General features: G+C 42.3%; 1 protein-coding gene and 1 long non-coding RNA gene across 2 annotated transcripts; both read left to right on the top strand.

The window, feature by feature from the left end:
- The first annotated feature begins 39,121 nt into the window (after positions 1-39,121).
- On the top strand, positions 39,122-49,825 carry LOC137153966 (uncharacterized). Its single transcript, XR_010919983.1, has 3 exons — positions 39,122-39,325; positions 48,734-48,832; positions 49,611-49,825. It is a non-coding gene; the product is annotated as an uncharacterized lncRNA (long non-coding RNA).
- Positions 49,826-55,890: 6,065 nt separating this feature from the next.
- On the top strand, positions 55,891-70,067 carry CYSLTR1 (cysteinyl leukotriene receptor 1). The gene is made up of 2 exons (XM_067548356.1): positions 55,891-56,074; positions 65,519-70,067. The coding sequence occupies exon 2, from the start codon at positions 65,524-65,526 to the stop codon at positions 66,577-66,579; it is 1,056 nt and encodes a 351-aa protein (XP_067404457.1). The 5' UTR covers positions 55,891-56,074; positions 65,519-65,523; the 3' UTR covers positions 66,580-70,067.
- Positions 70,068-72,089: the final 2,022 nt, after the last annotated feature.

Below are 72,089 nucleotides of genomic sequence, written 5' to 3'. Positions count from 1 at the left end.
TTCATCAAACCAGGCCTGATGCTTCATCTTTACAAAGCCGAGGACTTCTTTAGAGGCATCAAACACTGTTTCCTTAAAAGATGACAAGGCAGAATCAGTGTTTATTATGTTCAACTGAGAAAGTGTGACATGAACTTCATCAAGTTTTTTAACAAGCCTTGCACACATGAACTCAGATTTCAGCATGTGTACATTGAGCTTAGGTATTGGAAAGTGATGAAATCTGTGCTGCTTTAATTGGAGGATCAGTGTCATTTTACAACTCAAAAGCCAATGATCAGACCACATGCATGGTCCCCGCATTGCATGGGTGATTTTGATGTCCTGACAGTCACATTGGTGTACAAAGACATAGTCAATTAAATGCCAATGACCAGAGTGCAGATGCATCTAAGTTGTTTTACTCTTCATTGCTGGTTGGAATATCATGTTTGTGATGACTAGCTGGTTCTCTGCGTGCTTTGTGAGTAGCGTGCCATTTGAGTTCTCTTTCCCCACACCTTGTTTACCAATTAGTTTAGGCCAAGCTTCATGAGTGCAGCCAACTGTGATATTAAAGTCTCCTAGAATAATTAATTTGTCACAGCAACAGCAATCACCGTACTTTATGATAGTGTTGAAGTCTTTGTAGAATTTTTCTTTGACATTGCCCAAACATGTAATCATGGGTGCATATGTGCTAAAGACTGCTATGTGACATGCAGATGTCAAGTTGAGGCAAAGGACAGTCAGGTGTTCATTTATTCATTTAGGTATCCAATCAAGTGTGCAAGCAATAGATATCTGAATAGCAAAGCCCATGCTGTAGTTGCCTATCTTCTGTGGACTTGCCTATCCAGTAGAATGTGTATCCTGCACCGAACTCTTCAAGGTGGGACTGACCTTGGACACGTATTTCACTCAGTGCAGCTACATCAATGTTTCATTTGGCAAGTTCTCTTCCGATGAGTACTGTGTGCCTTTCAGCCCACCAGAATCATCAAAAAGAATGCAGACATTCCAGGGTGCGAAGTTCAGTGTTCTTTGTGTGTGATGTTGCTTTTTACTGCAGAGTTGGATGACCAGCTAGTCATGGCATACTAGCAAGTAGATAATGGAATGAGCGATATTTAGGGATCCTCTTCTCCCTCTTCCCTGGATTAGGGAAAGCAGTGCTATCCCTAAAGAATGCTGTTCTGTCACATGAGAAGGATGTGGACACTGATATTGCTCTGAGTCAGCGACAAATGACAATCACTCTCACACCTCCTGTGTGCAGGTTTGTGAGTAGGACTCCACACAGCATCCTCTGCCTATTCCCATCACCACTTGGCCATCACTGTAGGACTTTCAAAGAACAGAACAAGTGAAGAGATAGCAAGGAGTAAGGACTGTAGACTTGCACACAGAGTTGTTTAAAGTGGTCCTAGGATGTGCACGACTAGTCACACTCTCTCGTCTTTGTTGGCCATTTTGTCCACTGGTGCAAAAGGCGGCAATGGATGGGATGACAAACAAAGATGCAGCACTTTGCGATGCGCATGTGAAACAATCAAGACAATCACACACAGAACCCATCGATGGCCAAAGTGACCAGTGCACAGTGCCTGGGCTGTGCAGCAGTGCTGAAGTTTGCTTGCTAACACCCCTGAAAACTGAAGCAGAAAGCAGTGCTATGCTGTCCATGGGCTATGAATGGCTAGCAGGTCAGAGAGCCCCAGTTTGAATACAGAGTATGCTTTTTCCTAGACCATCTGACTACTGGAGCTAAACAGTCTGGTCTACCCCAGCAATAGACTGCTTTTTGTCTGGTCCCTCCTTTGACCTGTCTAGCGTGGGTGGCCCTACCAGGAGTTAAACATCTGCTGGCATAGCACTTCGGCTCATTGGAACTTGCAACCCTTCCCACCATGTCAAGGTGCAGTTCCAGGGAAGGAATATTCTTTATTGCTTAGTAAATACTAATACATTTACAAATATAGTCTAGGGCGCATTTCCAAAGCTGCGTGCATAATTCCATGGAACACCAATACCAGCTGTGTAGATCACTTATTCCCTATGCACCGTCTCTAGAATATTCAACTGAAACTCATTCTGTTATTTCCCAAGCACCTACGGCACACAGAAGATCGTGACCTTTTGGGCTATTTTCAAGCAATATACGTGCTCTGTATTTCACTGGTTACGTATGCTTTTCCCAGCAATAAACTCTTCCTCCCAGCTGATTTAGCTCATAATTGTTTTAAGCTTTGTAAAATTGGTCCTTGTAAAGCACCAGTCTTACATATTTGTACAATGCTGAATTTTCTGTTGAAATGAACCTAATTACTAGTTAGCAGTGCCAAATAAAAAAGTGAGCATTACATGAAAAGTAAATTTAGAACTGTTTTCTTCAAGAGCTGGCAAATTGTTTGGAAAAAAAGAGATGTCCTGGTGAGATCTCAGTGAGATAAAAAGACCATTTGGAGGGAATTAAAAGGAAAGTATCACAAATGATTTAGGGGTAACTGATTTATGAAAGAAGATTAGAAAAACTGCATGTGTACATCTTGGCCAGAGAATGACTACAGGCATCTTCTTCTGAGGGGGCAAACATGATTACAACTTACACAGCACTTAAACCATCCTGTCTTCTGGAAAAGCAGGCCACTTAGTGGAGTGCTGGTTACCCCAGATGCTGTACTAATGGGGATGCCTTGGGCATCTCACTCAGCCTTCCAAGGTGCAAGCAGGCAGCCCTAAACTTTCTCTGAAGTATAGGCTCAGGCGCTACACAGCTAATATAGAAATGTTCATTTATTTAAAGGGTGTAAACATTTAAAATGAGAGGAATTTAGGGAGATCATGGGATGGGAAAGAGCAGTGGCTACGAATAATGGGAGACAGCTGAGCAAAGGAAAATTTAGGATGCTCGTGAGGAAAAAAAGTCACAACAGGAAGAACTTCTAGTGTAGTGTGTATCAAAGGAGCAGTGGAAGCTAATATACCTTAAAAACAAACAAAAGAAAAAAAAAACCCACCTCCTCCTTATTGTCCTTAGCTCTGCTGGCCATAGGTTCCTCCTTGTGTCCCTTTCCTTCCCTTAACAATTTTTTACAATTCCTAGCTTCTGATTTATATTCATTTCTATTAAGTTCCCCTTTCTTCCATTTGTTATGTATTGGTTTTTAAAAAATGTTATAGCTCCCTTCCCCTGTAAACCAAATCAGTTTTTTAACCAATTCAGCCTTCTTCCTTGATTGTTGGATTGTGGCTTTTGGAGCACCTAATAAAATGTTCTTAAACAATTCCCATTTATCATTCACATTTTTCTGATTAAACTCTTCCTCCCAGCTGATTTAGCTTCTAATTGTTTTCAGCTTTGTAAAATTGGCCCTTTTAAAGCACCAAGTATATATATTTCTGTTCTGGATTTCATTCTGTTTGCACGTTATAAATGTGATCAAGTCATGATCACTTGTACCTAAGCTACCATTAACCTTTAGTTCTGTGATCAGTTCCACTTTATCTGTCAAGATGAGGTCGAATATAGAACTCATGTTGGATACAACACTTTCTGCATTGGAAAATTGTCATCTATAATAGTTAGAAATTACGACGTTATTCTGGTAGCATGAGACCTCCACCATATGCCATTCAAATTGGAGTCCTCCATGATCACGCAGCTCTTTTTTCTATACATTATAAATAGGTGCATAAGGAGCCAGTCATTCTGTTCTGGTGATCTGTAGGAAATACCAACTAATATCTCATCTTCTACTTTGTCTGTTAGGACGTTGATCCATAAGCATTCAAGATAATTTTCTTCAAAGTTACCTGTGACACAGAAACAGTTAATGCCATTTTTGATGTAGAGTGCCATTCATCTTCCACTTTTGCCCACTCAATCCTTCCTAAATGGGTTCTACCCATTGATTTTCACATTCCAATCATGCACCTCATCCCATCAGGTTTCACTAATACCAACTAAATCAAATGTATGCTCATAAATGAGCAATTCCAATTCCTCTTGTTTGTATCCCAGGCTCCTAGCATTGGTGTATAGACAATGAAAGAATTTCTTCTCTTCATGTCTTGTGTGTTATTGATTAATTTTGTTCTCAGTATCTCAATTTTGTGCTAAAAGAGCTCTGATATCCTCCCTCTTTTTATCCTTCCCTTTTGTTATTAGTTTAATGCCATCCTGTCCCTGAGTAGATTGGTTCTTCCTCTGTGGAGGTGAAGGCCATCCAAACGATACCACTCCCTATCCCCATAGAAGGTGGACCAATGTTCCACAAAACCAAAATCTTCCATCCTCCACCGTTTACCTAGCCAGCAATTCACTTCCAGAATCTTTTGCCTTCTGTCTTCCTTCTCTCATAGGATAAGAAGGATGTCAGAGAAGATCGCTTGGACATCTTTCTTCTTCAGCATGCTTCTGAGTTCTCTGAAGTCATCTATTACCTGCAAGATATCCTGCAACATAATGTCATTAGTGCCAATATGAATCATCACCAATGGATCCTTGCCCATCAATTTCTGAAGCCTGTCCAGTCATAGAATGGTGTCTTGTGTCTTGGCTCTGAGAAGGCAGTACACTGTCCTGTTGTTTGCCTGTCTCTTATAAAATGTTCTTTCCATTCTTCTGAGTATTAAGTCCCCAGCAAGGATCATCTGTCTTCCTTGGATGGTTGAAAAGCTCTTTGTGGGCCAAGCTGCCATCCACAGGTGTGTCCCATACATCTCTCTCTTCCTTTGGATCAGCTGGATCTTGAGAGGTATCTTCTATAGTGCTCACACTGAGGACCTCGTATTCATTGGAAAGAGAATTCCTCCCAGTCCTTTTCTCTCTGGTGGCCAGAGCCTGCCCTTTCCCATCTGTCTCCAGCCATGTAGAATGCTGCCAGAATCCCCTGCCTCTGGAGGTTATGAGCTGCTAGGCCACCTCTCTGACTTCCTTCCTTGGGGGTCAGCTCTTTTTTCCTTGAACCTGGGAGAAGCAGGGCAAGGCTGGGAGATGGAGTCTAGCATATCTGCTGCGTACTCCTTCATCAGCAGAGTAGACACCTGCAGGAAAAGGCTGATAAACCCTCTGAACCTCTGGACTAACTGGGAGAAAAGGGACCAGCTGAGGGAGAAGCTGGCTAAAATATGCCCTGCTCCAGGGGGAAAACTGGGGACTCCTGGATTAAGGGATGAGGTAATAACTATCTGAGTTACCCAGGTTCCCAGGAAGCATTCCTGGAGCCAGTGTTCCACAAGAGGAACAGGGAACTCAGGAGGAGCCCAGGAGAGGTGGACAGCCTTTTCTATGTGTTAACTTGGGACTGTTGTTGAGACCGTGTTCATCTGGGGATTTTCAGTAACCTGATAAGGGACTGAATTTTAAGTGACCAGATCAGAGGGGGAGGCCACAGAAAACCATATGATGAAGCAACCAAGGGAAAGGCTCATTAACCATGCACCCAGCCACAAGGGGATGCCAGCAGGTGAGATACCAGCATGTATGTGGGGCTTGCTCTGGGGTGGAGCCCTGTGACAGGGTTCTTGCAGGTTAGACTTTATTGTTCAGATCAGGGGTCAGACAGACATGAGAAGTGTGTCCCATTCTTTCCAATAAGTACTACTCAAGAATGACAAGGGTCCTGGTAAATCCTCAGTGCAATGACAGAGACTTCTTGCCCCAATATGAGTTGAGGGGGCCAATTTGAGATATGCTGCACATGCAGTATGCATGATATGTTTATGTAGTGGTAAATACCATTTGTTTCGCATGGGTCAGTGGCAGTTCAGAGTTTTTGAAGCATGCTACATTAGATGCCTCTTGACTGTTTATATCCATCTTTGATGTGTTTAATTAAGAGTTACTCATTGCCCACCATTGAAGCATATTTACTTGGCTCTCTCACTTTTTTACCAGCATGGAAAGGTATAAATTAGAAACTGTGGAGGAGAAATGAGTTTAAACCTTTTAGTGGAATGTGAGCTTAATTCTCAACTCTCTGTTCCAGTGGTAAAGCATGATGTAAATCCTCTTGTGTAGCAGTTCCCACCCCACCCCCATACTATGTCAGGGGCACCTGATGAGAACTAAAATAGGGAAGGCAAAGCTGGAAAATGAAAAAACTGTAAATGACTGCGTAAAAGTGTCATAGCTCCACTGACTGAGTATGAGTTATTTGTGTGCTAGTCAGCCTATATCACTACATGATTTTTTGCTGTTCCCTTTATCTTTCCACCCGTTTTTCCTCCTATTGTTTATTAAACCCATTTATTATGGTTTGCTTTAAAATTAGGCTTCAGAGAAGGAACTGAATCTTATGTGTAGGGGCTGGGAGGTGTGGCCTCCCTCAGAGATTGACGACGAGTGAGGATCAAATCCCCTCTGGGGAGCAGAACCGGGAAGTCCACCCTCTCCTCACCTGACCAGAAGCGGAGAGGCAAGACAGGAAGGGGAATTATAAAAGGCGGGCCTTCCAGCTCAGTTGGGAGAAGGCAGCCGAGGGGGAAGGACATCGCTTCCTTGGTGGTGGGGCCTGAGCCTGACCACTGCCCTGAGGAGAGGCTGCCAGGGCTGCCAAGTGGCTGGGGCCCTGAGGACCTGCCAGAGCTACCTGAGCCCTGAGAGGCAGAGAAGACCTCTGGGCCTTGCTTGCCTTACCGAGGGCTAGAGACTGCTCCCTTTTGCCTGCCCACCCTGCCTAAGGGCCTGGACTTTGAACTCTTTGCTCGCCCTGCAGAGGGTTAGAGACTACTCCACTTTACCAGCCCAGCCCTGCCTGAGGGCCTGGGTCGGGAACAGTTTGCTTGTCCTGCCAAGGGCTAGAGACTACTCCCCCTTTGCCTGCCTGCCCTGCCTAAGGGCCCAGACTTTGAACTCTTTGCTCGCCCTGTCGAGGGTGAGAGACTGCTCCACTTTGTCTGCCCACCCCACCTGGAGCCTGAGCTTTGAGCTGTGTGCTTGCCCTGCAGAGGGTTAGAAGCCACCTACCTGGCCTGTCTGGCACCGACTAAGGATCCCGGCCCCAAACTACTGGATTCCCTGCCTGAGGGTTGGGGCCCTGGACAGTGGGATAGCCCAGCTGGAAACTGCTAACTTCCCGCCTTTAGCTTGAACTCCCATGCAGGACATAAGAGCTGGGAGGTGTGGCCTCCCGTGGAGATTGACAGCGAGGAAGGGCCACACCCTCACTGGGGAACATTTACATGTAGTGGAGAATGCGGGCAGTGATTGCCCCTTGATGACGAGGAGGCTGCCCACAAGGCTGTTCCCTGCCTATCCGCGAGGGACCTGGAGAAGTTGATGCAGTGGTGGACCAAGACACAACAGTAGCAGCTAATCTAGGAACTGGGGGGGCAGCAGCAGGAACAGCAGTATCAGTGCATCCAATAACTGACCGCCCTGGCGCCCGGCCCCAGCGGCCCGACCACTGGAGGGGCCATGGCCCCAGTCAGCCACCAGAAGCCACTGCACCTCACCAAGCTGGGGCCAGATGACGACCCAGAAGTATTCCTGATAACTGTTGGATGCGTCGCCTCAGCCGCGGGCTAGACCCCAGCGTATTGGCCCCCTACTTGACGAGGATTCCGCAGGCAGTCTATCGGGCCCTCTCTGAAGAGCAGGCCTGCGGCTACAAAGCCATGAAGTCCGCGATCTTGGACACGTTGGACATTAGCCCTGAAACCTTTCAGCGTCAATTCTGGGGGAAGATGTATCTTACGGGCGCCCAGCCCGCGCAGTGGCTTAGGAGCTGAAGGTTGCCTGTTGGCTATGGCTTCAGCCTGAACAACGCTCGGCGACAGACCTCATTGACCAAATTGTCACTGAGCAGTTACTCCATATCCCACTGCCTAGGGGGAGGACATGGGTCATGTGCCACCGGCCCACCATGCTGAGTGATGCCGTACGCCTCATGGAGGGTTTCTTAGTGGCCAAGACGCTGCCTTCTCCAGGGACCCCCACAATGACCCATAACCCTCCAGCACGTGCTCCATCACCCCACTAGCGGAGCCCCGCCAAGCCTGTCTCACCTGCCGGAAGCAGTCACCGCTGGTCGCCAGCCCTGCCAGCCCCAGCCACCCACGAGACTCCCACCGGACATGGTCGAGAGGACACCAGCACCCTGAGATGCCTCAGACCAACCCCGTGAATCTGGTGGTGCACCAGAGTGGTCTGGCCCGGTATCACAGTGAAGGTCTTGGAGAAGGCTTCCAGATGGTGTTGGGCCTGCTTCAGTTGTCCCTCATTGAGAGTGTCATCGAGCAGTGGTTCTGGGGGGTTGTCTGGCTCCGGGACTCATGGCCCTAGTTCCAGTTCTGGGGGATATGACACGATCATCAGTGCTTCCCATTCACGCCAGGGTTTCAGTAGGATTACATGGTACGTCTGTCTGGTTTTCCTGTGGTCGGATTGGCAGATCTCATAGGTGACGGGGCCCATCTGCCAGATGACTTCATATGGGCCTTGCCACCAGATCAGTAGCTTGGACTCCTTGGAGGGGAGAAGCAGTGTTGACTTTTCCCTAACAAATTGTGTTCATCTATTTGCCTGATAATTTTGTTCTTTACTATAGCTTCCACCAATTTGCCTGGTACTGAAGATAGGCTTACCAACCTGTAACTGCCAGGATCGCCTCTGGAGCCTTTTTTAAAAATTGGTGTCACATAAGCTATCCTCCAGCTGTTTTCTGAATACCGTTGTCTCCTCCATGCATTGAGACCTTGATTAGACTGCCTGTCTAATTGACCCTGCACGTGGAACTGGAAGCATTTCAGAGAATGCTACCATGGAGGTCCTGGACTTCAATCTCTTTTCGAATAGACTAAATTTGGTCTCCAGGACTTCTCTTTTACATTTTTCCCTATGTCTTTGACAGGTAATCAGACATGTTGCATTCAGTGCAACAAATTGGATAACCCACACTCTGCTGCTGGACTTCTGCCTACATTATTTTTACTCTTGCAAGTATGTGTGTGTGTGTTGGGTTTTTTGTTTTTTGGGTTTTTTTTTTTGGGGGGGGGGGGGAAGTGGGGGGCAGTTATTGTCCTAAATTTAGAGAATGTTTATTAGGAGTATCTGGCTCTCATGCGCCCACTCTAAACTCACACAACTACCCTGTTTGCTGCTCCTGTTTGCCAGCTGTTAACATGCATTGTTAATTGTTGAACCATTAATTCAAATGGATAGAAAGCATTTTTTTGGGTGGGGAAGTTAGTTAGTTGAGCATGCACGCCAATTTTCGCGTTGCAGAATTTCAGGCATTCTTAGCAGGTTGGCTTCCAAACATCAGAGAATATATGTTAAGCATAGCCTACAGCTGTGCTATCAGAGGTGTCATTTGTACCTGTTGTTTCATGGGAGTTATTGAGGCATTAGTAAACTAGGCACTGTGCTCAGGTGTAAGGATTTTTCTTTGTTTATATTTAAAATCTCTATTTAACTTGGCAGGCAAACACTTAACTAAATATAGGTAAAGATAAATTGGCAGCATGCAGCCAGTAGTAGCTGAAAGCAGTCACTGAGTAACAGAAGAAGAGGAAAAGCATAACAATTGCTGCAAATTAAGGACTGTGTAGATAGTGCTTCTTATGGAGTCATTGGCAGTGACTCCTTTGTTAAAGCCATGGTTGTGGTTTCCAGTCAAAGCAGGACTAAAATCCCTTTGTTTTATACTTCGGCAATTGAATTCCCTCCTCAAGTTTGGCACAACAACTCTTCTACAGACAACTGAATTTTTAAATAATGATTTATTGATCTGGCAAATATAGCTAGACAGGGATACAATTGCTAAACTGGGTAAGGTGGAACAAAGCTGATGGAGGCATGAGGAAGAGGTGGGGTTGAGCTAGGAGGGATCTAGTGTAGGCGAAGTGAAGGGGAGAGGAACAGGGCTCTAATGAAACATTGGCATTCTTTAGAGTGGAGTTCTTCTCTTGGCTTCTCCCCCACTTCAAACCCTATTTCATGCTCTCCACTCCCTCCCCCCCAACCACAGTCCCCGCAGACCCTCATCCAGAGCCCCCTACAGTCGCTACATCCCACATGCTTGCCCCATGCCCTCCACAACACCACTTCTCAAAATTCTCCCCCACTCACATCCCCAACACCTACCACTCTGCCTACCCACTACAATTGTGTTTGTAAACACTGATATGTAGTAATGCATATAAAAGTCAACAATTATATATATATATATATATATATGATGATGCACATTCAACATTTAAAAGTTGCATGTGGTAGGGGAATAGGAGGACAATGATGGGGACCTGTGATGTAAGACAGACAGGCCAAGCAGAGCTGTGTGTGTAGGGAGGGCAGCATGAGGCAATCTGAGCTGTGCACGATGGGTCCATGGGGAAGGAATGCAGCTGTGCAGGAGGATCCGTCTCTGGAGAACAGCACTGAGGGTAGCGTAGCAGACGTTGTGTCAGCTGCCAGTGGCATAGAGAGGAAAATATATATTTTATCAAAGTTAATAACAATGTGAATAATTATCACTGCTGCTAGACAGACTTCTTTAAAAGCCCAGGAAATTGCCAGGATTTAAAAAAAAAGGGCATTAACAAACAATTAAGGTTGCTCAAGTGAATATTCCACAACTACAACTTCATGCAAACTAGGAAAATCCTAGTTACATACTTAACCATCCCCTTCTATCTATAACCATGATTTCACCTTCACATTCTCTCACTCACATCCACCATCCAAACATCTCCTCCCTCCACATACATTGCAAACCTTTCAGCTTCATTTTATATGAGCTCAGGCTGGAGTGTATGTGAGTTACTGTGTTCTAGCAGGAAGACGTGTGTTAAGCTGCTCTTCTGATCTCTGTCACTTAGAAATGTTTCCTAGGTGTAATAAAAGTGAACTATTTGATAAAGAAATTAAAGTGGGCACCTTATTGTTAACTGCATGACAGAAGTCAATGGGAATTTTGCTGAAATGAAGGCTGCAGGAGCATGACTCATATTTCCTATAACTTCTTACAGTTGAGAGTGTTTCCTTTGGATATGATTGAAGAACATAAGGACATCTCTGATTTGTAACTTTCTAAAAGATTTGCCTTATACACCTCAATACTTGAGCTTATAATAGAAAAAGATAAATTGTCTCTGTTGACTTAGCAAGATCTTACATCTGTCTGGGTACATTCAAGGTAGTTGGAGATGCCAAAAGCTGTATCGTTTATATTGCACATTGCATAAAGGGCCTTATTTTTAAAGGCGGGCATGCATAATTGCATATGCAATTGCACGCATCTCATTGTGCATACAAATACCATGATTGATTGTACAAATCAGGTGACTGCCTACACAAATAGCCACTTAGAAACACAATGGCCTTGTCTTCAGGCTCAGGAGGTGGCACTGGCACAAATGTGTGAACCCATCTTTCAAAATATGCTTTAGTCAAACGCAAGTGATTGGGCTCAATACAGGAGTCACTGAATGAAATTCTCTGGCTTGTATACTGGAGCTCAGACTAGACAGTCCCTTCTGGCCTTAAAATCTATGAAAATGGGCTAAATACCCTGGCCCACCAAAGGGTTTTAATGGATTGTGGGCTCTTTACTACCTGAAAATTGCCCATCTTTGAACTAAATCACTCAGTACATAGTACAACTATATGCTCTTATGGTGAGATCACTTCTATGTCTCAGGGCAGCTGAGACAATCTGGAGGTTATTTGGAATTCATTTTTACATTACCTTAAATTTTAGCCCCCTTTCATTTTTACTGCTTTTTCTCTCATATCTGGTACTTTTTCTGTCTCCTGTTGTCTGTCTCCCATTTAGGTAAAATAGGCAAAACTATCAAATATTTGATTGCTTCTTGTAAAACAAATTGTTTGATTTGTTTGTTCATTAACTGGTGTAGTATTGCATACTTTTGCCTCTAATTATTTAGATCGTAGCTTTTTAACATTGATGATAATTTTGTAAAAACTCTTTAATCAAAAGTATGGAGGAGGCATGAGCAGCCAGTTCTGAAAGGATGCTCATCGTGCCACAAGTGCTGTCTCTCTTGTGCTGTTCCCGTATTTAGTTAAAAAAAAATAAAAATAAAAATCTGCTATTAATGCCATTAAACAAAAATCATCAGTTAATGAGGGGAAAAAAACCACCGGAAAACAATGTGGGGTTCAAGAAACCATAATGGGCCATATTCATTCTGGATGTGGTTACAATAAGAGTTATGACAGGGTGAATCTGGCACTAGGAGAACACATTTGTCAGTCAAATTCTGCCCTCAGTTATACCCACACAATCTGGTTCCAAGGAGTCTAGGAATTAAGCCTGATGTTTTGATCACTAACCTTTCCTGTTCCTCGCAAGTAGCAGAATATTCCTCTAAGGTCCAGATAGGTCTATATTAAAATTAACCCACTTGTCCATCCCAGGAAAGAAACATTTATAATTCATGCTGTTACATTTTTCTAAAGAGAGTAATTACAGTAGATTTATCTAGTGGTTACTTTGGGGCATTTTTAACAATAAAGAAAAATGGAAGTGTTGATTTATTTAGCAGAATAGAAAGAATTAGGAAGGCCTAAAGCAACATTTCAACCACTTGAGTATTTTCTTTATTTTCTCCATGCAAGATAGCAGCTGAAATTCAGTTCTTTGATTTTATAGCCAATTAGTAAGTAAACTCTGGGCTCTCTACCAAACCCAGGTGTTTATGTTTATGGCATCTGACACAAAAACACACCCAGGGCTCTAAGTAAATTGCATGAGTCATGTAGCTCATTGGAGAGTGAAAGAGGGTTTGGTAAGTACAGGGAAAGTGTGTGAGGTCAGAATGCTTGTCAATGACATGCCAGAGTCAGCTTTGATACCAGTCATGGCATGTGTTTCCTGTGGGAGTTGGAAGGGCTTTCATCAACTGGGAGGGTGTAGCTGGGAGGTGTGGCCTCCCTCGGAGATTGACACCAAGGGAGAGCCACCAGAGGCCCCGACAGGAGATCTTCTACAGAGGGCATGTCTGGCATTTGGCGCTTCAGGGGATGCAATGTGAAAAATGTTAGTTGTGTAGGGTGCAAAGTTCTTGGCAGTGGGAGGCCCACAGAGGGCTTTGGTTAGGATGTCAAAGGGCTTGTCACTACATGTGAAGAGCATGCAAATAAGCAATCAGCCAGTCTGAAGAGTACTGCGGTAGAGGAAAGATTCCCTAACCCTAACCCTAATCCTTCCTAACCCAGAGACGGCCTGGGACAGAGAGGAGAAAATAATCTGTTAAATTTCAGACTGAGAATTACCAGCTGTTTGTAAAGGCACTAGAAATGTCTTCCAGAATAAAATAGTCATCACTGTGAAACCATGGATAAAGAACATGTGCTGTTACACATCTTATTGCAAACTACAGTAGAGTGTAAATGGTAATTCATAAACACAAACTTGGTTAAGCTGGAGCTGTGGTTGATAGTATGTATCTGGGTGCTGGAGAAGCAATAATGTTGTTGACAAGAAAAAAGAACCATTAGATTAGAATGTAAAAGAAATTCTCAGCTTTCAATTATTTAAATGTAAATTGTTATCCTTGGAGAGAGCCCTTGAAAATGTAAACTAATATAAATAGACCACCATTGTTCAAGCTGGTTGCTGATTTTTCCTTAAAAAACTTTGTGTCAAAAATAAACTAAGAACAGAAACAGAAGGAAAACAGCAACAAAGGATGCAGGATCTCATCAAAATGCTACTCTTCGATGCCCCAGAGAACTTTAGCTTTGACAAACCTCCACAATGGATAGAAAAGTATTTTGCAAGATTTCAAATTGCAAAGAAACTGGAGATATACAAGTATCTGCTTTAATTGATTATATGGGGAAGCAGGCAGAGCATATATTCAAATCCTTTGACTTTACAGAAGATAGTCTCAAAAATGATTCTGAAAGGGATCTGCCTATGTTTGATGCATACTTCAGACCTCGGAGAAATGTAGTTTATCAAAGAGCATGTTTTCACCAGAGAATTCAAGACCTGGGGACAATGTTGAATATTTTATAAGTGCTCTGCATGCATTGGTCGAAAATTGTGATTTCGGGGATGCAAAACATGAAGATATCAGAGACAGGCTCGTTACTGGGTTAACAGATAAAAACCTTTCAAAACTGCTACAGTTCAAGAGAGATTTAACCCTATGCAGAAAGCAAAGCAGTCTGATTGAGCTGGTGTAACCGCAAAACCTATAGCAACCTGAAAAACCTGAAACTAGCTTAGAAACTGTAAACAGACACTTAAGTGTTAAAGGTTATTATCATAAAATCCCTGAGGCAAGGAGAGAGAACTCCCAGGCTAAGAGGAAGAAATTCCAGCCTACATGCACAAGGTGTGGAAAAAAATCATATCCCAAGAGATAAGGTATATACAGCCAGAGACACACAGTTATTCCTAGGGAAGTTCTGCACCAAAAAATTAAAAATTATGCGCACAATATTTTAAAAATCTGCAAAATTCTGCATATTTTATTTGTCAAAATAACACTATATAATCACCAGTTTCAATTATTTTGGTAATTTATTTCAAAATATCTGTCAGCAACTATGTCTGTTTGGAACAATACAGACAATAAAAAGATTTCCTCAGGATTAGAGTTAAAGAAACCCCTATGACAACCCAGTTCCTGTTTCTTTGGCCCCTTCTCCCCTAAAGCCCAGCCACAGGGCCAGACACCCTCACCCCTTCACTCCAATGCCCAGCCATGGGGCCCCCCCAGGCCCAAACACCCACACACACACACACAGCCAAATGGTGGAGTTGGGCTCTGCCAGGTCCAGTGGACCCTAATGGTGCCAACAGCTCTTCAGTACCAGTTCTGTAGGGCAGAGGGACATTCTGCACAGAATTTCCCGAGGAGTAACACAGTGTAATAAATGCACGAAAGAGATATTTTGCAGCTGTTTGCTGCACCAAAGCAGTCAGGGAGTTGACTCATATTACAGTCAATCAAGAGCCATTGTTTCTTGAATCTATCACTTGTGATGATGTAGAGCCTGCCTGAAAAGTGAAATTGAATATTTGTGGCAAGACTATCAATTTTAAAATAGACTCAGGAGCTGATATCAGTCATCTCAGAAGGGGCTTACAATCATCGTCAACCCCTCCCTGAGCTGAAATCAACTGACATAGGGCTGACTAGCAGATATTAAACTGCATAGGCCAGTTCACCACAGAAACAACTTACAAAGACAAAAGCTTTGCATTCAGAAAGCATGTGATCAAAGGATCAAAAACAAACAATCTGCTTAGCCATAGTGTGTGGCAGCTGCGATGGGCCTAGTGAGAAAGGTGGAAAAACTCTATGGAAAATTTGAGAATATTGGACTTTTGAAAGGAGATCCAGTAAAAATCAATATAAGAGACAATGCTAAACTCTACAGTGTACAAACATATCTACCAGATGGACTTTGGAAGAGACTAGCTGCAGATTTATGTGAATTCAGAGGACATCATTACCTGGTCATCGTGGACTAGTTTTCCAGGTACATGTTGTAGTGTTACCCAGAAACTGAAGTGCATTTTTGTTCACTTTGGTATTCCAGAACAACTAATGACAGACAATGGACCACAATTCACTGCAGCAGAATTTGTCATTCCGAGCAAAATATGATTTTGATCATATGACTAAGCAGCCCACATTACCCGCAAGCAAAAGGAGAAGCAGAGAGAGAGCTGTACAGATAGCCAAGAAAATCCTACAAAAGGAAAATCCATTCCTTGCTCCTGTGAGTTACAGATGAACACCAATAGCAGCTACTAGGTATAGTCCTGCACAACTCCTGATGGGAAGACAAATCAGAATCACTCTTCCAACATTGGAAAAGAATCCTTGTCATGAAACTGAAGAAAGTCGCCAAATTGGATAAAAAGGCAAAAAGAGCCTACAAACACCATTGCAACAATCAACAGTCAGTCAGAGAGCTGTTACATCTAGAACCTGCCGACCACATTCTTATCAAACTGGATGGAGAAAAAGGATGGGCAACTCCAGCTGTCATAAAGAAAAAGAATTCAGCGCTCTGATCATATGCGATTGAGACCATTAGTGGAGAGTTCAACATAAACAGTTGACATTATTCCTCAGACAGAACAATCAACAAAGCAAACTCGACGGATGCAGAGCACAAAAAAAGATAACTCCGAGATTCCAAACGGACCACAGCCAGTCATTGCAATCATAGACAGCCAAATGACCAAGTTGTTGTGTGTTCCAGTTATGGAGCTAGAAAACCAGTACAATTCAGAGAGGCTTAACAGACTGATACTTACTGAACTTCATAGGCAGCGTGAGAGTGTAAATGTTGTAAATGGTAGGAATGTAGAACTTTGAGGGACAAGAAATGGACGGCTAAACTGCATTCTATGGTTCAGCCACTAGGTGGCACTCTGTAAAATTTCTTATTTAAGCTATCTTGAGCCATACCAAGCCAACTATTGAAGGATCTGATGATGAACACATCTGGGGTGTTTAAGCAAGTACTGTAGCCGGTCCACATGTGGTACAGAGGAACATGACAGTGGGCTTGAGGGCTTGTAGGGGTTTTTGTGGAGGGTATTTGTCAGTTTTGGCATAACTGCATCTCTGACCCCCTTTGTAGACTGACTCGAGGGATGCCTCCTTAGGTCTCTGTCCTGTAGCCATCATCTCTCTCTAGGCAGGGACCCACATCCTTCTCTCCCCAGATACAGTTTTAAGCTTGCAGCCCCCCTGCAATTTGCTGTGCTTATCCCAGCAGTTCTGGCCTCAGCTAGCACATGCAGTTTCACACTCTCTGTCTCAAGGGCTAAAGCAGAGGTTTACAAGAGACCACACAGCTTTACACAGAGCACAGTACATTTACTTTAGGACAAAAGCATTATAGATAAAACATAGTAAAACAACAAAGGGTCTAAATGCATATTTAAGTTTACTGAGCTCCCTCATCTTTCCTACAGAGACCCTTTCAGTCCTTCAGACCCTTCAACATGTTTTTTCCCCTTGGTTATAGATTCATGTCAGTTTGACAGATCAGTCAGTATCAGTCAGTTCAGGCTGACCCTTTATTCTCCCAAGGTTTTTCTTTCTTCTCTTGGGTCCTTTGAACATGCTCTGAATCTGTATATGAAATTCACCCTGAAGTATGGTTCTTCTCGGGAGTTGTCTGCCTTTCCCAGAGACTGCAGTAATTACCAATCCCCACTTCCTGGCCTGATTTTAGTTCTTGGATGGCGCTTGGTAACCCTCCCCAACCAACCTGCATACAATCTCTGGGTCACTGATAAAGCTAAAATGGATACAATGGTCTCAAAACATGGCTGTGTTCATCATATCTGTCACAGTATTTTGTTTGAGATTTTCTTTTTGTCTGTTTCACTGAAAATCAAACAAACAACATTTACAAAACAACATTGTTCCCTTAAAAGAATATTGGTCAAGCTGACTCCTGGTGAGAGTGGGTGGAACGTGATTAGTATTTAATTGCCAGCTGTGGGTTCAGTGCTCTGAGGGACACAAAACTAAAAATCCTAGCTTGAAGAATTTGTACTCGTGGACTTCAGTGGAGCTGGATTAGGCCCTAAAAGAAGGACAAGAAAGGATGCATTTGGGAAATCCTGAAGAAGGAGGAACCTGTAGGTGTTTGGGGGGTGAGGATTTTTTGGTTTTTATTAGCAATTGTTAACTTGTGGGATCTTGAATCAGTGAGCCTTTAGGAAGGAATTGAAAGAGGAAGGGGCAGGGACATAGCTATGGGTAGGCCTGGGTGGGCGAGGGCCCACCCACTTTGAAAGCAGGCCCACCCAAGCTCCGCTTAAACTATCTGTGCAACTGGAGCTCTCTCACCTGGTGTCTTCCTGAATTTCCTGCTTCCAGTCATCTGGCCGGAAGCAGGAAGTTCGGGAAGTGACTGGCTGAGAATCACTAAGCTGCCCAAACTTCCCAGATTCCCAGAACTTTGCAGACTCCCTGAATTTCCCACTTTCAGTTACGTGACCGGAAGCAGGGAGTCCAGGTTTTTCAGCTGGCCAACCCCTGTGAGCCAGAGGCCCTGCCAGAAGATCACATCTAGCTATGCTCCTGGGAAAGGGTTGTGGCTTGGTTAGCCAGAATTGGGAATGCTTTCTAGTCATACGCACAGCATGGATAAGGCATGGAGGTGGGAGTGCAAAAAGAAAATTCATAGGAATCATTGGGTGATTGGCAATATCTGGCAATTTAAACACAGTGGGAATAGACTCTAATCAGACTCAGTATGATTCCTAATAGTGAGATCACATGTAAACCAAGGACTGAAGTAATTCAGTGTACAGCAAACAAGGGTAACTTCTTATTGTTTTTTTGTGTTACAGTAGTGCCTCAAGGCACTAGCCAGCGCCAAGACTCCATTGTGCTGAGCTCTGTACAAACACATAGCGAGCACTCCAGTCATGAAGAGCTTACAATCTAAATAGATAAGCCAGACAAAGGGTGTGAGAAAGGGATACAACATACACAGAAGATTGGAAATTGAGGCACATAGAGATTAAGTGATATATCCAGGGCCATACAGGGAGTCTGTGGCAGAGTCAGAAATAGGATCCAGATTTTCTGTGATCCAGTCCAGTCTCTTTACCACAAAACCATCCTTACTCCAAACATACTGTAACAATGACACACTGAGAAGGTGGAGGTGTGCATGTGGAGTCAATGTTGCAGAAAGAAATAATGGGGAATGTAACTGAAATTAGTGAGGATTTAATATTGTTTAAAATATAAGGTGGATTCTATGTGGAATTTGCTCCGTCTCTCTTGAAGTTCCATGGTTATCCATATGTCAAGCATAAAACTTTGTTTATCATACAGTACATAGCTGTCATTGTCTATATGTTTAGTGGTAGATACATATGCATCCTCTGTTCATTCCACTCCCCCAACTTTTATCCACCTTCCCTTTTAATAACAAAATATTTAAGCAGACAGTGTACTAGTGCTTCCTTAAACAAAAAGTGCACTATAGCTCAAAGATGAGAAATCAGAAATCCAACATTTCTTGAAAATATAATACATGACCACAGCTGAATGACAATTTCTTTTATTTCCTCTTTCTCAGATCCTGTATGTCAGAAATGTAGGTTTAGGGATTATGGGCCAAATTCCTCTCCAGTGTAAATTCAGTGACTTGAGTTGTTCAGTAGACCTGAGACGGCTAATTCTGGATTCACCAAAGAGTGAATCAGGAGTAACACCATCGAAGTCAACATCATGCAAGTGGTATAAATAAAAATAGCACCTAGCCTAATATGCCTCAGCCATACAAAAAGGAAGTGAAAACAGGAACTTCTTGAACATTGTTTTGAGATAGTTGCTGAAATAGTGATATGTTTACAATGCTTATAAGTTGCAGCCAAGTTATGCGACGTTCTTAAAAGCAAGGACTTTTATAGGATTCTTTTAATTAGTGGTACGTGTTTTCAGATTCTGAAAGGTATATTAAAGTTAACTATTTGTACAGAGCCAACAGCATGATGAGTGCTTCCCAGTCCAAAATGAAGGCAGTCCCTTACCCTGAAGAGTTTCCATTACAAACAGATATATAGATGAGGAACAGGGAGAGAAAGCAACAAATGCAAGTCTCCAGGCAGTGATATTAAGCATGTGTCTTGTTAGTTCCACGATTGTTTCCTAACCTTTTGGAAAGAATAGGGTTTGTAGGCCTTGTGCAGGAAGTTGGGGGGCATGGCAATTGAAGGGGGAGGGGGGTTCCAAGTATACATAGCCGGATGGAAAAGAAGAGTGGGAGAAAGGCACAAAGGGGATGGCTATTAGTCATTCATCTTGGCGAAAGCAATAGAGGTGAATGGAAAGTGAAAGAAGATAAGCAGAGTGTGGCAGGAATTAGATGGTGCAGAACCTTGAAAGCAATGGGAGTCAAGGGATTTAAAGAGGATTTAGATGTAGATGGATTGAAGAGTGGCCAACACCATAGCTATTACATGTGGCATCCTACTAAGCATACATAAAAGAACTTGTTTTCCACACAGTAGTACATTAGCATCTATTAATTAGAATTGTCTGTTTAGGTCCCCTTCCCTTTAGTGAGGCCAAAGCAATTTATACAGTTAGCCTATGTATATCAGATGTATATCAGATTAGAGACATTCTGGTTGCACATCAGGGGAAAAAAACTTTAAGAACTTCTAAGAAGGATACTGAATAAAAAGAGTCCAAGACCTTCCAAAGGTTGCACCGAAACTTAACTTAAAGTCCAAGCCTGATGCGCTGTCGAAACTAGATGGTTGTACTAGTTTCAGCACTGCTGATGCAGGTACTTGATGCTAACATTTCATCAGTCTCAGCGCATAGATGAAACAAAAACATAATTGTCTTAGCTAAACTGACACGACCAAAGAATCCCATTGCTATTATATAGGAAGCTCATCTAAGAGAAACCACCAGCCTCAGACTTCTAGATGAAGACGTTAATGCTATGGAAGTGCAAATAGTTTGCAAAGAAGCCAGAAACCATCCAAAATCAGGCTGGATCTGGCCATGTTCTTTGATATCAGTGAAAGTCAACCTGGGTTCACAAACAATTCTTGAGTCTGGCCTGACTCATTTAGTAATTTTTTTTAAAGCCCCTTCAGCTATAGGGCCAAATTCACTCCCAAGTCAACAGAGTTGCACTACTTACCTCATGTCTGAATGCAGCCAAGAGTATTGAAGGGCTAGGACACACATTAAAAACAACACAGAACAATGCACCAGGGGGAACATCTTTTAAAATTGTGGGAGGCGAGGGGACAGGATTGAGATGGCATGGATCCTGCAATTTAAGGGGCATTCCAACAAGCTAGCAAGAGATTGGGAGAGGTGGGGAGATTTGGCTGATATAACTTACACGCTGAGCGGGCAGAAGATGGAGTTGTAGCACAAAAAGTAACCAAAAGGATGGTTTAAGATGATGTAATCTCCCTTGATTGGTTTGAGCTCAGAGAACTTGATTCTACAGTGATTGATTCACTGACTTGCAGATAACTTGCAGTATTTAGTTTGTATCATATTATCCAAAATGTCCATCTGTAGAACGAAGGATATAGGGAACAGGAATTGCAAAAAGAATCTGTGCATCATCAGTCTCCCAAAGGAGATGAAGTGATAGAAACCAGGCCAAATTCTTCAAACAATGTATGTGCTAATAGACAAGACCTGCAAAACTCCACGACTAGGAGACGCCACATGGCTCCACGTGATCATAACAAGGCTTCCCAATGTGGCAGATAAAATTGGAGAGCTGGAAGTGATCCCAAAATTAATAATTTTCCATAGACCAAGAAATGTTTTATTATTCTTCAAAGTTGATTTTACACAATTTTGAACTGACAATTGCCATGTTCCTTTCACTCTCAGTTTCCTGGCATTTGCTAGTTTATTGTGTGAGACAGAACCCTAGCTGAAAGACTTCCTGTTATTAACTATAGCACTAGAACATCTTGGATTTAGAAACATCATGCCAACAAAAGCATAACCTCAGTTAACACAATCTGGGTTCAGTATCATTTTAGGCTGAAATATAAGGTGAGTTATAGTCCTAATGGATGTTTTTCTCTCCCACAAATCATCTTACATGTTAAGTGTTTGTTTTGTTTTGTTTCTTTGTACAAAAGCAAATACATGTTTTCTTCTGGTTTCATATACAGATTTCAAAGCTCATAGCTAAAATTATTTGTTCCCTATTAAATCATATTTTTAACAGCTGTCCAATTGAATTTGAGATATATAACGATGAACCATTTTAATTCATGTTCTTTCCACTCAGTTCCCACAATCTGTACCCATAGACACAGCCTTCTCTGACACATCCAGACCCAAGACCACAAAATAGATGGTCACTTATACCCCTTCTACACAGCCAAATCTGTTGTATCAGGAACTGTTATAACTAGAGCTGGTAGAGAAAAGGGACTTTTTTGGTGAAAAAAATTGAAATATGTAAGTATTTTTTTACTAGTTCTTGTCCTAACACAATCATCCAATGTGCAACCGTAGATGGTTTGGTCCCACATGCATAGGCAAGATGAAGCTGAGTTACAGTACATTAGGTGAAGAGGGATCAAAATGTTATATAATCTTACGGCACGATAGATTGGTCTGTGTACATAAGCCCTTATACCTCACTTTAGTAAACCTCCTCTCAGGCCATATCGTTTGGCCCAAGTAGATCTACAGAAGGGCCCTGTTCACAACAGAACTGCCGTGGTTCTACTTCATAGAGCCATGGTCTCTGCACCATGAAGGTGTGATACGCAGAAGCCCTAGTTTGCAGAAGGTTTTGGAAGGCTGAGGGAACTATGACTCAGATCCACCAGCCAAACTCCTTTACAGTGGGGGAACATAACAAAGGCCAGGGTATTGCAGAATCCCTTCTCCCTGGCTCCAATTCTTACTGACTTCCCTTGCACACAGTCTATTTACTTGGGCTATGCACTAGAGAGAAGACTCAAGCCTGGTCTACGCTGCCGGTTGTTGTCAACGGGAGATAGGCAATCTACAATATGTAGCTTGCCTATCTCCTGTCAATTTACTTGCGCTCCCTTACCACAGCATCTCCACTGTGCTGCGTCGATGGGAGATGCCATGTGGTCGATGCAGCCTTACTCTTTTTGGGAGGGTGGATTTACTGTGTTGGCTGGAGAGCACTTCCAGGACAGGATCAACTGAGCGGGTCTCCACAGCCCGCTCAATCAATACAATTGCATCGATCTGTGCAGCCCCAGCAGTGTAGACATACCCTCGATTTTAAAGGGGAGACACTCTAACGTCTTATTGAAGACTGTCAGACAGCACTTTCCAAAATATCCATTGGAGACAGGCACTTTCACTCAGTCAATATTCTTGGAACTTATTATGAAGCAGTAAAGTTACAAAGGTAATATACAGTGGAAAGATCTTAACCCTAGAACTGTAATACTGCATGTGCAGTGAATAATAATGCTGCTGGCTAGCTGGAATCTTGAGATCCAGAGTAAAAAAGAGAATGAAGTTTCAGTGTTGCCTTTCTAAGATCATGTCACTTGTTGTCTGTGATAACAGCACTTTTCTCTCAGGAATGGAGTGTCACAGGGATTCAGCATTGCCTGGTCTTTTCAAGAAAAGAAAGGCCAATTTTCCTTAGTGTTAATATGTCACATACAGCCAATACCGATTAATGTTTTATAAATGATAAAGTTATTGTAGCTCCCAAAAGATAGTAGATTCCCTGGTTCCTCACTCCTCAACTACTCTTTGCCCCCTCCCTTCGAGACCGATGGACCCTGGGTTCCTGATAATTGGTACTTCCACCCTCTGGCTGCGTGTACAGATGGTTAACATCACTGTGACCACTAGGATAAATTAACTAAGATAGTAAATCAAAACCACATAAGAATAATAAGAATGTATTTCCTGGAACAGGAAAAGGGTAACTAAGGAAGGGGAGACACAGAGGAGAAAGACCTAGGGATGGTGACTAAACAGATCAGTTATGTGTGCATGAAACTGTCAGCCGTGATGGCCACCATCTTGTGTAAAGTTCTAGGTCGAGGGGCCTGGGATAGTCCTTGACCTGAGCCATAGTGACTTAAATCAAATCAGCAAAAGACAGAATCCATAAACATAACATTGAGTCAACAAGCCCTTGGCCTTTCAGAGCTTTCATCTCCAGCTCCCTCCTGTGTATTCCAGAAGGGTCTCAGTCTCTCAGAGGCAGTCTGATGCTAATCCCTCTGGCCGCCTGGTTGAGAGCCGCTGCTCCTTCAAAGTCCCAAGTTCTTCCGCCTCTTCGCCTTATCTTTCTTACTCTTTATGCTTGGGCTTGCTCTCATCAGCTACAGCAGCTCGGGATGTCTCTCCCCATAGCTGACATTTCTCACAGCTGAGCCCAGTTGGGGCTGGTTGCTGTCTACGGGCAGGGAGGGCTCTTCACCTCCTCCTACCTATGTTTTGTGGGGGGTTGTAGACCACTTCCCAGCAACTTATATCAAAATCAATAGACACAGAGCTTGCAGATCTGAGTGGAGAATTTGGCTTACTCGGAGGCAGAAATGCTGAGGAAGGATGGGACAGTGTTGAGATCAGCAGGCTCAGACGCAAAGATGCATGGTTTCTATGCCCTGCTGAGCATAGACTTCCTATGTGACCTTAGTCAATTCACTTAGTTTCTTTGTGCCTCAGTATACCATCTCCATTAATGACTGGGATACTGGAGTGGAGAGTCCGCTTATAAAATCTGAGGATGACAGCATGCTGGGTGGGGTTGCTATCACTCTGGCAGTCAGAATTAGAATTCAAAATGACCTTGACAAATTGGAGAATTGATCTGAAATCAACAAGATGAAATGCAATAAAGACAAGTGCAAAGTGCTACACCTATGAAGTAAAAATCAAATGCACAAGTACTAAATAGGAAATAACTGGCTTAGTGGTAGTACTGCAGAAAAGGATCGGCAGTGAATATGAGTCAACAATGTGATGCAGTTGCAAAAAAGGCTGATGTAATTGTGGGGTGTATTAACAGGAGTATTGTATATAAGACAGTACTCTGCACTGGTGAGGCTTCAACTGGAGTGCTGTGTCCAGTTCTGGGCACCACACTTTAGGAAAGATTTGGACAATTTGGAGAGAGAGTTCAGAGGAGAGCAATAGAAATTATAAAAGATTTAGAAAACCTCATCTCTGAAGAAAGGAAGACTGAGGGGAAACTGATAAGTCTTCAAATATGTTGAGGACTGTTGTAAAGAGAATGGTGATACATTTTTCTCCATCCCCTGAAGATAGGACAAGAAGTAATGGGCTTAATCTTCAGCAAGGAAGTTTTAGGTTAGATATTAGGAAAAACTTTCCAACAAAAAAGGTAATTTAGCTCTGGAACAGGCTTCCAAGGAAGTCTGTGGAATCCCCATCTTTGTCGGCTTTTTAGAACAGGTTGGACAAACACCTGTGAGAGATGGTCTAGGTTTACTTGGTCCTACCTCAGATCAGGGGGCTGGATTTTGATGACCCTTTGAAGTCCCTTCCAGCCCGACATTTCTATGATTCTATGATTTGTAAATAGAGGCAATACTTCCCTGCCTCAAAGAGATGCTGTATAGATAAATACATTAAAGATTGTGAGGTGGTCAGCTGCTATGGTAATGGGGGCTGTATAAATACCTTGGATAAAATAGTCCTAAAGATGATATTGGACTGCAAATTAGACATACTTTTGCAACTAACATGGGCACAGAAATGGGCAACATAATTTTAGATTGCATACACAAAGGCTTCAGCAAATGAGGAAGTAATAGTCCCTTTCTATAAGTTTTTGGGCAAATACACCTAGAATGTTATATTAGATTCTGGGCACAACATTACCATAGTTTCACAGAGTTTAAGGCCTGAAGGGACCATTAGAAAACCTAACCTGACCACCTGTATATACCAGGTGATATTACGTCACCTAGTGACTCCTGTATCGAGCCCACTAACTTGTGTTTGGATAAAGCATATCCTCCAGAATGGCATCCAGTCTTGATCTGAAGACATCGAGAGATGGAGAATTCTGCCACTTCCTTTAGTAGTTTGTTCCAATGATTAATTGCCCCCCACTGTTAGAAATTTTTGCCTGATTTCCAATTTGTAGTTGTCCAGTCAACTTCCAGCCATTGGTTCTTATTATGTCTTTCTCTGCTAAATTAAAGTTCCTTTTAGTACCCTGTATTTTCTCCTCACTAGGGTACTTACACACTGTAACAAAATCACCTCTGTCTCCTTTTTGATAATTCAAACAGATTGAGCTCTCGAAGTGTCTCACAATAAGGCATTTTTTCCAGACCTCATCATTCTAGGGGCCCCTCTCTGCACCCTCTCCAATTTTTCAACATCCTTTTTAAAATGTGGATATCAGAACTGTATTCAGTATTCTAGTATCTGACCAATGCCCTACAAAGAGATAAAATCACTTCCCTAGTCCTACTGACTGTTCCCCTGAAGGATATTGACAAATTGAAGGGAGTTCAAGTAAAGAACGACAAACATATCAGAGGACTGAAGTGATGAATTTAGATGGAAGAAGGAAGAATTATGGGCACAGTCCAGCAAAACACTTAAGCATGACCTTCTATGCAAAAGATAATCTTTGTCAATCAAAGCACTTAGGTTAAAAATTAAATGCATACTTCATTCTGTGCTGATTCAGACAAAAAGAGCCAAATAAAAATGGAACCTGACTAAAAATGGCTATACGGGGAAGGGAAAATAACAGATGACAAATAACTGAAGGTACTTAACACCAGCAACGTAAAATAATCTAATTCATGTCATACATGACGTTAGAACTAATGGTAAGGGGGTGAAATTAAGAAAAGGACGGTTGAGGCTGAGCATCAGGAAGAACTTCCCAACAACAAGATGTTTCCGGCTGTGAATTAGTTCCCCAAGGGAAGTAGTGGACCAGGGTGTGTATCTATTTTAATGAAATGACCTTGATTCACAGAGTCTCTGAACAGACTAAAACAATGAGAGTTTTCTGTAGCACTTTAAAGACTAACAGATTTAATTTCTGCATAAACTTTCATGGGCTGCAACCCACTTCGTCAGATGCCCACGAAAGTTTATGCCTGCAGAAATTAAATTTGTTAGTCTTTAAAGTGCTATAGGACTCTCATTGTTTTTTCAGTAAACAGATTAACACAGCTACCCCTCTGGATCTGAACAGGCTGCTCACTATTTTGAGGGCAGCAGATGCAAAAGCAACCAGGAAACATCCCAAAGTCTTATTTTTGCTACTACTTCTAATTTTAACCTTTTGCTCTCCAGAGCCAGAGCAACTGCCTCCATAAATCCCCTTGTCGTTATATTGTATTGATGGGCTGTGGCTGGCAAAGTATTTAGCCTTCCAAACCGAAACAAAAATTAGTCTTGTATCCTTCAAAGTCCTGTACTGCCTGTGGTTTGGCACATTGCCAATAAGCTGACACAGCTCATTTAGGTCACTATTTGTCACCTGGCCTGAGGAGGTGAGCTGGGCACTGGTACACATTGAGGGATACTTCCCCTGCGGCCATGGAGCAGTGGTGGAGTTGTTCTGCAGGTGCTGCTTCAGCTGTTATGCTGCAGAAGCCACCCCCACCCTAATATTTCTCCTCTGTGGAAGAATAGGTGGACCTACATAGTAGCAAATTCTCCAGATCCAGCCTGCTTTTGCCTGGCCCCCGCTTGCCCCCTGCATGGTGGTGCACAGGGAGCCATCATAGGGCTGAGAATCATAAAACAAAGTTGGCTAAAACCCATTGCTAGTTGCCTGCTTCACAGGCTGTAGACCTTCTCGTTAGTTGGTATGTGATGGAGGTGGATGCTGCCGCCACTTCTGTTCTACAGGATCCCTCTTTGGTGCCACTGGGGTAGCATCCTGTTAGATCACACCTTGCACAACAGAAAAGGGTCAGTTCTCTCAGATACCTTGGGAAATATATATGCTGTAATGTTATATCTTTATGTTCTTGCTATTGTTATATCTATCACTGCCTCTCCTGGATGCCCTATCAAAACTATTCAGCTGCTTGTTACATTGCATCTACTGGCCTACAGGGGATGAAAGGCTGCTAACAGAGCTCAACCCTTAGCTAACAGTGGTAGCCCCTGTGTTTTGGAGCAGGAGGTCTCGATTTGTGTATTTTGCCCTCCATGTGCAGTGCACCTTTTAGCTGCTAACTATGGTGTGTGGGATGGATTCATTGCAATACTGTGGAAAATTATTAATGGCAGGATTGTCCACCTGCCCTGCCACCTTACTCCCTCAAAAAACAATATAAAAGGACCACATCCCTTTGAAAGACTATCGAGATATTTTTACCATATACCATTTTAACCATCATCTAAGATTATCCCAAGCTATCAAGATGCATAGAAGGCTGAAGAATCTGATTTTAAATCAGATCTATCATGCTACTGCCTGGTCTACACAGTAATCAACCTTCATTTAAGAGATTTGTCATTTCACTTACTGCCTGGGTACAAATAAAATGCTATTTACTAATTGAGCTAAAAGAGATTGGTTAATTAACCTGTGTTCATAATATTTTTGTTACACGGTCAGTAGGTCAGTCCCTAGAATATGATAGGATCACATATACTTGAGCAGATCTTATATTCTCTCCACAGAGGGCAACTAGGACACACCGGTCAGTACATCACAGGCTGTAGCTGAAAGCCTCCTAGTACCATCAATGGAAGTACTCTGGCTAAAATGTTGTGCAACATTTATAATCTTTCTCTTGTTTATACAACTTTTTTTTTTTTTTTTTTGGTGACAAGGTCTTTTGCTGCCCCTGGTGACCAAAGCCTTTTATCCATAGAAGAGGTACATCACAGACAGCAGCAGTGCAAGCTTCCCCAATCTGCTCTCACAGTGTGTCCTTCGACACTGACCTGGAGGTGAGTTCATTTTCTATGTCCACTGCCTTCTGGCTCTAAAGGGTGCCATTTATGATGAGGGTTTGGTGTTGTGGACAGCTGTCCACTTTCAGTTGCATTGACGTCACCTGCTCATTTCACATAGGCCGCTGAACGGCTGTCAGTTAGCAACAACTATCCATCACTGCTGACCTGAACTTGTCTACACAATGCGGAAAAGTATACGAGAAGGGTGTGATTTCTAAAGCACTCTAAACTTTGCGCTGTTGCAAACAACATTAACGCGGATAAGGTACCTTTTAGAGCAGTGATACTCATGAGCCTCAGTCTGAGTGTCTTTCATGTATCTCCTGTGGCTTTGCAGCACATGATATTAAAACACTTTGTGGTTTAATTATTAACAAGTCGGGATGCTTTGACTATGTTATTAACCAAGGAAGTTATCAACTTGCACTAAGTTATTAACTTATTTGCTGTGCAAATTGTGTGTGTGTGTGTGTGTGTGTGTATACACATATATAAAACCCAAATATTTTCCAGTCATCCTGTTTAAATATGAATAGTACTATATAGTAAATGAAATAATGAATTCACACTACTGTGGCTCTTTTGGGTAATGTTGATCAGTAATTTGGCTCCTGAACCACTGAGGTCTGAGTATCATTGTTTTAGAGAATGTCTGCACTGCAATAGCAGACCATGGCACAGCCAGGGCTGGCACCTGTCATCTGACTCAGGGCTGCGGGACTATAAAATTGCGGTATAGACATGTGGGATGGAGCTAGAGCCTGAGCTCTGAGGCCCTGGGTGAAGGTCCAGGTTCCAGCCTCGGTCTGAGCATCTGCACTGCTGCTTTTTATCCCGGAGCCCAAACCCCGTGAGCCCAAGTCAGCTGACCTAGGCTCTGAGGTCCAGTGCCGTGGTATTTTTTATCGCAGTGCAGACAATCCCTTAGGGTGTGCCAGCAGGGTTTACACGGGGCATACTAGTGCACTTTGCAAATCACACCCCGCTAATATGCTTTCCAGGCACTATATAGACAAGCCCTGGCTTTCAACTGGTAACCTAGTGATGAAGAGTGTGACGCTGGCTGGATTGGAGGGAGGGGGAACATTTATTATATTATTTAACATCAATATGTCAAAATCATAATAATTTGTATGTGATATGCCATGTCAGGTACCATTAGAAAGGCTATAATTTGCTAAGTAAGATGATGATGTTTATGTTCATGTGTTATATGTGTAATGGAAGTTATGGATATGTTTGTATCTGTATTCAACTTGTACTGTGTTTCTGGGCGACATCCCAGACAGGATGGCTGCAGCACTAGCCTACTTAATGGCCCATTAAAGAAATTCACAGGTACAATGGACCCAGGGGGAAAAGCCAGGGATATACCTGATGGGTCACCAGAACTTACTCATGTGACCCTGGACTCCATCTTATTCCTGTAAATTTCCACAATCAGCATGACAAAGGCCAAAGGACATAAAAGGCAGCTGCACCACATCCATTTTGTCTTCACTCTTCACCTACCTCTGGATCACCTCATCTACAAACTGAGCTGTGAATCAAAGGACTGAGACCCATCCAGGTATTGGATATACACCAGAGGGACTTTACAAGCCTGCAAACTCCACAATTCTACTAAAAACCTGATATATATGGACTTTCAAATCAATTGTATGGTGTGATTGCTTTAATCATTTAACATTTCTCTTATAGTTTGTTTCTTTCCTTTTACAATAAACCTTTAATTTTAGTTACTAAAGGATTGGCTGGCAGCGTGGTATTTTGGGTAAGATCCAAACTTATATTGATCTGATACCGTGGCTGACCCTTTGGGGTCAGGAGAAACCTTTTTGGTAAACAGCATAGAGTTTTAAATAACTGATCTCTTTACTGGACCCAGTGGCTGATTGGGAGCCGGAGAACGAAATGCAGTAAAGGGGGCTGTGTGTATTTTTATTTTAGCTTCTTGATAACCAGTGTGGGTAATCAGAAACACTTTTTGTGGCTGGATGGGAAGTCTGACTTCAGTGTCACCCACCAGTGCTGGGAGAATCTGCTCACCTTTTGCAGCCTGCCCTGACCTTGGCATTTTCAGGTGGCCTAGGCATGGACGGGTCACAACCCTAGGCATGGACGGGTCACAAAGAGCTCTCCACCCTTTCTCTGTCCTTTAAGCCATCCTGTCCCCTAGGCGTTTTAACTCCTTATTTCTCCAAGGGAAACTGAGCAGAACACCTCACTGCGATACACCTAAGGGGTTGGCTTTTAAACTGCTATACATGTCCTACCCAGAAAGACCACCTTTCCAATGCAGAAGTGCATCCAGCATTCCAGAGGAAAATGCTATTTCTACATATGCTGATTCAGCACACGAGGACGCGCAGCTGCAGTAGAATTTGTTTTTGATTATGAAAGAGTATTATGCTCTAATTGGGGTTGGTCCTGCTTTGAGCAGGGGTTGGACTAGATGACCTCTTGAGGTCCCCTTCAACTCTAATCTTCTATGATTCCTTTAACTTGAAGCAACTGTGTAGTAAAATGTAATATTTCCTGTTTTGAAGCTGTAAACGGAACATGCGATATAATTAATTTCCAATTCTTAAAATCCTACAAAAACTCATTATGTGCAAGTAGCTGCACTGTAGAAAGAATCTGAGTCCCTCAGAAAAAACAGTAACCACTTCCTAATTGTTAGCCGCTTTTTCAGAATTCATTTAGGGCATCAGATAAAAACAGTCAAGGCTAAAGAGTAGCATATTTTACCATTAAAAGGCCTGACCCAAACACTAAGGATATCCATTGTGCTTCCAACTAGTATGTTTTGCTGGATTTCACATGTAGATGTTTTGATACATTAATCACTGAAGGCCTGTTCTCCTATTGATATTTTGGTGAATTAAGGCTGTATGACTAGCAAGGGCTCAAGCCTGCAAACCCACCACTTGATTGTAAAACCACCCTGCAACATCCTTCCGTTAACCAAAGATCTGAGCTCGAAGCAGAGATATAAGGTGGATACCAGTATCTAAAAAATCACCTTCAGTATAAAACTGATACTTGAAGTCAGCATATTTGAACCTCACATTTAAATAAACAGCATACCCAGAGGTGTGATCCGTCACCATGTTTTCTGTAACTTCTTTTTACATTTTTACTTTTTAAAGGAAAAAAACAAAAATTAAACTATTGCAATATTAAGCTGGAGAGTTTAAATACACAAAACACAAGACATTCAAAGTTATCATTCACACCATGCCCCAACCATTTTATATATTTGTCTTTATCAGAGATCTAAATTATATAAATATAATTTTGACCTTTGCACATTTAAACTCATAACCACATCATTGTCTTAATCTACTTTCTTAGTTCTGGGGAAAGAATGCTTATTCATCAATGCTCTATTATTTCTAAATGCCACCACTTATTTTGGCTAGAAACAAACGTTTGTTTTCAGATTTCAGACAATTCATTTATTTTTAGACTAGCATTAATTTCAGTTAGGATTCAATCAACTGGCAGAAAACTTCAGATGATCAGTGAGTTTCCATCAGTATAAATGAAGGCTTATGGCTAACAAGCCCTACAGTTTGAGTCAGGCAAGAGACCAGCATCATATGGAGTATGTTTTTCAGGTGTCTTTAAGAGGAAATTCAAAGCAGCTCTTTTACAGTCTGAGGAACTGAAAATAAGTTAAAGTGTGAAAAATTAGATTAACAGTAGCAATTTGAATACAATGAGGCAAATTCTGTTCTATTACACCAGTGTAATTCAGTGTTTACACTGGTGTAACTGACAGCCTAATTTGGCCCACTGTGTATGAGAGTGTCAAATTATTTTTGCAATTTTTATATTAGTTTCCCTTTAACACCTTATTTCTCTCCCACTAGAGACAGGCAAACAGTATATGGTTCATTTAGTATTGGTCACAAAATGAAGCCTCCGTTGTCCATTTGCAGAGATTAGCACCTATGGATTTTTGAGATTCAGTATTTTGATATACACAACTCTGTTAATCTCACCATGGATGCAAGGTCATAGACTTGCACACACGCAATCTAGACACATTCTTGACTTTCCTCCCTCCCAGCCTTACCCAGTTTGAACAACCTGGTTCTTGTCCAACATTCTTTCCCTAGGCATCTCTCTTCTCTGGCCAGCTATCCTCAAACAACATGTTTACACCTCTCCTTTTTGCTGCTGGCACTCTTATCTCTAGTATGACCTTCTCAGTGCTGCTCACCCACCTGGTTCACACTCCCAGAATCCTCCACAAGGCAACCTGGTATTGTGTTCAGTACACCTGCCAAGCACACCGGACCATTTACCTTGCTTAGTCCTAGGGCCTGTTTACACTGGCAGCAGTGGTCAACAGGAGATACGAAAGCTATATAACATAGCTGACGTATTTCCCATCGATGTACTTACATTGACGTACCACAATGTCTTCACAGTGCTGCATTGACAGGAGACACCCTTCCGTCAACTCTGCCTTCCACCTTTCGGGGAGGTGGACTAACTGAGTTGACTGGAAAGTGCTCTTCCATCAACTGAGCGGCTCTACACAGACCCTCTCAATCAATGCCTGCTGCTGCAGTGGTGTAGACATATACCTAGAGAATGTGCTGCGCTGCAAACAGAAACTATATGTTTTCTTTCTAAGGGGTTTTCTTTCTTTCCTGGGCCAGGTATGTTCAGCCCCAAATGGATTCTTCCCCAAACCCAGAACAGCCAGTATAGCCCATAGAATGATAGAATATTAGAGTTGGAAGGGACTTCAGGAGGTCATCTAGTCCAAACCCATGCTCAAAGCAGGACTAACCTCAGCTAAATCATCCCAGCCAGGGCTCTGTCAAGCCGTAGCTTAAAAACTTCTAAAGATGGAGATTCCACCACCTCCCTAGGTAACCCATTCCAGTGTTTCACCACCCTCCTAGTGAAAAACTTTTTCCTAATATCCAAACTAGACCTCCCCCACTGCAACTTGAGACCATTGCTCCTTGTTCTGTCATGTACTACCGTTGAGAACAGCCTAGCTCCATCCTCCCTGGAACCCCCTTTCAGATAATTAAAGGCTGCTATCAAATCCCCCCTCATTCTTCTCTTTTGTGACTAAACAAACCTAGTTCCCTCAGACTTTCCTCATAGTCTTGTGCTCCAGCCCCCTAACCATTTTTGTTGCCCTCCGCTGGACTCTCTCCAACTTGTCCATATCCTTTTTGTAGTGGGGGTCCCAAAACTGGACACAATACTCCAGATGTGGCCTCACCAATGCCGAATAGAGGGGAATAATCACTTCCCTCGATCTGCTGGCAATGCTCCTACTAATGCAGCCCAATATGCTGTTAGCCTTCTTGACAACCAGGGCACACTGCTGACTCATATCCAGCTTCTTATCCACTGTAAACCCCAGGTCCTTTTCTGCAGCACTTCAGCCTAGCCCGTCAGTCCCCAGTCTGTAGCTGTACATGGGATTCTTCCATCCTAAGTGGAGGACTCTGCACTTGTCCTTGTTGAACCTCATCAGATTTCTTTTGACCCAATCCTCCAATTTGTCTAGGTCCCTCTGTATCCTATCCCTACATTCCAGGGTATCTACCACTCCCCCTAGCTTAGTGTCATCTGCAAACTTGCTGAGGGTGCAATCTACCCCATCCTCCAGATCATTAATGAAGATGTTGAACAAAACTGGCCCCAGGACCTACACCGGGCACTCCGCTTGTGACCAGCTGCCAGCTAGACATGGAGCCATTGATCACTACCCATTGAGCCTGATGATCTAGTCAGCTATCTATCTATTTTATAGTCCATTCTTCTTTAACATGCTGATAAGAATACTGTGGGAGACTGTACCAAAAGCTTTGCTAAAGTCAAGGTATATCATGTCCACCGCTTTCCCCACATCCACAGAGCCAGTCACCTCTTCATAGAAGGCAATCAGGTTGGTCAGGCATGACTTGCCCTTGGTGAATCCATGTTGACTGCTCCTGATCACCTTCCTCTCTTCCAAGTGCCTTAAAATGGAATCCTTCTGGATCTGCTCCATGATTTTTCCAGGGATTGAGGTGAGGCTGACCGGTCTGTAGTTCCCTGGATCCTCTTTCTTCACTTTCTTGAAGATGGGCACTATATTTGCCTTTTTCCAATCATCAGGGACCTCCCCAATTGCCACGAGCTTTCAAAGATAATAGCCAATGACTCTGAAATCACATCAGCCAACTACCTTAGCACCCTCGGATGCATTGCATCTGGCCCCATGGACTTGTGTATGTCCAGTCTTTCTAAATAGTCCTGAACCTATTCCTTCAGCACTGAGGGATGTTCACCTCCTCCCCATTCTGTGCTGCCCAGTGCAGTAGTCTGGAAGCTGACCTTGTCTGTGAAGATAGAGGCAAACAAGGCATTGAGTGCTTCAGCTTTCTCCACATCGTCTGTCACATCTCCTCTTCACATATTCTTTAAACCAAACCCAGGTACTTCTGTGTCTCTGCTTTCCCAATGTCTGACCAGGATAGGGCAAGGATGGAAATAAACTAGTATAGGCTCAACCTGAATAAGATGAAGTGATGTTGACAGGCAGGGAAAGCAACTAGAGTGGAATGAGCGGGGGTGTGAGTGCCCTTCCTGTTGAAATAGTACTGTGTATCTGACGTTTGCCAGTGAGTATGCTGTCTGGGGTTAATCTATTGCTGCTTCTGATTACAAGATAACAGCTGTGGCAGGTAGTGCCATTTGCATTATCTATTTGCCTGGGGGATATTCCTGCCTGGTATAAATCTCAGCACATGGTTATAGTTCTAGTTTCAAGTCTAGAGAACTGCAACACACTCTTTGGGAACACCTTTGAAAAACACCTGTAAGCTTGAACAAGCAAAGAATGCAGCACTTCCTGAGTGTTGGAAGCCATTGTGAACACACAACACCAGTGCTCTGTGCTCCACACCCACTACCTGTTCGTTTCTGGGCTGTTCAAGGTGTTAGTTATCATCCATAAATGTTTCTAAAATAGGAGAACACGGACTGTGAAATTTTAAATGTTGTGCTGAAAAGGTCACTTGAACAAAACCTATTAAATTAGACAATCTACAGTAAGAGAACATCGCTAATTTCTAGACACACAAATTGTGACGGCTATTGTGGAAGAACTGTTAGACATAAAACCACATTTTATGTACATCAGTGACTTGATTTCATACTTAAGCCAGCTGGCATCAAAATCAGTGAAAAAGATGAATGATCTTCCTCACAATATGAATAAAATTATTATAATGAGCTCCTCTAATTTTTCGACATCTTAACTTAGATATGTAGTTGTGGCAGAATTCTTTGCCCTCGCCGAATATATTATAGTAATAAGAACTTAAAGATACACCAGAAATACACCAGAATTAAATCACTTCTGCATTAACACTTTTAAGGTCTAACAAGGCACATATTATCTTTCAGTCGAATGACAACCAGCTTACAAGGTTTATGAAACTATTCCAAGAAATATACATGTCCAAAACCATTTTGTTGTCAAAAAGATACTTATTTTTGTGATACTTCTACCATTTTCTTTCTGAAAACCAAAGTAAATTACTTACTTCTGGGATTTTTTAATTCTTGAAGGTGATCAAAGAGAAATGTCATGGAAATAAAAAGTATTCTCATGCACACACAAGTTTTTACATTAACCAATTTGTTTTCCATCTCTCAGAAAAATAAAAACTGTACAAGCACATGATCAGAGAATTTTAATCTAAAAAAAATTAACATCATAGGAATAAAATACTACTGCATACTCTGTGAAATTGGTAGAAAAAATCCTATATTCACATTGAGTTTTGATCATTTCTCTTTAAAAAAATCACATTGCATAAATGTTAAATATGTTAAAAAATAATTTTAAACAAGTGATAAAATTAAAATATTGCATGTGAAACTTTTTCTCCAGTGTTAAAATATTTTTAAAAAGCCAGGAAATTTCTAAACAAAAAACATGAACACTATAGGCACTAGTTTCACCAATGCAGTCTCTAAAACACATGGTCTCATCTCTTATAAAGAGGTTCACCACCATAAACACAACAGTGTGCACTCCTATAGAAATTAAACCATTCTGAAATCACATTCTGCAAAAGTTATTCTGAAACATAAATTAGTGTTGACCAGTGTAACAGCACATTTGTTGCCCATTTACTTGGTGAAGCTAATTCGCTTTCAGTTCCCAAAAGTTACATTTTCTTCTGGTCCTAGCATTCCTGGCATTGTTGAAAGCTATGTGCTGTTTCTGCCAACCCTCGCCCACATAATAGGTAATCAAGTTACATCCTATATATTTTTGCAGCTGGGTTGTGACCATTTTCAGCTATGAGTTTAATTAACTGTAAGGATGCTTTGAGCTTTTAGAATGGATGCTCTTTATTATTTAAACCCAAATAAATGTATGTCAATTATTAATAGTGTGGACTCCCACTTCCCTAAACGTCCTGGGAGAGCCCTAGCACTTGGTCCCAGTCATGGCCTTTTCATTCTTTGCTATCAACATATTTGGACTGGTTCCCTCAGGATTTAAGTGGTTTATGTCTTGAACCCAGTGACACTCTATCCCTGACTTTATAAAATGATTGTAGGACCCTCCAAAGTGGTTCCTCCTACTGTCTCTAGTATGAGAGTCAAGAGGTAGAGAGACAGCAGCGTCCAAATCCTGTTACCATCTTGCCATAGAACTATTCCGTTATACAGCACAGTTCAAATGCTCAGACAAACTTTTGAAAGTTTTGGTTCTTTCTTATTGTTTCAGGGCATCCTGACAAGCTGATGTGCTGAGTCTGTTCTCCTTCTGGTTCCCTCCATGGCTGCATGTCAGCATGGATGTGCTTAGGATGCCATTTCACCTCACCGCTTGCAAGTGCTAAGCATTCGTCATTGCATCCAGCTCTCCGAGACTACGCTGTCAGTGTGGTTTAGCCTTTCCTACCTTCTTACCAAATTGCCAGCTGGCTTTCCTCAGCAAGGCAGCAGATGGATCGAGCCCATATTTCTAGGTTGTTTGAGCCAGCAGGCCACTCAGATAGCTAGATCTGTCGGAAAAAGTAACCATCTCTACTCCCAGATTACTCTCTGTGCAAATCAGCCTAGCCTAAAATGCCCCTTTATTGGGCTTGTCAATAGTTCTCCTCTAATCATGGCAGCTGGTTTGGTCTAGCAGCTCTTCCTATCAGCCTGCCAATGGCAGGGGACAATCCAAATAACCGTCATCTAGGAGTACTGAGGGAGAAGAGTGTCTCACAGTACGAGACATGCACTCGTAACTGCTGGGCCTTTGTGTGCACTGTGACCTGCAGAACAAGAGACCAGCCCCAGACCACTAATGCCTCTATCCAATATCTCTGGTCTCCTATGATGACAGGCTCCATGACACAGCAAACAATCCGTATTGCCACCAAGGGGATCGTGGATACTGGGACATCGGAAGCAGATCTTCTACCTTTCCTGGTGTTCACAGCTCAAGTCTTCAACAAGACACATTTGGTGACCATTTTTAAGAAGTGTGTGGAGAAGAGAGAGCGGCATGGATGATTTATAACTTCCTTTCAACCTTTGAACAGGTCAGGTAAGAGTTTCTTCCAAATTCCTCATGCCTCTCACATTTGGAGTTTGAGAACTGTTTCTAAGGGAAAAATATACGAGCCAAGTGGCCATCCTTTAGGTAAGAGGATTCTATATAGCATGAACATTTAAATAGGAGTGGAAGGAATCTGTGCTTCTCAAAAGACGAGCATGAAAAAAAGAAATGACTACTTAATAGTATACAGGATGATTCTGGACTTATTTACAGAAGGAGAAAAGTTCTTTCTCCACTTGGAACTTGGGCAAGTGTCAGTCCCAAGAGAATCTAGTATGCAGAAGTGGGTGTCTATAATTTCTTTAGACCAGTGGTTCTCAAACGTATTCTATCAGGCCCCCCTTCTTTGTGTCTGTAGTCGTTTATGCCTCCGCTCCCAAATACATATACCACGACCCAGCTGTGAAGGCAGAGTAGAGAGCAGTGGCGGCTGGCTGGGCACCCAGCTCTGTAGGCAGCGCCCACACCAGCAGCAGCACAAAAGTGAGAGTGGCAATGTGAAAAGTGATATTTGTCGACATCACTTTTCATAGCAGGCTTAATGCCCCATTGCCACCCTTACTTCTACACTGCTGCTGCCATCCTGGGGCCGGCAGCCAGAGCCCCGCCACCTCCAGATGAGGGATTGGGGGTGCGGGGTAGGAAAGCCTAAGCCCAGGTTGCCTCCTGGTGAGGGATTTGCGGGGGGAGGTGTAGAAGAGAGCCTGCATGCTCAGAAATAGAAGTTCCACTGTTTACTCAAGAAACAAATCCATTTTGTCTTTTCATACTCCTAGAGATCATCTCCTTTTTTTCATAGCTGTTCACACTTATGTGATCTTGGCAGTTCAGAAGAAGCAATTGGACTGATTTGTCACCTACATTGCTCATCTCTTTCTGCACCTAGCATGGTGTTATCAAATGCCATTATTTTTCTGCAAGGCACAGAGGCATTTTATTAACAAAATTTGTGTTCTTGTAGAGTTTGACGTCTGTGGGGGATAACAGTAGTTTTTATTTTGCTGTCTAAGATCTCAGCTACCCTCCACCCTTGCTTTCATTTAATTATTTACATGATCCTAATCCAGTTTCAATTTTTTTATTAATGTTCCCACAGGTATGACTGTGTTTGACGGCTGCAGGATGTCACACCTACTAGCAGGGGGTGCCTGCTGGCAGAATAGGAGAGAAAAGGGGAGCGATCGGAATCTCTATCTGATGCATGGGACTGAAGGCAGTAAATCCATGCACAGACAGTACATGGGGCAACAGGCACTGTAGGAAGGCGTTGCAGCCTCCCCCGGAGCCAGGACCCTCAGTGACCGGGCCAGATTGAATGGCCCTCCAACAGCACACACAGGGAATGTAACGGTAAGGAAATTCATTTTTTCTTTTACCCACCAGTGTTTCAGCTGGCATTAGGCCATGACTGACAGAATGCCATGCCAAATGTTGTACTTCTTACCTGGGCACCAAGGAACCTCCATTTCTGTAACTAAATGGACTATCTACAGCATTGCCAACCCCAGGCATTCAGAAGTCAGGAGAAACCATGAGATTGGCTTTAAAAGCATGAGATTTTAAAATATGGATAAATGTTGGGTTCTTTGTATGTGCTTTCCGGTGTTTGAAACTTTAGGGTAAACTCTGGTAATGTTTTCAAGCTCTTCTCCACAACATTGAGGACTAGAAATTTCCATTTAAAAAAAATGAGAGAGAGAAAAAAAGCAAGAAAGCTGAGATTTGTGTACTCATGAGACTCCATGAGCTGGGGTTTTAAGAAACATACCAAGTATTGCAACGCTTTCAGAAGTCTCTCAGCTTGTGAGCTGGCAACACTGCAAACGAATTGTGCCAGTTATTGGAAATCTGTTGTGAAAATCCCTCTGCCACATTAAGCCACTAATTTGGTAGAACTTTTTATCTAAAACCTGAGAAAGCAGTGATGCTCGGGGACCACTGGAAGTTGCATCTGATTTCAGCAGGGTTTCTCCTTTTGGGCTGTAGGGAAAGCAGCCAACAGCAGATGTCTTTAGAAGACGAGACCCAAACTAAGATTATGCAACTGAAAGTTTATTACAAATTGAATTAAAGAATGGATTCTTGTAATGCACTCTGCAAGAGACTAATCTTGCAGACCACTTGGAAAGTAACTGGAGGTTTCTGCCTTCTAGTTTGGTACTATGCACCACAGACAGCTTGTTAGATCAGTTTTCTAAACATTGAACTGGCTTCTTACTTATTCCTTATGCAAATATATCTCTATATATATCATCTATAGCCCTGCCTGAGGTGGGTCATGGCAATCTGAGAAACCCCCTCTAGCTACATGTGTTGCTGCAGGAGCAGAAGTTATCTATGTATGTTGAGCAAACAGTCCCTACACTGAAATGCCCAGAAGCTGGTGGCAGGCTCCAGAACTCCTTCTCCTCCAGTGTGTTTGAGGCTGCTGACTTTCAGAGCATGGTATAAGTAAGGCCCATGTCATCTCCCAGTTTTTTGCTTTAGGAAAGTGGTGATTGGTCTGAGTAATGGAACAGTGAGGTTATGAAGGGGATTGTGACCTGCCCTTATGACATTCCGTGGAGTAAAGAGAAACTAGTCACAGTTTACTCTCTCATCTGCCCTTGGAGGGACACAGCTATATGTTATCCTTTGCTCTGGATGGACACTAAAGTTCCAGTTTAGAGCTGTGTGTGTTATTCTTTCAATACTGCTCAGTCCTCGGAGACTCTGTGATGCATCCCCTTATACATTTAAAAATGAAGGAGGTAATTTCAAGTGAGTTATGCAGATAGCAATGTAAATTGATTTCAAATTAGAGCAAAGGAAACCTGGAAAGATTCTGCTGCATCTAATAGTGAAAATGCATTGTCATCCAAGTGACAAGGGTCCTTTGTTCTCTCTTGACTAATACGTATGCAGAATGAATTGTGACACTGCTCATTTACGCGGAAACGAGTACAAAATGCTGCAGCATGACCATCTATTAGAACATTGGTTTGACACTTATACAAAACAGGAAGAGGCCCTATCAAGATGGAATAGCTTTAAAATATAGATGTTATATTTATTATGGATTGAAATTTGTGAGAGAAACAAATGAAGCTGAGTGTGTAAGATATACAGCCTGAAACCCTGCCTCAGTTCTCAAAGACTTGTGCGTGTGTAGGCATTCTGAAGGTGGTGAATCGAGAAAATGTTCTAGGGCTCTATCATGCAATGGGTAGAGAGCACCATCCCCTGCCATTAAAGGCAGCAAGACTTGAGGGTGCTTGGTACCTTACAGAATCAGTTCTATAATAACTACAACTAGGTGAAACCCAGGGTTCTGTTCTGCAAGGATTCAAAGGGACATTTTCTCTACATTTAGATTCACACTCCAGAGTTTTGAGCTGAGATCTTGACCCCCAATCCTGCCTCTTTACACCAGACAAAAGGGCTAAAGCAGAGCAGAGTAAAGTGGCCCTAAAAACCCCAGTTCCAGCTGGGGGAGCTTCTCCCAGCACAGCACTGTGGAAGACAGCCGTCTGTCTTCCAAAGATCTATGCACAAGGGCCATACATAGGGGGTGTGCCAGGGTGAGCCCCTAGAGGTTGCCGTGGGGCTAAGTTGTGCCAGCGGCCTCTCCAGCCACCTTCTAGACACCTTACCCCTCTGCTTCTTGGGCTTCACATTCTATGCTGTGCCTCAGAGGTGCAGACCAGATCTTACCACTGATTTGCATTTTGTACTCATCTCACACAAACCCTCTTTTTCAACCCTATTTTTGTTTGCAGCTTTAAAATAAACTCTTTGTTACTTGGCTCTTGTCTTCATCATTTCTTACAGTATTCAGTTATCCCCAGATATTAGCCATCCATATTCATCTTTATGATAGATGGCAGACTGGCTGGCTGGATATGGAGTAATACATTAAGGTCCAAATGTTCAAACTAGCCTTAATCAATTTTTTCAGTCAAAATTCTACACCTGCAATCATTTCCTGCTGCAATTTATTATTTTGTTTCCATTTATCTTCAAGTGTGCCCCTGTGACACTTGGGGAGAGGTAACAGACAATAAACCATGAATTAGAACCAGTCCTCAGAATATGAAATCCTTTCAATCCAAATTTTCTCCCTCGCTCAGAACTCTTTCCCAAGAAAAGCTGGGGAGAAAAGGTTGCCTATGCAGTGTGATCTGAATAGCAACCATGTTGGGCTGTAGCAGACCAATGGGAACCACCAGAGTGCTCTTTACTGAGGGTTCCCTGCCTCTACTCTCCTTTGAATTAAAGCACGGGGATTGTTAGCCTCAGCTAATCTCGACTGCCATATTGAGAGCCTCAGACATTAAAACCGACAGCTTGAATTGTTTCCAGAAACAAACTGGAAGACCACACTGATCCTGGAGCACTGATATAATGTGCTCTCTGCAAGACATGCCAGGAAACGAATGAGCAGCCAGATTCTGCCACTTCTGGCTGGGGGTTGTGGGTGGCTCCATATTGAACACAGCAATCCAATCTGCAGCTGATAGCAATATATGAACTTCTATAGCAAGAATCACAGAGAAAAATGTATTACAAACTTCTGGCAAGATGGCGATAAAAATGTGTATATTCATGGCCACCACCACAGGCAGCTGGGGACTCAGAAAGACACCGAACTAGCAATCATGAATAACAAGACCTGTGAACACCCACTCAGCTAAAAATGCTGATTTAATCTCCAGCATTTCTCACAGTGGTTTTCCCCCAGCCAGCTAGCATCAAGTCAGATAAAGCTGTGACATAGACTAAGAGTTTGACTCTGTGGGGAAATCAACCAGACCTGTTACTGCAGAATAGCTCCCTATATGGATGCTTTTCTGGAATAAGACACTTTATTCTAGAATAACTGGTGGGGTAGGAGGGGGGAGTCACATGCTTCAGCAGATGTGATGTATCTCGACTTCAGTAAGGCTTTTGATACTGTCTATGTGACTTTCTCTTAGACAAACTAGGGATGTATAGCCTAGACAAATCTCCCATAAGGTGGACCCAACAGGTGGAAAACAGTACTCAGAGAATAGTTATCAATGGTTCACAATCAAGTTGGAAGGACATAAAGAGTGGGGTCCTTTGGTGATCTGTTCTGGGTCTGGTTCTATTCAGAAACTTCATAAATTATCTGGGCACCATACTTCTAGAAAGATGTGGACAAATTAGAAAAAGTCCAGAAGAGAGTCAGAAAAACGATTAAAGGTGTAGAAAACATGACCTATGAGGAAAGATTGAAAAAATTGGGTTTGTTTAATCTGGAGAAGAGATTGAGGGGGGACATAACAGTGTTCAAGTACATAAAGGATTGTTACAAAGAGAAAGATGATAAATTGATCTCCTTAACTACTGAGGACAGGTCAAGACGTAATGGGTTTAAATTGCATCAAGGGAGATTTAGGTTAGAAACTTCCTAACTGTAAGGGCAGTTAAGCACTGGGACAAATTACCTAGGGGGGGTTGTGAACTCTCCATCACTGGAGGTTTTTAAGAACAGGTTAGACAAAAACACCTGTCAGAGATTGTCCAGGTAAGTCCTGTCTCAGTGCAGGGGACTGGACTAGATGACCTATTGAGGTCCCTTCAGTTCTACATTTCTATGATTCTCTGATTCATCGCTGGTGTAGGATGAGTTCATTGCACACACCAGTGGTTCCATGCATCCCTCCATTCACCTCTATTTCAGGGACTCCCTACAGCCCCTCATCCCTCTCTCATGCCAGAGGCTCTGTGTCCCCCATGTCCCTGTACCCCATTTTAACCTCCCACCATGCCAGTGGCTTTGTGTCTCTTCTATGTCCCCTTCCCCGCATATCATTGTCTTCCCATTTTCCCCCCTATGCTAGGGGCTCTGTGTGTTCCCCATAACCTGCTTCCCCCATGCCAGGGGCTCTCTGTGTCCTCTGTTTTCTCTTTTTCACCCCCATATCAGGGTCCTCCATTCTTCCCCCTGCCAGGGATCTTTTGCATCCCTCCCATTCTGCCCTGCCCACATACCTACATCTCTCTTTGTCCCCCTCCATGCCAGGGATTCTGTATGCCCACCTATTCCTCCTTCCCTTCTGCACCCCTTCCCCCCCTTTTCTCTTGGGAAAAAAGTCATTCAGGGTGTCAACCTGTTAAACTATATTGGGAGAATGGGCAGAGTTGAGCTGGGAAGGTAAGTACTGTTCTGCTGAAAAGTGTTAATTTCTGACATTAAATGGTTCTTTGATCTACAGACAATTACAGAGGAGATTGAAGTTGCTGTGTCTGTGTCTGGTAACCAGATGTCAGGGGCTCCATGTGTCCCCCATTTCTCCCTTCCAGTTTTCTGATTTTTACCAATATCAGCCTGTTGATGCCTAGAGCATTTACTGCAATTTTGGAATTCATCAGATGTGGCATTCAAAAGTTATAATAATGCATTCATACAGACAAACAAATGTTTCAGGGTAGGACCTCGCTTCATTCAGCCAATTAGTGCCCTTCCAACATGGAGTAATTTATTCTGGAATATAATTTTTATTTTGGAATAAAATTAAATAATATGAAAATTAAATAAAAATAAAATAAAACTTTTATTCTGGAATAGATGGTCCACACAGGGAGGTCTTCCAGAATAGCTATTGCTGAATAGTTTGTTCCTTGTATATATAGCATCACAAGTATTTAGATTGCTTATATGCCTAAACTGTAGGGACAGAATTTCATCCCCGGTTATTGCTGCTCACGAAAATGAAATCAGTGGCTGAAAATCTGTCAGAAAGTGTTTGCAGGAGTGTGAATTTGTTTGTAATGTATCTCATGCCAGGTTCCACAAACCTGGATTACAATGCAGTTAGTGCAGTATGTGAATATTTATGCAGTTTAAATCTACAGTAGCTGCTCTGTATATCGAGTACAATATTGTGCTACTCTGGATTCTGCTAGGGCATTGTTTTTTAAGCAATTTATCTGTCATATTAAAAGCCAATTTATAGCATTTTTAGTTTGGAAATTTCAAAAGTCTCTTATTGAGTAAATGATTCCACATGGATTTAAATTTTTCTTCCAGCACGTGAAATTGTCCCTGTGTTTCGTTTCCAGTGTCACGTAGCCTGGATTGCTCTAAATACTTTACAGTAACATTCCCCTGCATTTGAACTCGTCGTTACCCTCAGCCAAAAGCTGAAGGAAAACATTATTCTTCAGAATCCTAAGAATAAATATTTCCCCAAAAAGAAAAAAAAAAAAGCCATGTGTGAAGAAGAGGAATGCTTTCCAATGGAAAGTGATCAGTAGGCTATGATATTACTTGTTGGGAAAAGAGAATTGTTTATTAGCCATAATCAAAGGAACAAGGGACAAAACGTTCAGCAGCATCAGCTGTTTCTTTTTTCATGAGCTTCTTTTACACTGGGCCAAAGAAAACACAAATGTAGCTTCACTCACTGAAAGTGTAGCATTAGATCCAGATGTCTGAATATTGGGAGGTGAACCAAGGTGCGCTTGGAGCCAATTTACAACAGCAGGTAAAAGGTACTGAATCTGATAACAAAAAAGGAGCGCCTACCCTGCCTGACCTGAGGGGCCTCTAGTGCATTTTTATCTATTTGACCCTGCTAAACTGGTCAGCTGTTCCCAGGGGAACAAAAGCAATGCAAATTCTGAAAAGAACCCTTCAAAATTCTATGTTCAGCATGGAAATGCCAGATAGAAAGCTGCTACTATGAAGTGTAAGAGCTCTTAAATTAGTGCTTTACTGGTACACTGAACAATCACCCACACATCCCTACAATTTTAGTATTATCCAGGTATTTAACAGCATGACTCCCATTAATCTCAAGGAAGGGAGATGGTGAAAGATTCTGTACCTGTGGATTCATGTAGTTGCATATTGAAAGAAAAGAGTGGGGCATGTGTGGATACGTCAGTCGCAAGGGTTAAGTCATTCTTTTCTGTGGAAAAAATCCCCTGGGAAAGGAACGTGCTGTCATACAACTCCACAAGGTTAACCATGTGCATTTACCACAGACTGTCCTGAGCATGGGTGGTTTGTAGTCATGTGGCTAGAGCAGAGCATATGACGTGGCCTTTGAGCCCTATGTAACCTGAAGATCAGAGAAGAAATCAAGTCCCCAGGTGTGTCTACACCCATTGCTAGAAATGTTACATTAACTCCACTAGAAGCATTAACATCTAACTGTTGTATAGTAGTGTTTTCACCAAGTTTCTAGGGCATCATCCTATACATACCACAGCAACTCCCCACTGCCAGCTGCACCGCAGGCTCACCAACCCAAACCTGCAGTACCCCAGCTATGCAGGATTTGCATAGCACAGTTCCACACTTTCAAGGCACACACACTATAGAGCTCCATTCCCCTGTTCTGCTCGTTTCTGGGCCGTTCTAGTCCCCTTTCACTCTCCTTTATTCTCTTCTGAGCTGCTCAGCAGTGAGGAGCATCTGGACTAAAATCACGAATAAGTATTGATTTAGGCTGGCCAATTTTGGTTGGACATATTCCTGGAGGTTTCATCACATGACATAATCTTTAATTAAAGAATCATCTTTAAATCCTGGAGACACCAGGACAATCCTGGAGGATTGGCAACCTTATACTGATTTACAGATTTGGTTTTTTTTGTTTTGTTTTCTTTTGTTAGCAAATACAGTCATCCAGTGCCCTGGGTGTTTTCACAGTGATTGGAAACACACCGCATTAAAAAAAAATCATCACATATAGCAGTCTGCCCATAAAAACACAACTAATAATTAGTCACCAATAATAACCAAAGCCGCTCCTTGTTTCAGGCCTTTTATTCATTCATCCTTAAAAGGGTAGAGGGAAGGGAGCTCCAGGGCTGAAGGGCCTTCTTCTCAATCAGGCCCCACTCTATTTAGACTTTTTATAAGCTATAACAATTGGCTGAAACTCCAGCAGGAAACCAACAAGCAGCCAGAGCACTAAGTTAATAAAATGCTTGTTAAAATGATCGATGAGTTGGGAAAGAGGCTGATGAATGAATGGAGCTGGAGGCACTCAGCACCTTGGAGGCTCAGGCCCTGGAAGCCAAAGCCTCCCCTGAGATCCAAGGAGGGGAATCTGCTAAGTAGCAGATGACTGTAAACCAGCGGTATGGCTTCTCCAGATGTTTGTTCCACGCATCACAAAGGGATTTCCAAAGTCTGCACACCTCATGCATATTTCACCCAGTGGCGCTCCAACAGTTTTTTATCCCACTGCCCCACAAATGCAGATTATACAGTGTATTTACAGTGTAAGTTCTGTGGGCCGGGGATTGCCTCTTGCTCTGTGCACATGCAGCACCTAGCACCATAGAGCCCCAGTCTCAGATGTGGCCTCTAGTTGCTACTGTAATAGAAAGGATGAATAATAATGTTTATGTCACTGAAGGCCATGCCCCGTTGTGAATGTATTCCATTATTTGGATGGGATAACTGAGGCACAGCCACCATCTTGGATGTTGATACACATAGCAGGTGAATGTATGCTTCCTGCATAGAGATTTGCTAACCCGAAAGGCAAAAATGAGTAATCAACAACATCAAGCTGACTGTGAACATTTGTTGGGAGATACTTCTTTTAAGACAGCAAAAAATCCCTCCCCCGGCAAGATCACCAACACCCACATCTGAATGGTTCATTCCCTTCTCATTATACAAACACTTGCTCAGTTCTTGGTTCTTTAATATGCATGCTGAACTCCTATTGACTTTAACAGGAGCTCTACCAGTAGAGGTGAGGGTGGCACTGTGACGCTTGTTAGCTGTGCAGTTCTCTTGTCAGCAGTATCTTTAAAATAATTGTCAGAAATTGTACCGCATACATTAATGTGAATCAGGACATCAAACTGGAACACATGGAATGAAAATGTTACACCCACATGATTGGTCCCTTCCTATAGAAGTGTGGCAGCCATTAGCTTTATGCAGCTTACAGGAGCAGAGCATTATGCTACATAATATCAGATGAAATTGTGATATGGTCCATTTAAAATGTGGGAAGTGGAGTGCTATAATTTCTGATTATAGTGTTAGACTGTACCACAAACAAAACCCCAGTACCAGCAATAATGTAAACAGAAGCAACTGTGCAAATCAAGGATCTTGTCTCACTGTTTACATTGTTTGGTGTTTTGTGAGCTCTGTCCTGACAGCATCTCATGTCCGAGGCGGCCAGCAAGATCTTCCTTTCATCTCTCAAGTCACATTCTGGCTTCCTACACAACAGTGCTTTGAACTTATTTTTGTTTTGGGCTGAGAGTTCATTTTTAATTTATCAAAATGACGTATTTCCAAAGCATTGCTGACTCCTCTTTGTTCTTGTAAATGCTGCTGATGTGTTGCAAAGAAATGAATAGTACTGTGTGTCCAATGTTAAAGCACTCACTTCATTACTCCACATTTTAATCACATTTTTATGACAACTAAGGAATCTGTTTACATCTTTTCAGATGCTAAATTACGTCTTGGTAGCAGCCTTCAGTTCTTCAGTCTTCCTAACTGAGCAGAATTACTTCTCCACCTTGATTGAATTCCCACACCCACAATCCCAGCCACCTAGTCAACACCTTGGGACTCCCTCTTGAACCTGCCTCCTTCCCCACCCCACCCCAGTATCCTCCTCCCTCTCTGTGCAGGATTTTACTTTTTCAAAGGGAAGAACAGCAAAAACTGACCTGACTTCCCCTTCTCTATCACACTCTTCTCCTTTCTTCATGCTCTTACTGTTGGTTTCTCACCTCTAACCCCATCCTTTTCTCCAATACCAGCTTCAGAGAAAGCTCTTTCGTGATCCGGAGCAGGAAGAGCACAGCCCGTGGAGGGGACCCAAATAGAAGAACCAAGAGAAGACTCTGCGCCTCAGGCAGGTAATATGGACACAGCCATCGTTATTATTATGAAGGATATAAAAAATATTTGGTAGGTTTTAACACTATAATCCCACAGCTGCTTCAGTTGTGCGTAGACATTGTGCCATTATGCTTGTCCAGCCCCTTCCAGCCCCATCTTCCCTACCTTCTGACAATGCTTCTTAAAATGGTGGACAAGAAAAAGATTTGCAAACTGGCAGCTTACAGTGGCTGAATGCAGAAGCAATTTTTTTTTATGGAAAAGCACTTAAGGAAAAAGTAAAAAATGCAGGCAAAACGTAATTTACCATAACTCAATCCTTAAAGGCACCACTTTCCACATACCTCCCACTGGGGAGGGGTGAAGCTGATTTATTGCTAATCTTATCTGGATTCATCTGTACTTATTCCAGGTGGTCTCTGAGATTGCTTGGAAAAGCAAGCTTCCCACTGCCACACTTGTAACTTGCAATCCTTCTCCAGTCACTTATCAGTTCATCTAACACAAGGAGAAAGATTTCCCTTGCATATATGAAAGGTCTCCTCCCCAAAGCCTGAAATAAGGATCCTTCTTCTGTTCAGGAACCTGAAGCTGCATGACTTGTAAAACTGCAGCAGCCTGAAATGGGATTAACATTTACAACAGGCAGAAACGTGCAAGCTGAGAGAATCAGCAAAGAGCATGGTGTCGTTTTGAGATGAAAGTTTTTACAACTTAGTTGCAGCTACATACAGTGAGTATGAAATTATAAGGAATCATAGGTATTCAGACTTTTTTTTTCTTCTTTTTGTCCAGATCAAGTGAAACCGTATTAGAGTTCATCCAGGGAGCAGAGGGCAAATTCAAGGACCAGTCAGTGTGATCAAAAGGCTTCAGAATTTGAGACAAAGAGAAAGAGCAACGGCGATGACTTAGCCAGCCTTAGCTGTACATTTCCTGGTTTTCAGAATTTTGAGTTTTGCTCACCTAAATGTCCTGTAAGGGGTCAATAAACCATCAAGCAACTTTAACTCTTCATTAATGTAGGCTTTTTGCCATTGAATTTCCTAGTATTCTGAAGTTGTTGGTAGGAGTTAGTAATCATTTAGACAATAGTGCATATCATGTACTGCAACTCGCATATCACAACATCCAGCAGACTGCCTCCACGCACACACATCAGTTGGGCCCCACCAGCCCTGGTTCAACACACATTCTCAGTCATGCCCTGACCCATTCTCTGCATTCTCCCCTCCAACCTGGCCACCTTCCCACTATCGTACCTAGGCCACCATAGGGAACACGTCTTTGAAGTCTTCACTTCTGGTATAATAACATCAAGAGAAATGTTTCACGCCCTTGCCCCCCATTACCCAACTCACATGCAGTGCCTATGTTACAGTGAAATGATATTTCTGGTCATGTTTTAGAATGATTGGAGGGTGGAGTTTAGAGCAGACCCAGCGATAGAAATCACAGACAGGATTTCTGTTTCCAAATACTGACAATTTTATGTCTGTAAAGATCCTCTGACCCCTGTTCAATAGATGTACCCCATCTCCAAGCAACAGTGAGGTATCAAAGCTTATAACATCTCTGTGCCATACAGAACACATTTTCTGGTAAGCCATGAAGCCTCCAATTTCCCAGTTAATGCTCTTCCGATACTTAATAGCTTTCATACACCACTGTAGCAATTATTTAGCTGCTCAGCCAGACCAGAGAAAACTATCACAGCTTGACACAATTCTCAGATGTAGTCTGACTCTGCTCTCATACATTGTATGAGGAATACACCATAAAGAAGGCCCAGTTCACTTCCGCCAGAGTGAAGAAGCATGATGTCCAGTAGATCACATCTACTTAAGTCATCAGTTGGATGCTGAAAAGTGGGAAAAACATGATGTCAGTGCAGGCCACCTCTGTCCACCCAAATCCATCTGTAGCCAACAATCCTTATGTCATGGCGGTACTCCTTGCTCTCCTGCAAATTTCTTCAACCTTGTGATCCAAGAATCACCCAGAATCCACGTTGGCAACCCTCAGCAGTCAAGATACCTGTGCTGTCAGTTCCAAACCTCCACACTGTGTGTCTTTGGAAACATCACAATAATCTGCCCCCAGATCAGGAAGTAACAGCTCATGCCCTGCCTTGACCCCTCCCTGGGCTAGTAGATTTTCTGAAACAACCAATCCAAGGCTTTTTTACTACCGATCCTCATGTCCTGCCTCTTGCACAGCTGCAACTCCTCTCCTTGTCCCTGTCTCCCACCCTCCTCCCCTCCCCACACATACACACAGTTCTCTGTTTCTGACTCCTCCCCACTTGATACAACAGCAGACTGACTGCTGACTATTCTGCTGTGCTCACAGTAAGCCTCCCCAAAATGAAAGCACACAATATTACAGCGGACAATTTGTAGTAAGCAACATGAGCTATGAACTCTTCATTGCACAGGTGTACAAAGGTTTGAACTAGATGCATCAGCCTACCCAACCACGCACAAGAAACCCTCTCCCTTTTTGTATTGGCATGTGTGCATGGTAATCCTTCTAGACTGCACATCTACACAAGAGAAAAAGTGAGTATGTTCTTAAATACTGGTCACAGTTTGAGTCCCCTGAAGAGTTAGTGGGTGCCATGCACTGCCTTAGGTAAAAACTCCACTTGCTGCTACCCCAAACCCATCGCCCCCTGTTCCCCCTCTTCTCTGCCCCCTAATGCTCCTTCCCTCCCAGGAAGCATTCATCTGTCTAATTTTTTCCCACAAATACTTTGACTATACTCCCCCAAAAATAAAATGACCACCCATGACTCACAAATGATAGCAACCTCCAGTCACTCTGTCCAAAACTCCTTTTGGTTTAGGTGAAACTTGTGATTAACATATTCTTAGTTATGTTAACTGAAGGGTGAATTCACAGCCATCAATCTCAATAAGGTCTGCGATTCATCCAGTCGTTCGAACCTCTCAATTTAACTGTTCCAGGCAGCAGAAGGAAATTGTTTATTTGGGGGGCTATAACACAGGAACCCTTTGGGCAAATGATCCCAAATTTGGACACTCATGTCATCCCACAACCCCATGAGGCATACCAAATTTCAAAGCAATCCAAGTAACCATTCAAATGTTAGAGCATATACAAGAGTCAAGTTTTAAAGCATATACAATGGTAGGAATGGAAACCCTCTCAATGTTTTTCTGTATTGGCTCATGAGCACTGTAAAATCTGTATTTTTTCTCAGACCTGGTCTACATAGCTGGTGAAGTCGACGAGAGATACGCAAGCTACATGCTGAAACTTGCATATCTCCCGTTGACTTACTAATGTTCCCTTACCGCAGTGTCTCCACTGTGCTGCATCGAAAGGAAACACCCTCTGGTCAACGCAGCATTACTCTGTTCAGGGGGGTGGATTTACTGTGCCGGCCGGAGAGCATTTCTGAGATCGATTGTGAGGGTCTCCACTGCCCAGTCAATCGATCCCGCTGCATCGATCCATGGAGCCCGACACAGTGCCCGCAGTGTAGACATACCCTTAAATAAAGTCCCCCAAAGATTTAATGGGTGCTAGGCACTACCTGGAGTAAAACTCAAGAGTTAGAAGCCATTTTGACCCACATCACATCAATTGTTTGATGTCTAGCTCTGAACGAGGTGGGAAGAACCACAAAATCCACACCCATTTTCAAAAAGTTTGTAGGTAACGCTACTCTGCGCCCTTTTGAGGCACACCAAATATCAAAGGAATCCTCTGACTAAACATGTCAATTTGAGAGGGCTTAGGGAGATCAACCTTTAATCAGAAGCTGTGATGCAACCTACCACTAGCATTAGTCAGTGAGCAGCTCGATCCTGCTTTCAGTCAGCCAAAGGCATGTTCCACCACATTCTGCATTTCCTCAGCATGTAGTTAAACTGCCTCTTGCCTGGCTGGCATGTATCATGATAAGCCTTCATCAACAAAGACAGCAGAAGGTACACTGGGTCACCTAAAATCACGGTGGGCACAGATAGCTGATTGAGGACTGTGTTGAAGGGGAAAAGTACTGTTTGCACACACTGAAAAAAGCTAGCCCTCATGGCACTATGGCAGCATGCACTCTGTCTGCCAGTGTATCCGGAGTAGTATCCCCATTCAATCCCCTGTAAATGTATGCATTTGCTTGAAATGGCATGCATAGGATGGGTACATACACGCCATTGATTATGCTTGCACAGCTCAGGAACCTCAGTCGTTCAAACCCTGCAATTATTTCAGGGACATTTCCAATCTTTATAACCATGGAGGCCAGCACAGCATTAACTGCCTTGCAAACCCTCCATGACCACTTTACTAGCCAGGGTTTTAATCTACCTGCACTGATTACCAACAGATGTCTAGCAGGCTGGGGTTACCAGCTTCTACAAGGTGATAGCAGCATGCGTCTGGAGCATTGCTGGCTCTCTCATCTGGATGTTCTGCTACACAAGAGCTGGGGCAAGCTCCTTACACAGCTCCAGGAATATGGCTTTCCTTGTGCAAAAATTCTGGGTCCATTGATGGTCATCCTATGTTTTCACTACAATGTGGTCCCACGAATATATGCTTGCGGTCTTGGTCCAGAAGTGATTATCTGCATAGTAGGCAATGTGCTGTGAAAAACAGCATCAATGTCAGCTCCATACCTCCATCTTCACCTGGTCCCCTTCTGCTTGTAAGCCTCTGCCTTTATCTTCTCCAAGCCAAAAGCAGCCTCTGAAACACCCAACACAGTCTCTTGGCAACAGCTTCTGCAGGTGCACAAGCAAGAAACTGTGCCTCCATAAAAGCACTAGTTATTAACATGCGCAAGATCTGTACTTCCAGTGCATCACAGCACACCACCACACCAGCTTGGGGCCTGCCAAGAATTGAATTTCCCATGGTTAGATGATTTCCTCCCACAGTGAGCGGACGAATTGCCCCACAACACTGTGCAAATGTGAGCACAGAGCGATGCAGTGAGCTGTGACACAATGAATCTTGTATTCCATTCCCAGATAGCGGTGTTGCTTATCACAGAGTTGCAGCACCAGTGCGCATGCTGGGAGTGACAGCAGCATGCCAATAATGACAATGTGGTCACACTGTAGTGTGATAGACTAACTTGCAATTGCTTAACCCATGATTAGCATGCAGTCAAGACGTGGCCTTGGAGGGCCTTCTCACTGTCCTTCTGTCCAAAGGCGACGATTGCTTTGCTGCAACTGAGAAGGAAATGGAATGACTCCATTGTGCTTCCAGCTCCCCTTGCTTTCTTGCATGTGTTAAAGTCACGTACAAAGAAACAAACAGAGCTTGGACCCTCTTTGCTTCAGAAGATATATAATGATGGCCTGAGATTTTAAGTTATACACACACAAACTCTGATTTTTACATCAGAAACTGCAGTCTGTTTTTCCAGGTAAACTCTAGGGATGGCTGGAAAACAAATAAGATTCAGGTCACACAGGAACCAAGGAGTGAAAACTGTGCAATTGAGAGACAGCGTGCTTTTTATTCAGGCTGTTTAACCCTGCTTATTTTTGTTAATAACTATTTAACTCAAACACCTTACAGGCAGTTGGAAGACAAAAATCTCCTGGCTAATGATTCAGCACCCCTGTTCAATTAAGAACTGAGAAAACTCCTGATCCTCTCCTCTGGATGCACAAAAATGAAGAAGACATGGTTTGACATGCCTGATATTTTTCAGTGTAAAAAAACAAGTAGGATAAAAATACTCTAGAAAGCCTTTTCCAGGTCTTCTTTATCCAGCATAAAGAAGTAAATTGGGGCACAAATCTATTATTCCCCTCTGCAGGATAGAATCTGAGCCTTAACTTTGAATTTCCTGCCTTGTGTCAAAACCTCTGTGATTTTTATACATATAGGTCCAAATTGTCAACCATGTGTATTTATTTGGGCTGGGTTTTTGGAGGCTTGTCTACCATCACTGCATGGTAAGTCAGGGTGTGAATCTGCAGTGTGTTAGCTCGCTTCACAGTAGCATCCCATACAGCCAGTGCTTCATTTGTGCCGGGGCTTGCTAGGGCTGAGCCTCAGCACCTCTAGGCTTGGCAGTTCCTAGCCATGACACCTCTTTCATTACAAATTAAGCACTGGACACAGCTATGATGCAGTGAAAGTCCCAGAGTGTTCTTTGGCTGTTACTGAAGTGTCATAAGTCAAAGCGCACCCTGAGACTTTTAGTGCATGGTAGCAGTGTCCACACAGCACCTTACTGTGTGGCAAGCTACTGCACCGTAGATTCACACCTGATTTGCTGTGCAGTAGTGTTCCATGTAGAGAAGCCCTTAGATATATAGGATTTGGCCACCAGACTCTTTAGGCTCCTTTGACAATCCCAGCCCGCTGTGTAAGTTACCTTATTGAGCCCAGGGCCAGTTCAGAGCATGCTACAGAACTTCCGCTTCCCAGATGGGGAACCTTGATGGAATCGTACAAGATTGCCAAGCAATTCTTTGCACTTTTAATTTTTAAAACAGGAAACAAAAATGAGATGCCTTGGGACAATAGATCTGGAAAGGGGATAGGAAAAGGTATCTGGAAAAGACAAACTCAAAGGCACCCTCTGATTTGTTCTGGACTCACTGCCACATACTCCAAATAAGGGCAGCAGCTTGCCTAAACAATCCATTTCTTTGAGTTAATGTGTTGTGGGAAAGTTATCTATTTGTCTATACTGTTGATAGGGCTAAGCCACTCCCTAGCCACAGGAATTAGGGAGGGACACAAGCTGTTCTTCTTTTAAAGCAGGAGAGGTCTCACAGCTCTGTATAATTGCAGCTGGAGGGCTGAAGTTTAGATGAGCCAACTTGAGCAGATGCACTTGCAAGCCTCTCTCTCTTTTTTTGTTTTTGTTTGTTTCCCCCCTCCTGCACCAGAAAAATGTCATGAACTGACTTTCTCTTAACTTGATGTTTAGTTGTTTGTGGGCTGTTCTCTTCTTCCCCTCTGAGCATTAGCCAATTGCCACATGCTGCCTCCTATCACTGCAGGGAGCTGTTTTGATGAAGTAGTAGCGGGCTGCCTCAGGGAGGATCCTTACAGAGGCTTTTTTAAACGGCCAGAGAAAATGTAAAACAGTATGTGCTCTTAGCATATGCTCTGATGTAACCAGTTTGGAACCGAAGCCAGCCCCAAACAGATCTGTGAAGATAATATTTAACTTAGACTTCCCCAAAAATCTTTCATTTACTTCTAAGGGTGAAAACAGTGAGAAGATCTTGTGTGTCAAGTTGGAGACTTAAAAGGTAAGTTGATCTGATGATTAAATGCTGGTTGCAAAGATTCTTTCCATAGTTTTAATACTGCAGATTGTGGTACAGTGAAAGTTGCAAAGGTCTCAGGGCAGTCTTATCTACTCTCTTTAGTCTGATTTTGTAACCTGTAGTTAGGCTTTTATCATAAATTGTTCAGAAAACTGTGTGTTTTTTTAACTGTAAATTACAGCTACAGTGATATAATGGAAGAAGTATGCATGGGGCAGAACTCTTGAAGCAGAGCTTCATTAAGGACCATGTTAGGGCTTTCAGTGGATTCCTCAATAGCGTGTGTATTTGGGAGGGGGTATTTGGGGGTTTCCAGCAGTGGAGAAGGCTCTCCACCTCATTCTCATCTACCTTCTGATCCAGATTCAGTTAGGAGAGAACATGACTTCATGTCCAAAGTTCAGTAGTTGCTAGTTTCCTTGTCTGTTTTCAATCATTTTCTGTTTCCTCAGATATAATGTCAGACTTTTTGATAATTTGTACAACAATTTTGGAGACTTGGAAGAAAATTTTCAATCCTGGGTGCCTAAAAATGAGGTTCTTTAAATCCATATTTTGGCATCTGCACACTGAATATCAAGCCACATTTATTCAGGTGCCTAACTATGGATTTAGGAACCTCACTTTATGCATATCTTGACAGACAGAACCCAGTTATGCCCCACCCTCCCTGGAAATGAACAATGTCTATTATTTTGTCAAGATGGTCAGAAATAGGCAAATGTCTTTTGAGGACATTAAGCTCTCCATTTCAATAATAATATTAAACTTACCCACAACCAAAGAACCCTACCATTTCTCATTTATTATACAATGATCATTTTAACCTCCACCCAGGAAAAAAAAAAGAGAAATATTAGTATTAGGATGGGTGAACATAGCTCATATCGTTGATCTGCCAAGAACTTTCATGTATTGACTGAAAAATGTTCCTGATCACCAACAATATCCCAAACAACCTGCTGAAAGGTATTCAAGTCATAACAAAAATCTTGAATAAGGCTAGCAGTTTGAAAGTACGGTATTTGTATTCAATTGAATACTAAAGAAACCAAAATCCTGTATCTGATGCCATTTAACCTCCTGTGTAAGATATAAGCAATAAGTGAACACCAGCCACCTGTGTTTTAATTATTGTACTGTCAGCATGGGGTTGAGAACATAAAAACAGCCATACTGGGTCAGACCAAGGGTCTACCTAGCCCAGTATCCTCTCTTCTGACAATGGCCAATGCCAGGTGCTTCAGAGAGAATGACCAGAATAGGTAATCATTGAGTGAGCCTTCCCGTCACCCTTGCCCTGCTTCTAGGTTAAAGCACTGGTGGCCCCTCTATACCAGCACTCCCAGTTTTGCTACCATTGGTGAAGCTGAACTGGTGGTATCAACAATGGGTGATTTAAAAGAAAATATCCAGTGTAGCTACAACCTTGGAAAACATGTACCTTAAAGAGAGCTTGAATGGTATCACATTAAATCTTTGAGTTTCTTTAGTATTCACTTGAATACAAATACTATACTATCAAATTGCAAGTCAGAATTAATCAAATACAAAAGCAATTATTTACCTATTAAGAAAATATTGGTACATCAGGAACAGACTGATAATGAGGCTTTATTGTTGTTGGTAATAATTCATATTATCTGGGAAATAAATGGAAATCTATAGCCTATGTCTCAGAATCTGAAAATTACTTTAAGAAGCGGCTCAAAGAAGCCATAAATCAACAGTGTAATACTGTCACAAAAAAAGCTAACATCATTCTGGGGGGGATTAGCAAGAGTGTTGTGAGCAAGACATAAGACATAATTCTTCCACTCTATTCCGTGCTGATAAGGCCTCAGTTGGAGTACTGTGTCCAGATCTGAGTGCCACATTTCAGGAAAGATGTGGATAAATTGAAGAAAGTCCAGAGGAGAGCGACAAAAGTGATTAAAGGTCTGGAAAACAAGACCTATGAGAAAAGACTGAAAAATGGATAATGGGTTTGTTTAGTCTGGAGAAGAGAAAACTGAGGGAATACATGATAGTTTTCAGATACATAAAAGATTGTTACAACGAGGAGTGGAAAATTGTTCTCGTTAACTTTTGAGGATAGAACAAGAAGCAATGGGCTTAATTTGCAGCAAGGGCTGGTTAGGTTGGACATTAGGAAAAGCTTCTTGTCAGGGTATTTAAGCACTGGAACAAATTGCCCGGGGAGGTTGTGGAATCTTCCATCATTGGAGGTTTTTGAGAATAGGTTTGACAAATACTTATCAGGAATGGTTTAGTTATTACATAGTCCTGCCTTGAGTGCAGGGGAACTGGACTAGATGATCTATTGAGATCCCTTCTAGTCCTACACTTCTATGATTCCACATATCTTTATTTGCATGGAAAATACAAAATGCATAAGAAGGAGAACATCAGTGATCTTCAAACCATATCTACTTAAAAGTTAACATCGCCACAGGAAATATAGCATACAGATTTACCTAGGAGTGGCACAGAACCATAACATCAAAAGTATACTTCAGCATAACATTTTTACTATATTTTAAAAATAACCCACAGCTGATCTAATGCTCCTAATCAATATGACAGAAAATTCTATTTCCTGTACATTGGACACTACCAGGAAGAGCAGATGCAGGCAGACTAGATGATTCATGAAATTTGTAATAGAAGCTTGGCTTGAATCCAGCCCCAGGTTAGTTATGACTGAAAGCTATCATTTAACAGCTTTGCAGTACGTAAGTTTCCACATCAAAACATCACCACCACCATTTGAAAGTTTTGCTAGCATGCTTAGTCCTTGTCCACACTTGGAGTTTGCCCCAATTTCAGCCATTGGTGGCCAGCTACCAATGTAACTACAGCAGTGCAAACCTCTAGTGTAGACCGCAACGCCTCTATTTGCACTGGGAGAGCTTATCCTAACTGAAATGGTCGTAAAATGCACAGGTGCAAATTATGGTTTATGGAGTTTTTGCCTGTCTACACAAGGCGTTTGCTCTGGTGTAGTTACACTGGGAGCTGAAATCAAGGCAAATCCCTAGTGTAGACAAGGCCATATTAAAGAGCACCAGGAGTCAATGAGCATAGAAATTGAATTGCTGTCTAAAACCAGGGGCTGGTCCCTTTTATTTACAATACAGGTACATTGCCAGGACAGTGCAGAGGGGCCTGGATTGCTGTTGCCTATGCTGTGTCTGTTTTGGGGTACACAGAGGACCTCAGCCTCCAGCACCTTTCACTGGCACTAGAATTCACCTAACATTTCACTGCCATTCTCTCTTGTCTGCTGCAAGCACCAGACTTAGTCACAAGGCTAGGAACTGGCACACTTCTGCTTACTGACTGCATGGTACAATAAAACAATTGGGGGGAGGGGGAATTACAAAGGCAGAACACACAACCCACATAACACTAACTTACTTATATTAAAGTCCCTCAGCTTTGGACAAACTAATGGGCAAAAGAAAGACGCTTATTTAAGAATCTAATAGCCAAAACGCTCATGTAACCAAAATGGAAACCCTTCTCTATTGCTGCCACCCTGCCAACACTTGCACACATGAGTAATTTTGCACACAGCTAGTCCCATTGAACTCTCCTGAGAAAAGTTATGCATGTGCTTAAGTGGTTGCGGGTTCAGAGCTGAAGACTAGAGGATAAGGGCTTGATCTTTACAGAGTGAAGTCAATGTATTATTGCCAACCTGAACAGTATAGAAATCATGAGCTGAGGCTCCCAAAAAAATGAGGATTGCCTTAAAAATCATGAGATTTAAAAAAAATACCTTTGGGGTTCTTTTCCTTTGCCTTCTGATTTCTGAGATTTTAGGGTTCCCTTGTTTCACACTTTCAAGCTTTTCTCTGCAACCCATGAGGGCTAGAAACTTCCTATTTTTTTAATGAAAGAGAGTTTCTCATGCAATCTCTTGATTCCTGCAACTGAGGCTTCATGAATTACACCAAATATGGGGAGACTTGAAATAAGACCTTGAGAGTTGGTAATCCTGTCGATGGCAAAGCTCCCATGGACCACAGAGAGGCAGGAGCAGTTCCCAAACTTCTTGCCTGCATGATCGCATTTTCAGACTTTGTTGCTTCCCATGGCCCCAGACAGCAGGGAGCCTGCCATTCTGTAAATAAAAAAGGCGTCCTCTGATGGCACAACCTCAGCTGGGGTCATGACCCATAGACTGGTAACCACTGACCTAGACGATCTATCCAGGGAGTCTGTTATAAAGGCTAGACTATAAAATAAACGTGACGCACTGTGGGCCTGATCCTGCAAATACTGCCACACATTCATCTCACTGGATTCTGTGGTACTACTTGTGTGAACAAAGTTAAGCACACGTTTGTTTACAGCATTAGGATCTGTATGTGACTAGCAGTTACAAGGCATAACCCGGAGGAACATACATGTATGCTCTAATGGAAAATAAAACGCATACAAGTAACCACACTGATCTCGCAAGCTGACTCAAACCTATGCAATATAATTCATCAAGGTTTTCAGTTTGTTCTGCATGTTCTGGCTGTCCCTCACTCTCATCCTGGAAGCTAAAATAAAACAATGAGGAATTTTTTAAAGCAGCTGTCTTAGTTAAGGGTTTGCAGCTGGTTCATGTACTCCTCCACTAGAAGCCCCAGGTATATTATATGAAGAATTATTAAGAATAACAAAACTAAATAGTCTCTGAATTGTTGGATGGTGATTTTAATTTGGCATACACTTTTTTCTTATTAATCATGGCTGCCCCCTCCTGGTTGCCTACATGCCTACCAATGTTAGCTGCAGCTGTATATAGATAAATGGGTCAATGCACTTAGTTATACAAAGAACATAAAAATAGAGGGATCTGTGATACCCTCTATATATGAACAGGCAATTGGTCCAAGTCACAAAGTTCAGTCCTATTTCTACCCAGAGTTGGATGTTTGGATCCAAGGTTTTGGTTCAGCCACTATAAAAAAAAGGTGGGAGGGAGAGACTATTTACAAATTTTATGTCTAGATCTGGAGTCAGATTGTGAACACCTCCACAGCTGAGGTTTGTTCAGATCCAGGGTTTTGGTTCAGGACTCCATCAAGTATAGACAGAAACTGATTTAGTTAAAAATTCCTGTTGATTATGACTACATCAATAGAGGCATTTGGTCATGTTTGTAAATTTCCATATGATTCATTTTATATGATGAAAAACTAACCTAAATCATCAACTAACAAATACATTATTTGAATAGATAAACACAAGAATTGTTAAATATTTTGGTTGTTAATATCAGTCTACTTGTTTGAATGTGGCACATTTTCATCAGTGGTTTTTAGTTTTGCTTAAAAATTCACTCATGATTTTAAAGGAAAACTTTAATCATACTTAGAAACCTGACAAATGTCAGTGCTAAGCTGTTTTAAAAGAAAGGTATGATCAGAAACAGCTGTTTACTAGTAGCTTGTGTTCTTAAGAATAATAACAGAAATAGTAATTTATGGATAACAGCCAACAGCTGGGGGAAATGGGCATTTCAGGGAACTAATAATGGGATGTCAACCCTTCCTACAACAGATAAATGATGAACATCAGTTTAGGTCTTTGGAAGTCCCATGGCCCTTGCTTGTTTAAATTTGCATATTGTAACTTCCTTCCAATCACAGCCTTTCCCACTAGTGCGGCCACACCTCTTCCTCAAAGTCAATCTGACTCATTACTGAACTACTGTAAGTGGGGAGACTATCATGTTCTGTCCCTGGGGAGATGCATGGATTATCCTGAAATATCAACCTTGAAGATTAAGATATTTTTATGTATGGAAAGCTATTTAGGTCATTTTTTTAGAGTTTTTTGTTGAACTCATGGTAACTAGAGCATCTGGTTTCAGGGGCAGAGGAAAACAAAAAATGGTTCTAACAAAGTTTTAAAACTTCCCAAAATATTTATAAAAATAGATTTGCTGTAAAATATTTGGCACATACAGAGTGCTTGTTAGGGTAAGGTGGTATAAATGTTCTCTCATTTGGGAACATCTGCATAACCCACTGATGCCTTCCCACTCCTAAGTAATCTGACCATCCCAAATTACTTATTATTATTTAATATTTGTATTTCTGTGGTGCCCTGGAGCCCTGGTCATGGACTAGGACCCCATTGTGCTCAGCACTGCACAAACACCAAACAAAGTGATGGGCCCTGCCCCAAACGTCTCACAGTCTAAGTACTTACTGCGCCACTATATATTAACTCTTTCTCATATATATAGAATCTCAAACATCTTGCACTAGGTTTTTTAAAGTGGTTGACATATCTCTTTATTTTTACTCATCTACTTCAAACATTAAAAAATGTCACTGTTAACAGATTTAAGAGGGAACAAATCAGGCAGCCTGATGTTCTAAATTACTCTACATAAAGAAATGAAACTGAATGAAACCCACAAAAGGGAACAGAGTTTGTGTAAAAAAGCTCAGACAGTGATGGAGGGTTTGCCTACTATGCCCTGAGTCAGGATGTGATCTTACCCACTGCAGAGAGGTGTTTCTGAACAAACTATTATATATCAGATTTGCTTGTCCACTTCCAAATTTCACCTGCCCCTCTACAGATATACAGATGGGTTCTTTACAGATCACACCCATTTCTATAGCTAGCATGTCCTTCAGAGTTTGCTGCTGAGAATTTCTATTATTATATCCCCCAAGAAATATTTATCTGATACAGAAGTTGTCCAGTATAAGAGGAAACCAAAAGAGTTTAAATGCCTGAACTCAGCACTTTCCTTAATGATTTCAGAAGATTGACCTTATATGCCCCCTTGCACCACACTAGTATGCACTTCCTAAATGGCACATGTTTTTTCTTTGTTTTTTGGGAGTAAATCTTTATCTTCATAGCACCTCTTTTAATGGCCCCCATCTTTGACAGAGTTCAGCAATGAAGGGTAAATTTTAAATTACAACAAAAAATGCACTGGTCTAGAACTCTTGATAAAAGATGACAGCAGAGCCCCATTATGGATAGAAAAACCTCTCCCTTCCTAATTACATTCCAAAAGAAATTAATATGAGCAAAGGAGAAGAAAATAGCCAAAAAAAGATTCAATAACCCCATCTGGTGATGAAATACTTAGTAGTATAATGTTCCCTAATTCAACTGTTAAGGAAAACGTCAGGTCACACTTCGTGGTTGTTTATAACCAGGCAACCCGACTGATTTTGGCTGAGCTGTAAGTATTCTGTACGTTGTAGCAGATTAAAGGATTATTTTAGACTGTAAACTCTTAATGGCAGAAACTTAATTGAATTCTGGAAAGCATCTCGCTTGCTGTGTTGGTTTTGTTGTGACTCTTAGGGGCCTAGTCTACATTGCCGCGCTGGTTTGAACCAAGATACATTAGTTGCGTTACGTAATGTAACTAGCAAATCTCCAGTTGCTGCTGCCTTCCGCCTTTCGGAGAGGTGGACTAATTTAATCAATGGGAGAGCGCTCTCCCATCGATTGAGTGGGTCTACACAGATCCGCTCAATCAATGCCACTGCATCGATGCCTGCCTCCGCGGCAGTGTAGACATATGCATGAGATCATATAGCAAGAGTAATTTGGGAGACCTGAGCACCATACTACCAATAAGGTACTTTTGTTGATGGAAGCCTTTGCCACCATAACTGAGTTTTTGAGCATAGCCATAATGTGTATATAGTGTCACAATCCCTTTCACCCCACCTGCAGTGGTCATCATTTTCAAGTCATGTCATTTCAATGCACTTTGGCGAGCCAGTGTGCACCACACAGGATTTTAGATGGTATCAGATTTAAATTTGGATTCCCAGGCTGAATTGTGAGCAGAATTCAAAGTATTATCCCCAATGTTCCTCAATAAGTGCCTGTAAATTCTTCTGCCACTTTATCATAGAAAAAGACAACTTAGGAGCCAGCTAGGTCAGAAATGCCCTGCACCCATTTGGTCACCTAAAAGAAGAGGTCAGATTTTTTAAAGGGAGCTGCCAGGTGCTGAGCATTTTTGTAAATCTGGCTGCTTTATTTAGGTGCCTAAAAGGGAGCTGAATAATTGCAAAAATCTGGCCCTGACTATAGGAGCTGATCACTTTTGAAAATTTGTCCCAATTAGCGTAAATCAAAACAAATGATCGTAAGTAAAACTAAACTGAACAACAAAAAACTTCAGAATGGTCCTCAGAACCTGAACATGTTTCCCTCCTTCCCCAATGGCATTCACCTCTCTCCAACTTTCCCGACAGCCATTTTTATTTTCCCCGATAGCCATTTTCCATAGGCCATGTGCAAAGAGAGGTAAGAGAAGCCAGACTTAACAGCTTGATTACTTGGAGAACTGGTATTGCCTGTACAGCAAGTCACACAGGCAAGAAAGGATGAAGCTTAAAGTAGTGTTTCCATGTTGTCAAACATTGTCTTAATTTGTTACCATTCTCTTTATGCCAAAGAAAAATACCCTGCAACTCCAAAAATGTCACTAGGTGGATGGTTATGTTGATAAATCTAATTTTCTCATGAGGTCAAATGATTCGTGATGTCCCCGGAGAGCAAGTTGTTTGTCTAGCCTTGCATCAGAGTGCTCTTCCGTTTTCTGTAAAGTAACAAATAACAATTTTTAAAATGATTGTAACTGTGTATATCATAACATATTATAGGCTGGTTTGTACATTTTGGTTAAAGCTTCAAAAATCGCCGTCTGGGCTTTCTCCTGCTGAGGTCCGCCCTCAGAGAAGAAGGCCTCAGGAATGGTGTGGACGCAGCTCGGATTTGCCAGGCACTTAGAGAGCGAGAACACTAAAAATGGGAAAGAATAGTTAAAAGTGTCCCTTTTTAATACATTTTAAAGTTAAATATTTGCCAACCAGTGATTATACTGCTGTCAAAGATTTTCTTCTCCCCCATTTCACTAACATGGAAGTTAGAACTGGAAGCCAATAAAGTCTTGTCTCTATTGCAGCTCCAACCAGTATTATTGCCAGTTTGGAACCAGTGGTAGCCCCAGTGGGGATTTTTTTGTTTTATTTTATTTTATTTTACTTCAGAATGAATGAGATCTAAGAAATTAGCATGGGATTTTCAGAAGTTCTCAGTGTTGGGCTAACTCTGCTCCCATTGAGGTCAATGGCAAAACTCCAATTGACTTCAATGGGAGAAGCGTCTGGCCAATGCTGACGAATTCTGAAAATCTCACCCAGCATGTTTATAATATGAATTATCTGAGTTTAAGAACATTGATCTTGCCTTTTGTGTGGATAGTCATGGCATAGGATATTTGAAATATTAGCTCAATATGAGCCCTCATCATCCTAACTCCTACCCCAAAAAAACAAACAAACCCACCTTCCTCTCTTTTCCATTTAATAATTGTGTTATATTTTGATGTGCTGCTTTATAAAACTCATTTTTATTTTTCATCTTTAGACTGTATGTTTCCAGGTGACATCTCTCAGACAGAGCCCATGGATTCTGCAGGAAATACGACAGCAGGGTCTATGGGCAACTGGACATGCCTTTTGAGCATTGATGACTTCCGAAACAAAGTGTACTCAACGTTGTATTCTATGATTGCCATTCTGGGCTTTGTAGGAAACAGCTTTGTCCTGTGTGTCCTCATAAAAACTTACCAGCAGAAGACAGCCTTCCAGATCTACATGCTGAACCTTGCCGTGTCAGACCTCCTGTGTGTATGCACCTTGCCTCTTCGAGTGGTGTATTACGTTCACAAAGGCAACTGGTTCTTTGGTGACTTCTTATGCAGAATTAGTTCCTATGCATTCTACGTCAACCTGTACTGTAGCATTTTATTCATGATGGCAATGAGCTTCTCTCGCTGCATAGCCATAGTTTTCCCTGTCCAAAATCTCAATTTGGTAACTGAGAAAAAGGCCAAACTGGCATGTGTGAGCATTTGGATTTTTGTCACACTGACAAGTTCTCCATTTTTACTGAGTAAATCTTACCAAGATGGTAACAAGACAAAGTGCTTTGAACCTCCAGAAAGAGATCAGGTGACCAGTCTGCTGATCCTACATTATATTGCGCTGTTTGTAGGCTTCATTATCCCCTTTAGCGTCATAACTATCTGTTATACTATGATCATAAGGACCTTACTGAAGAATTCACTGAAGAAGAATCAGACTACTCGTAAGAAGGCCGTCTGGATGATAATCATTGTAACAACTGCCTTCCTGGTCAGCTTCACACCTTACCACATTCAGCGCACAATCTACCTTCACATTCTGAATAGGAAAGACTCCAGCTGCGAAGGCCTCCTTTTTATGCAGAAATCAGTAGTGATAACCCTATCTTTGGCAGCTTCAAACTGCTGCTTTGACCCGCTCCTGTATTTCTTTTCAGGGGGCAATTTTCGGAGGAGACTTTCAACATTTAGAAAGGCTTCCTCCTCCAGTGTGATACAGGGACCCAGGAAAAAGTTATCATTAAAGGAGAAAGATGAAGAGCTATTTCAAGAAAGCCATTAACAAGCTGGATTTGCAGCGTAGCTGTGCTTCCTTTGTAAGCTGAGTTGTTCCCTGTAAGGCAGGGGATTTTTTGTGGCGCTACAGTAGAAATAAGCTCACAGTAGGACGCCAGTGATTTCAAAATTCTTTCAGGGGACAAGAACGAAACAAATGAAAATGAAAAAAATCTTCACCTTAATTAAATAGAGATAATAATCAAAATGGACCTGCTTGTATTCATTACCTTTCTGACCAGATACTCCGATGGTTGCCACTGAGGAGTTTATTTATCATGCTGTGGCGCATTCTGCAGAAAATTTTAAATTTCAAGGGACCCAAAAACAAAAAGACTATTTTTGAATGGATATTCTGAAAACATGCTCAGAAGGCATGCACATTCCCTCTGCACTAAAGAGATTACAGCAGAGCAGCAGGAAAACATTTGCCAGCTGGTGAATTCATGCAAACAAACTCTGCAAATCCCACATAAGGGTATCAGACAAATCTACAAAGAGCATTAGTGACTGAGCGGGTGGGAAATGTAAATATTTGCCATGACAGGGATTGTTGGAACTTCTGAAAACAGGGAGGGGGAAGAGAGGAGGAGACTATGCACTGAATCCCAAAACACACAGTGATTTATTTATATATCAGAAGCCAAGACATTTTCTACCCAACCCCCAGTTATTTTTTGCCCTGGCTTTTAATGTTCAGTGGCCTGGATCACTGATTATGGCACCACCTAATTCAGAAGGGCATGTGTGCAGATGGATGACTTTAAGCCACCTTTGCACTTCCCCAGTTGGGGGGCCAGTGGCTGGCCCATCCTCTGATGTAACTTAGAGAAGCCTAAGGACTGTTCTGAGCCTACGTCTTCCCACACAGGAACTGTATTTTCCCCTCCTCTATACATTTCCTTTAGTCTGAGTTCCCTTTTCCAAATATACTGCAACACAGTAGTTGCCTTAGTTCACAGCTACAAGACCTTTACATGACTTGCTGTCTATCAGAATTTTACACATAAATTTATGAGACATAGTCCTTCTATGCACCTCCCAAACAAGCACTTTGGTCCCAGTCCTGCACCAATTGAATCCTAAAAACATGAGTAGTCTTCTTGAAGCCAATGGTTGCTTAAAGTTAAGCACATGTATCAGTCAGTCTTTGCAAGGGGAGGAGGGGAGGTGGAGTGTATATTTAAAATTCAAGATACAGAGTTGAACCCCACCCACCTTCCCACCCCAGCTTCTCTTTAAAGTGTTTCCACCATAGAGAGGCATTGTAAAAGAGGGATGAAAAGAGAGGGGTATTCTAAGTTGCCTATGTAGCTTTGCGAGCATTCCTAGCAGTAATATTAAACAGCAGTAAGTCATCAGGTACATTTTTCATATTGCATTTTTGCTCAGTTTTTAGATGGTGGGAGGACGAGCATCAAACCACACTTCCTCATTGCAGCTGCCACACGTCTTTCAAATTAACGCTGATTTAGCAGGAGACTTGCTGGCTTCCTCTGACCATTCGCAGGTTTCCAATAATGTAGAATTTTTGGCTGGCACTATTCTATCTGCTTCATAGATGACTAGCCTCACACCACCTTCTTGTTTTATGTGTAACTTCCTTTTTCTCTGGGTCAAACCAAAGTGGCGATATACTCCAGGACAAGATGAACCAAGTCTCAAAGCAACCAAACTGAAGGACACCGCATGTGTTCTGCTTGTTTTACAGGTGTCAGACACACAGATATCCTGGCCTCCCTTAGATAGAAATCTGTTTGCTTTTAATTCACAATGGAAACTTTTTTGTTTCAAATTATACCAACTTCTGTTTGTGCTGCCATTATGAATATAAACTTACAGTGTTACAACTTTCTAAATGAAACAAACAGATTTATAAATAGTACCAGCACAAAGAAAAGTTAAAGCCTAACTTAAGGTAGAGATACCAGTCATATAATGCTCACATAATAAAAAGCTTTGAAATGTGGCTCCCTGTATGGGCTTTCTTTCAATGGGAGTCGTCTGTAAATAATTGCTGGAGCATGAAGCCATGTGGCCCTGATTCTGCAATGAGCTCTGCACGGATGCAAGGGTCCGGACACTCAGAGCTCACTGCTGGAGCAGCATCTATATTTGAGAAGTGCTGTGTAAATGTCTAGGGTTAGAAGATGATTTTTAATTTAAAAAAAAGGAAAACGACACACCCAAAAGGGGTGATTCCTGGCTGCACATCTTGCTGACATACTGTGGAAGGGAGAAAACCCAAGACCTCTGGAAAGATCTTCAATGAAAACTCCACATTAAAAAAATAAATGAATAAGAAAGACAGTCAGAAGCTCTACTGTACTTAAGGTAAAACATGACAGCATCTTGTTAGACTACAGTGCAGATGAAGGCTAGGCACACCATTGCCTTTAAAGGATACATTGAGGCTGGATTTTTATCATTCATCTTGTATGTAAGGAAGCACCTTTTTGGCCTTTTAACCAAGAAGGAAGAAGTGTGCTGAACAATTAGAAACAAAATGACAGTTTCCCTTTCTCTGGAATGCTACCTTTGCTGGACCAAAGGCCCTTGGCACATGAAGAAAGAAATACAGTATAGACCACGGGTGGTCAACTGGCGGCTCGTAAGCCGCGTGCAGCTCTTTTACAGTTAAAGTGCAGCTCGCGGAGCACCCTGTGCTTCACCCCCCATTCACCTACCAGACGGGGGTGAGGAGCTCAGGACTTCTGCCCTGCCATGGGGTGGTGGAGCTAAAGGCTTCAGCCCCACAGGGCACACCTGCCGGGGCTCAAGGCTTCAGTCCAGCGGGGCACGCCAACCAGCGCTTCAGCTCTGCAGGGAGGGGGGTCTCAGGGCTCCAGCCCCATGGGGTGCCCCTGCCAGAGCTTCAACCCCACTCCTGCTGAAGCCCTGAACCTTGGTAGGTGCCCTCCCAAGGATCAGAAACCCCAAGCCCCACCACCCCCGCTGCAGGGCAGAAGCCTCTAGCCCCAGCAGGCACCTCCCGCAGGGCTGAAGCCACTAGTCCTACCACCCCACTGCAGGGCTGAAGCTCTGGGGCCCAGCAGGTGCACTCCAGCTCTGAAACTTCTGAAGATCGTATCAGAGGGTCAATAAGTTTGGCCACCCCTTGTATGGACTCTTGTAAGAGTGAGCATCTTAAATGGAAAACAAGTAGATAAATAACAATGAAAAGCAAGAAGTATTTCGTTTTGTGGTCTTAATGCAGTCCAATAGCTTTCTGTATAAAGAAAATTGCTTTACTAGTGTAAATTAAGAGTGGGCTAAATAGTTGAGTTCTAAAGAAAGTGTTCTTTATGTTTGATGTAAAGTGTTATAGCTGTCTCTCAAGCTATTTATATGATGTTGTCAATGGTGTCGTTGTGTAAGTGTGTTTGCACTGGCCTATTTCTAGAGTATATTTCAAAATATGTATTAAGTACTATAGATCTATCTAATGAAAATGTTCCATCCAGTGTATTGTACAGTAAAGATTTATGTATCACATTTCATCCGTCTTTCTTAATGACACAATAGGACTGGTAAGAAAAGGTACATAAGCCTGTTTTTGTAAAATAGTGAAGGTTTTTGTACTTAAAAAGCAAGACTGGACACAATTAAAAGAAAATGTTGCAAGTTATAGTTAGAGACTTGTTCTCTGTTTTCTGATTTTCTTGTTTTAAAAACCTTGCATAAGAATTCTTCTTAATGAAGATGTGATATTAAAAGATAATATGGTGAACTGTGCCTTTTGGGGTTGTTGTAGCTGGGCACAGCTTAGAGCAGCCCTGTGGCTGTTGTAACCTGCACCAAGGACTTGAAATAGCCCATTGTCAAGAAGATGGGCAGTGAATGACAGTTGCCTTTGGCCTCACCTCTTAGGTCCTGTGCTAAGTGCAGCTTGGCCAAATCCCAAGACTAGGTCCCCCATGTCTACAGATTATGGATACAACTGGTGTTACACCTGTATCATTCAATGCTGAGGGGAATTAAAGACAAAATTATTCTGTCCACATCTGCAATCCCAGTGAAGAGAAACATCTGGACAAGCAGACAGCTGGGACCCATAGAAACAGCCAAACAGCTGAATATGAAGACAGCAAAACAAAAAGAAAATATGTGAGTGATATCTGAATAAAACTAAAACTATTTAGCAAAGATGATCCAAAGGCCATTTACGTGACTTGCAAAGAATCTCAAGGTCCCAGGTCTCACACTGTGATTTCCTGTGTAGAGGAGTCTGCACAGAGCTGTGAGCAAACAGCTTTCTGTTCAGATTTTAACCCTGCAAAATTAATAACCTACAAGTAAAGTGCTACCAAATGTGTCTTCTGTATTGTTAAGCTACAAAAATTCCAGTAACTATTGCATTAATTCTTGATGATTTAATTAGAATTTGGCAATATATAGAAATCTGATTATTGGGACAAATGGGTTAGTATAAAGCAATAATGTTGTTGTCTTTTAGGGTGAAATCCTAGCTACACTGAAGCCAAGGGGAGTTTTACCACTGACTTCAATAAGACCAAGATTTCACCCTCAAGATTTTCTGAAATGCTGGTGAAACGGGCTAGAAAGTAACTTACATTTGCCCCTTTCCTGATGATGTCAACAGTGAATGGGTTTTTATTTCAGCATAGGGTTAGGTAATATACAGGGACCTGAAGAGAAATCCTGGAGCAGAGAAAGAGAGATGTATCTCTCTGCTGGCCTCCTATCCCTATTGTGAACCCTGTCTCATCCACAGATATGTCTGTTAGCTCTGGCAGCACTTGTCTAGGTTTGCCTTGTCATGCCAATAATAAAGTGATAGAAACTCATGGAAGAGAGGAGCCATGCTGATATGAGGATGAGCACGGGGGATATGCCTAGAAAAAAGAGAAGGAGACATCAATATCTGCCTGCCTGAGTATAAAGAACATAATTTTTCTGCTGCATAAGCTGTAATTCATGGTACAATAGTGTCACCTAGTGATTGGTCCTTGAGAAGTGGAGTACTTGAGTTTTGCAAAATTTCATCCTTTTTCTTTTAATGATCAAACAGTTTCCCTTGGGGAAGAGCCTATGTCTCCACACCTAATTTATAAATTAAGGTAGACTGTTAGTTCTGGCTCAGCCAAAACCCAGGGCTACCCTTTATTTCTGAGCTGGTCAGTGCTGTAAGTGTTGTTATGATCTGCCAGGGACAACAACATTGCAAACAGTGGGACAGAGACTTTTTTTCACTGACCCCATAAACTAGCAACATAAAATGTCTGACATGCTGGCTGCTTCAGAGGCAGGGGATAAGCATGTCTTAATGTCACATGTTTTCATGTATCTTGTTCAGTATCCTCTCGTTCTATGCTATAGACCCCTGTAACATTACTATGTGTATTAATAGGAAAAATCACTACAAAGCAGTGGCTCAGTTGCCACGTTGGCAGATTTCCAAGTATTTAATTGTTATGCATGTTTTTAAAACAGACCACAAAGGCCAAGATTTGAAATGTGAATCCTTCCATTTGAGCACCCAGAAAAATCTGATTG

The sequence above is a fragment of the Emydura macquarii genome, unplaced genomic scaffold (genome assembly GCF_026122565.2).
Source record: "Emydura macquarii macquarii isolate MOO-44397 ecotype Brisbane River unplaced genomic scaffold, CSIRO-AGI_Emac_v2 contig_1253, whole genome shotgun sequence".
Lineage (NCBI taxonomy): Eukaryota > Metazoa > Chordata > Testudines > Chelidae > Emydura > Emydura macquarii.
This window is presented reverse-complemented; position numbering and strand designations above follow the sequence as displayed.

Bases quoted from the DNA above. Each gene is read 5' to 3' on its own strand.
- CYSLTR1 (XM_067548356.1), top strand. From the start codon at position 65,524: ATGTTTCCAGGTGACATCTCTCAGACAGAGCCCATGGATTCTGCAGGA.